This window comes from Lepisma saccharinum, chromosome 20 (assembly GCF_977018435.1).
Source record: "Lepisma saccharinum chromosome 20, izLepSacc3.1, whole genome shotgun sequence".
NCBI classification, from domain to species: domain Eukaryota; kingdom Metazoa; phylum Arthropoda; class Insecta; order Zygentoma; family Lepismatidae; genus Lepisma; species Lepisma saccharinum.
Genome location: NC_139248.1, coordinates 10,005,737 through 10,066,684, shown reverse-complemented (window position 1 = coordinate 10,066,684; position 60,948 = coordinate 10,005,737). Strand labels below are relative to the sequence as shown.

Here is a 60,948-nt window from a genome sequence, read left to right as displayed (position 1 = left end):
ATACTTATTTCATTCCATTTCTCCACCCAAGAAAAAAAAGTCACCTATTTTAAGACTGTCATTTTCGTATGATGAAGAATGTTTTTAAAAATGCCTTTAGAGGAAATTATATATTTCCGCTTAAAGTAAGAGTGCAATTTCAGGAAGTTTTGGTAATAGTACGTTTTCCATATAATTTTCGTATACTTTTATTTTTGTGATAGAAATCAATTTTAATGCGAAAAGTTTGTACTTAAACGAAAGCATTGCATATAATTAATTTCCGCCACTTCTAACTACGTTTAGTCAATTTGCGCGTATAATTTATTATACGCGCAAATCGGCTGAACGCGGTTAGAAAGTATCGGTACGCGAATGGTACGGAACATGATAGTGTTTTGTCGTTTCGAGCAAAACCGCGAGTCCTTGCGCATAGCGTTCGTCTTCTGTTTTTCCCCGACGGTGCTGCCGTCGGTGGTCGCGAGGAAACGACCTTCCAGTGCCGCCATACTGTCAACCATTTTTAACCCGCAGCTGTAACATCTTGTAGTAGTATGTCTATGATCTGGACGAGCAAGAATTGACCATTCGGCCGATTTTTATTAAACTAATCTGTATATATCAAGCAATTTACTACGGAATATTTTAATATGTATGCATGATACGCTCGAGAATTCAGTAAGTGCATTGTTAAAAAGATAAACATTTAAATAATATTATTTTAATTATTCAATAGACACCCATCGGTGTCGTTCTTGTCATTTTTATTACAACACTTCTTTTTAAAAACAAGAATAATCAATCAATACGAGTATATTTCCATTTTTGTGAATATAGTCATATATTTCCTAGTATGTTTAGTGGCTTCCATAGGTATGTCAAATTTTAGAGGACGGAATGTGACAATATTTACATTCAGTGAGAACATCATAATTTTTTGTGTATTTCGCCATATAGATGTACAAGGTGACTATATCCAATTATTGTAATCACTTTGAACATTGAAACCATAATATAATACGCCCAAACTTGTAATTTGATAATAAATTATTCAGTAGTTAGCCCGGTACTAGTTAGACATAGCGGAAACACATTTAACTCGTTTTTTTTTAAATAAAATTAATTTCTACTTACCTCATATGCATAGCGGAACATTTTTCGGTACTACTTTACTATACCGGAGACACCTATTAAAGATTTATTTCGCAATTTTTTACATTGCTAACGTACTATTCTGCATTGCGGAACATTTCTTTAGGTGAAATAATTAATTTCTAACGAAAATAATGCATATTTCTTATATTGACGAGTACTTACTGTTGTTCCTTATCTCCAACAAACCATCCACGGGTAGCCCCAAAAGCCATTGACGTTAGCCCAAAAATTCACGATAGCCCCACAAACCATCACGGGGACGAGGTATGCCTACTAGGTTAGGTTAGGTTCCATTAGCACTCTTTTTGATCAATTTAGCATATACGGACAATACGAGAGCGTATTGTGCTCTCGAGCAGAAAGCAAATGGCGGCAACAGCAATAGCGCGTCCGAAATAGATTTTCGTAGAAAACCACATGCATTCACATTAAAATGGATCAAAACTACATTCCCGAACATCAACAACGCTACAGAAAATGATTTGCGTAAGTACTTTCTCCATTAAATTTGAAGAAATCTGCCTCCGGTATAGTAAAGTGTTACCCATTTTTCAACTTGGGATTACTTTTTTTTCAATTAAAAAAGCGTTATTTTTAACAAGTATTTATTGGCTCAGTCGGTAACGCGTCTGACTACCATGCTAAAGGTCCCGGGTTCGATCCCTGGCCGGTTCAAATCCGGGAACTTTTCTAACGGTGGAAGCGGCCCCGGCGCACACCCAGCATCGAATAACATGGGTACCTGGGGGAAACCCTGGGGGGTAAAGGCGGTCAGGGGCGTGATGCTGATCACATCACCCCCACTCACGACCGGATCAAGAAAGTGTGGGGCGTTACCCCCACACCCCCTATACGCCTTCATGGCGTGGTGCTATGCACAGGGGAACACTTTACCTTTTTTTTTTTTTACCTTATTTATTGGTCGTTGCGGTAAATTTCTCGTATCAGACAAACGGCTGAAATTTGCTAGTTCATTTAATTTGAATATTCGTACTTACGTATTCTGCATTGAGAAACATTGCTGAAGGTGGCATTTCACTTATTTCACGGAAATAAGCTCTATTTGTGACATATCGAGTAAGTTTTCTTCGTTTCTTTTTGCCTTCGGTAACACGCAAAATGGCGGTCACACTTTCACTACCGTACTCGGCATGCAGTGTTTCCACCCCACTGCACCTAAAAATACCTATGTAGCCCCACAAACCATTGACGCATAGCCCCACGAACCATTCATACATAGCCCCATGAACCATTTCCGGTATTCATACATAGCCCCATGAACCATTTCCGGTAAGGTTAGGTTAGGTATGGTCACTATAGGTTACAATAGTGAAAAATTGGTTTCGAAAAAAATATGCGTAGCCCCACACACCATTCTCGCATAGCCCCACGAACCATTGACACATAGCCCCACAAACCATTTGTGGAAGCATACCTTCTTCAGTTACAAAAACACGTGTTTGGAAACACTGACCGGGATTACGTCATCAGACACAGGCTACATCCACCTGGAAGTAAATGGATGCAAGAGCTTTCGTGCATTGGTCACACATTTATATCGAAAAATAGTTGATTTACCGGCAAAATTCAATGAACGATGCAAGAAAACACTTCCCCGAACTTCCACAAGTCTAAAGAAACTGCATTTGGTAAGTAATTTTTCCTGTAAATTTGAAGAAATCCGTTTGTCCGATATGAGAAATTTACCGTCGTGGCTAATTGGCGGCCAAATTTTGACTCACGTTGTCTATGGTCAGCTGATATGCAGTGTTTCCAAACTTATGAACCGATAAATGCCGCACAAACTATTCACAAAAGGTTTTTAAGCGAAAATTGATCCACAAACCATTCACGGAATGTTAGGTTAGGTTCAGTTAGGTTTGGCAAACATAGAAAATTGAATAAAGAAAACCGCTCACACGTCATCGTGTAAAACTACCGCGTGGTTGTTGCACTAACACTTATTAATGGAAATGATTGTTTTTAATCCACAAACCATTCATGGATGGTTAGGTTAGGCAAACATAGAAAATTAAATTGGAAAGAATATATCCCGCTCCCACGTCATCTTGTAAAACTACCGCTACACTGACAGGGGGTCATGTAATTGAACGCATGGAACATTTGATTCACGTAGTCGACTGTAATGGTGGCACGAGCTATCATGGAATGGAGATACATGAATGTCGAAAAATACCTTATTTAGAGGCCGAATAACTTGCACAATTCGAAAAAACACTTTTCCTAGTTTCAGAAAGTCCACAAGAACTAAATTCCGTAAGTACTTTCTTGTCTTTTCTCCTGTAAATTTCAAGAAATGTGTTTCCGCTATATCTAATCGTTACCGTAAGCCCTACTACTATCACTGTACAGGGTAAGTCAAAATGATGGACCTGATTACAGAAATTCATTTTGTGAAATTTAATAATCATATGTTATTGTGAGACATGCGCTTCGAAAGGTTAACTTTCAAAGTTTGAATTTGTGGAACATGAACGTGATTCTCCCAAAGTGTATGCCTTTTGTGCCATTTCCCATGAAAAGATTTATGGGCCCTTTTTCTTCCATGAACGTACTGTGACAGGACTTGTTTTCGTTCATATGCTGCAACTATGGCTCTTTCCACAGCTTGCAGAGGATAGCGCAGATTTCATTCTCCAATTGGATGGTGCCTCTGCACATTATCATGGCAGCGTTCGGGACCATCTCAATGGGGCATTGGAACAACGTTGGATAGGCCGTGCATCTCCGGAGGATCGACCTCTCATTCATTGGCCACCTCGTTCCCCCGACTTGACCCATGTGATTTCTTCATGTGGGGTTTTGTCAAGGATCATGTTTACGTACCACTACTTCCAACAACATTGGATGACCTGCGTGTCCGCATCACAGCAGCCATTGCTGATATTGACCGCAACATGCTACACAAGGTTTGGCAGGAGATAGACTATCGGCTTGATGTGTGCAGTGTTACGCGAGGTGCTCACATAGAACATTTGTGATTTGTTTGAAAAAAACTTTGACAGTTTACCTTTCTTAGCACATGTCTCACAATAACATTTGTTTATTATATTTCACAGAATAAATGTCTGGAATCGGGTCCATCATTTTGACTTACCCTGTATGATTTCCTCAAGTTGTGTGAGAGGAAGAGAAGAACATTTACAGTATGTACCAGTCTTATTCGTACAGAGGTAGTGGGAAAGTGAAATGATAAAGTACACCGACAGAAATGAAAAAAAAGATAAGAATTTCTTGGATTGACTTAAGATGACCGGACCCCTCTCCGATTTTCTTCATTTTTGGCATACTTACTAATTGAGGCATGCTAATGAATCTGAAGTTAAAATTTGTCGGAAACTTCTAGAAATTGCAAACCATTGATGTGTGGTTAGGTTAGTTTCGGTTAGGTTAGGCAAACATAGTTAAAATTTGGTGTCATGGTAGTATCAGGAGCTAGAAATTGCAAATTATTGCGAACCATTGACGCTAGCCCCACAAACCATTGACGTGTGGTTAGGTTAGGCAAACATAGTTAAAATTTGGTGTCGTCGTAGTATCAGGAATATATATATATATTTGCGGTAAAACTTCTATAGCGTCCCAACGGATTTCTTCATTTTTACACAAGAAACTACTTACCGAAATGAGTTTCTGTAGCATTTAGAAGTTCTTGTTGGTATTTTCTTTCAGCGAGAAAAACCGATGTTGTCCCGTTTATGCTAAATTGTTCAAAATGAGTGCTAATGGAACCTAACCTAACCTCATAGGCATACCTCGTCCCTGTGATGGTTTGTGGGGCTATCATGAATTTTTGGGGCTAACGTCAATGGTTTAATGATTACTCTTTATGTAAAAAATTGAAGTTTTTTTCGTAAAAAAAAGAAATAGCACCTTGGAGAATCTTTCGCAATGCAGAATAGGTAAGTACGAATGTTAAAAATGACGAAATAAACGAGTGAGAAGAGGTGCTGGGACGCTATCAAAGTTTTACCATATTTGCTTGTGAAACAAAACATTTTGCGAAAATCGACGGTTTCCATTCCGAAAACTAACACCTTAGTTTCACGTATTTTGCAATTTCTAGACGTATCCGACAACTTTTTAACTTCAGATTCGTGATTAGGAGAGAGACCTCAATTAGTGAGTATGCCAAATATGAAGAAAATCGGAGAGGGGTCCTGTTATCTTAAGTCGTTCCACGCTTGAAATAAATATGATAATGCAACCCAAGTGTCCATTTTCTGGTTCCATATCTATTCGTACACCTACAATCACATCACAATCATTCCAAAATAAAAAAGACAAAACTGAAGAATCACAAAGTTCCTAATTGTTGAATATCCTTTGGTCTTAATGATTGCTTGACACCTGTGTTGCATAGAATTCACTAGATTCTGGCATGGTGGCCATTTACCCACTGTACCATTCGAGAATTACGTCAATTTTTTTTCAATCGACAGATTTCAATATTTTACGTAATGTAAAAGTTGTTCCAGCGTTAGGAAAGCACAAACAATGGAGATATTTGATCCCAAAGAATGGCCCACGTAAGTTAAAACCTGCAATTTTGAAGTATTTTTGCCACTTTTTGTTAGTAAATCTTTGTATGCACACTAAAATAGCGAGAAAACACATCAAAAATAGCTATCAGTACCAAACCTAACAATCCTAACCTAACTACATAAAATTAAAGCTGCTGTTGTAGAAAGTCGTTTGGGTGCTATATTCACTTGAATGAAGCCTTCGTGCTGTTCTGCTACATGGTAAAGTAATATGCTAAAGCAACAGATGTACTGTACTTCACAATAACGCATTTCCTAGAGCTAAAATCAACTGAAAACATTCATAAACCATGCAAAATATTTCACTTTCTTCAGGAGGTACAGAGGGTCAAGGGTACCCTGGCATGTCTCTGGGTTGATATTCTCCCACTCTTGCGATACAATCCTCTTGAGCTCCTCTTTGGCTGCTGGAATAGAGTTTCCAACACGTTTCTTCAATATGGCCCACAAATGTTCAATTGGATTCAAATCAGCTGATTGCGGAGGGGTATACAGCTGTTTTGGAACATTCCAGACGAGCCATTCCTTGTTGATACCCACAGTGTGTTTGCTGTCACTTTCTTGTTGGAACATGTAAGCAGGCGACATTCCCTTTTTTGTGGCACTTTGCTTTACATTCTGCTTGAGAATGTTATTGTACATGTTTGTCCATTATGCCATCAATAAAATGAAAAGTTCCCCCAAACCTCTGTGTTTTACGGTAGGGTGGGTATTAACTTCATTGTTATCTTCATGTCTCTTCCTCCACACCTTGTAGATACCATCTGATTCGAAAAGGTTTATTTTGCTCTTATCGGACCAGATCACATCGTTCCAGAATTTGTGGTCTTTATGCATGTGGTTTTTTGCAAATTGAAGTCTCGGAGCACGATTCTTCTCACTTACAAACAGCCTTTTGCATGCTATTCTTCCATGATATCCCTGTCTGTAGAATGCACGACGAAGGGTCGAATTGCTTACTGTCTTTTCTGTTGCATTTTCCACCCGTATCCTCAATTTTGGATTAGCCTTAATTTCTCCCACCACGAATGGCTCCTCTCTTTCAGATAGCATTTCCTCCTTACTTCATCTTGCCTGATTCTTTGTTGAACGCTCATATTTGAATTTATTTACTACATACTGCACAGTAGAATGTGATTTGTTCACTAATGCCCCTATTTTCCTCAAAGAATGTCCTTTAGGAGCAAGATTCACTATCACATCTTTAATGTCAGAGCTGAGGTCCTTTCGCTTCCCCATTACGGACTGCCCAAGCTGACCAGGTGGTTGAACACGCACTGGTAGCAATGACTGAGTGGCTACACAGACCTGCAATTGATGCTACACGTACTAAACTGCAGTGTGCTGCACACAACGGCGTATGAGCAAGAATGATACATACATGAAACAATTTCAAACGATTTATAATACGCTCGCATCTTTTGTACAAATTATCTTTTCGAAGGGCCTCTCTCTGGGCACCTTTGGTTACAATATTTTGCCAACTGAACATGTACAAAGGTGTTTCATACAATGTATGCTATGCAGCCGGTACGTACAAGTATGATACATATTGTATAAAAGTGGTGGAATATTGTAATTTGTTTTGTTCCAGTGATGCCAGAGGTTTAGAGATAATTAACTTGGTTCTTGTCTTTTTTTCAGGCAAGTCTGTCGAAATGTAAATCACTTTATCATTGCAATCACGTAAGAAGAGATTGGCACATCAGCTTTTCATAGATTTGGATTTAATCTTGGGTAATGAGTATTGAAAGCCATCCAAAATGGAAGATTCAAAGGAAAATGAACTTCATATTCCATTATGTCTGAAAACTACAAGTGAAGATCATCCTACGGAATTTGTGCCGATTACAATCAAAGTTGAACCATACTCGGAGTCTGATTCTGAAGAGAAATCTCTCGAAGATAAGGTATCATTGAATATTGAAAATGAAGGAAGACCCGTTGTTAACAGTATGTGCAATTTATTAAGTGATAAAGCAGAGTGTATAATACCAGATCAGCATCAGCCAGATAGTTTACTACAAACAGGCAATGAATGTGTTCCAGAAAGTGTGAAAATAAAATGTGAACCAGATTGTATCATTCCAGACTTGGTTAATGTAGTTTCTACAACAATAGAATGTGAACGAGACTGCTGTACACAAGATACATGTCTAGATCTTAGTTTCAAAAAGGAAATGGAAAAACACCCTCCAAGTGCTTTTCCAAATATCAACTCGAAGCAAGCAAGTGAAGATTCTTCAGATAGGAAATTACCAGACACTAAAGAAAAATGTGAAGCAGTTGTTTCCAAAACAGGTGATGAAGTAAACAGTGAAGAGGTGCAGGTAGACTGCAGTGTTGAGGATATCACTTTACACTTGGAGTGTAAAATTGAAGATGATTCATCGGATGAAGCTATCACAGATGCAGACAGTGGACAACCTTCAAGTACCAGGTTAGTATGTAGATCTAAATTTAAATTACTTCCACATTTGTACAAATCCTATCTAATTATTCAGTGTAGCTACAATTAAAACTGAGGTAACGGTTCCGATTATTTTATATTTTTTTTTTTTTCAAATTCTTCTAGCAGAAAGACTAATTATCGTAGGATTTCGAAAATCATTGTCATACGAAATTTGAACCTTCCTTAAAGTAATGGTCACTGTTTGGATTTTTTTAAAAAAAGTTATTTATGTTGAGAAGAAAAAACTTAAAAATTACCGAATGCAAGCATGCACGCTTCCCATGGACAAGGTATTCTCCGTTGACAAGTGACGGTAAGTATCGAGAAGAGTGGGAATGAATGTAGAAGTAAATCAGAACCTTAGTAGAATGCATTGAGGGACTTTATTTTAATGCTAAGAGAACCAAACCTGACCTGCCTAACCTTACCACGAAAGCATATATTGAACATAATCTTAAGTAATCGTTAAAACTCTGCAGTAGGTGTTAGTAGACGTAAATCAAAATGGAACCATGTAAAAATTGTATTCAAAATCACAATTAAACAAAAGGTACTTGGACCAAAACAGATTTCTGGGTCAGAACAGCTAAAGACCAAACCCATGCAACTTGGATATCAGGATGCACACCAACTTCCTACAAGAATGTGAGCAGGTTTTCTGATTACTTAATTCATTTATGTGCATAATGATACTTTCAACTTGCCCATGCACTTCATGAGAAGGCTATGCAGGTTAGATTTGTTTCTTGTAGCATTATATACACACATACAGGGGATGGACAAAAATATGGAAACACTTTCCACAAGTGGGAATGCTGTAGCTAATCAAGTGTGGGACCGGCTTTAGCATCCAAAACGGCCTGCAGTGTCAGAGGAATGGACAAATACTAGTCCTGGATGGTGGATAAGGGGGTCCTGGATCATTCATCATGCAAAACGTGGTCACAATCCTCCTCAATTTCTTGTCTCTGTAAGTCAGTGTACATTTTCGTCCACACAGGTTTTTATCTGATGATGTATTTCCTTACACACTGTATGCCGTCATCACCTTGAATACAGTCCCTCTCGATATACCAATAAATTTCTACTTTGGTCACAGAGGCACCTGCAAGGTGGGCACCAACAACTTTCTCTCTATGAAACACTTGTCAGCTCAGACATGATTCAGTATCAACTGCACTGCAAGCTATCTACAGCACAACTGTAGCAATCCTACCGGTGCTACGGGGTCCTGTCTCACTGAGCAAAACAAACAAATGTCGCACCTTGTCAGGTTTCAAGTGGAAAAATTGTGTCAATTTCTCCCGTTCCGATGTCGTGATGTTTTCATATTTTTGTCCATCCCCTGTACATGCTCATGGTAGGCACCTTGGACAAGGTACTTTATGTAACATGGTTCCTCACAAATTAATGCTTTCTCCCATCTTCAAAATGAGTTACTCTGAACTTCAAACTTACCTCTAGTATTCTAAATGCATCCTACATACTACCGCATAATTTATAAAAATTGTTACAAAATAGAAACTGTGACATCTGTCCTTATTTATTCCTTGCCTGCCTCTGTGGCAGAGTGGTCAACTTACCGTGCTTTGAAGCCAGAGGTCCCAGGATCAAACCCTGGTCTGACTCATCACTGTGTTTGTCCAATCATTTCTCATTCTTCATCCTCTCGATTAACACACCCGAGAGGTTGATAACTAAATTAGAAACATAATACTTAGCCCCTTCATGGAAAGGGCCTGCATATTAGCCATGAGGCAACCATCCCTCTTGGCTTGAAGCTTGAATGAGGCCACTCGGCAACTTCCCGAACCAAATCTCATCTCCCCCTCATTTCCATTCCCAACCCTCCACACATTGCCCCCCCCCCCCCTGACACCACACTCCTACTGTTAATGATTTTCTACAAGTCTGGTGAGACAACTATGCTTTTCGGTGTCAAGTATATCTATTTTCTGTACCTGGCAACTTTGCAGGTCAAACACAAGTAAATGACCAGCAGAGGGCACTTGCGATATTCTTAAATCTGTCATACTGAAACATCAGCAGATGGTGTGCAATATTCAAGAAAGCTGGTTCAATTGTAGGTCCACACAACCATGAATGGCAACGTGATGGTCATGTGCAATAGGTACAGTGGGAAACATTTGTATTCTCAGTAGAGTTGGAAGTGGTCGAAAAATAACCAGCTATTTTTTGGAGTTTTTTCACAGACTTTTTTGGTTGGTCTTTTTCGGCTTTTTTCACAAAAGTATCTCAAATCAATGAAAATACAGGAGTTGGCAGTATTTTTCTGTTCCGTGGTTTTCGTTTATCTCTCTACTGTAAAATAGACACTCATTTCCAAATATAAAATACAATTTACAAATTAAAAAGCTGGCTTTTTGGAATAGGCAGTTATCTTCATATTTTGGTAGGCTTATTAAATAAGTCTATGTAGTATAAACATATTCACATAACTAGAGTAGTTTTGTATGTGTTTTTAATAGAACCTAATAGTATGATATGATTTTCAATGTTTGAATTTGTTGTAGGAACACGTACGTGAAGCAAAAAAGAAAATACTGCTCTACCTTTTGAAAATCTGGTATCAAATCTCTTGACATGAATCCCTCCTCTTCTCTCAGTATGACAGCGCCAAAGTTATACAAGAGAGAGAGAGAGAGATTTGTTTCATTAATTCAAGCCTTTTGGTTTTATTTCCACCAAATTATTGCCCAACATTGTTGACATGTGGAGTATTGTTTTCTCCTTTGTGCAACAAATATACCGCCAGTTTTAGCAGAAGCTAAACAAAGATAAGCCGGGGAATAAAAAGAGATTGTTTATCTTTCTCTCGGTTTCTCGTGCACTAGAAAACAAGACGACTATAATAAGCACATTATTTACGCAAGTTTCATGCAAGTAATGTATTTTCTTACCTTGATTCAGTACTTCCTTTTTGAACTTGAGGCATTTTCGGCGCTAGACATCATCCTTTCAGAGTACGGTCTGTCACATTTGCTTGCCAAAAAGGAACTCAACGTGGCACAAGAGGCGATTAACGACTGCTAAAATTGGGGAGATCGTCATCAATCATCACTATCAACATCTTCTTTACAGTTGACAGGACGGTTCTTGGATTGAAAGAATACGAAAGCACCTCACATTGTATTGCGCTTATCTCAAAATTGGTGTACTTGTTTATACGAGCAACAATTTTTTTTTCGCGGGACTCACAACTTGACCGGTCGTTTTCCTTTGTTTCACCACACTGAAAACACAAAGACGCAGACACACAATTACACTTGGACACCAACTTCAGTGCTTGCTCAGGATAGCACCGACAGAACGTCGCATAAACGTTAAGAACAACCTGCTTCTTGCCACTTTTCAAACAGCTGTATTTCTGAAAGACTACTCTGAAAACACGGGAGACCTTCCTGCACGCATGGAAGTTGCCATGTTCGAAACTGGCTCTATTTTCTTGCTGTTCACGTGATCGATTGTAATTTATACAATAATCACGTATTATTATTATAAACAGAAACCTTTAATGAAAATATATTTTAAAATGTATAATCCAATGTAATTTACATGTTTTTCTTCCATTAGCGTACTTTCATAGAACGGACTACATGATAGGGAAGAAATCCGTTATTAGGCTGTTGCCAACCACAATACTTCTCACTAAGTCAAGTACAGAAACGGAAGTGGTATGTCGATTCTCGGCATATGATAGTGTGATTTCACATTGTCAGTTACGATCCTCCGAGGATGGGGAAGGGGGTGGGATGCAGGAGTCGATCTATAATACAGAGGTGTTCACCATCCGGATGGTGACATCCTCACACTCCGGAATACTTTTGCGGGTGAAGGAGGTCAGGCCATAGGGTGAGGGAGCTTGATTTAAAATGAACACCTCACAACAAGAGAGAAGAAAAATGTGACAATATTTAAAAATTCACCCCCAAATATGGTACAATAAAATATTTCTGTATTCTACAGTCTTCTTTCCCCACTTTTATGCTTCTCTAAGTTGCCGTTTTAGTTTCCCTTGGTGTCTTTGCTGCATAATTATTAATTTAGTCAATCAAATCATATGTATTAGCTTACTTTCATTATCTATAATAATAAATCATAACGCTTTCCAACATCAAATAAATTTAATGAAGAAACCCCGGTTTCAAAACGTAATTTATCTCATGTGTCACATTCTTCTAGCAAGTGTTTTTAGTAAAATATGAGAAAAAATTAATCCTTTGGTACGGAACCGTCTTACTTCTGGGGGATAAGATGTACATTTTGTATTTGATTGTTTTAAATTTAGCGTTGCTTTTCTTCCACTTTTGGCTAATCCCGAAGATGAGAATGAGTGATCGTCAGATGAAATTGGTGAAGGGACACTCACAAATAACACCCATGCCAGGATTCGAGCCAGGGAACTTCAGCGATGAGTCTGAAAATCGGCCACCAGGCAAGATGTACATTTTTTATTTTTTTTAACATACATTCAATAACTTTCAACAGATCATCACTCAGTGATACACTGCTTATTCCGCATCTGTTGACAAATGGAATGTTTTTACACCTTGTAGGCTATGTGGATTATTTTTTTTCATAAGTTTGCAACACTGTTAGGGTACACGTGCTTTTGTTTACATTTAGTTCTATGATTCTCACTTTAGTGATTTATTTTGGCTGCTTGTTGCAGTGGTTCTCAACCTTTGTGAGACCACAGCCCAGTAAATTTAATTTTTACATGTCAGTGCCCTGAACCCAACTATTTCACTAATAAATACATTTCTGATCTTTAAAGTTTATATAGAAATTAATATGCACCCTCAATTAATATTAATATATCAACTATGACATAATCATAGTTCAATTATGTATAGACTTGCCATCAAATATAAAATTAGATTTAAATTAGTCGTCACCCGTGGGTGCAATGGACCTTTTGCGGCCAGGCGGTTGAAAAATACTGCCACTAAAACTGAAGCAGAAGTAAATTGGACTGGCCACAAATGGCCAAAAATAAAAATTAAAAAATCTATTTAAGAAATTTAGACCGAACCTACAGTTTGAAATTAAATCCGAAACACTCTGCCTCCATTGAGTATTGAACTTCAGACCCCTTCTTATTACAAGGCAACAGCATTACTGTATTCCACTCCAGAGGCCCATTCATTATAAAAGGAACCTTCTATCAAAAAGTCGGCCTTTTGCCAACAGTAGTACTTGCAATTTGTTCTCTGTGATTTACAGCCTAAATTAAATCTTAATCTCTGATGAAGTAGCTAACAATCTTGTAAAGTATAGAGAACATTCAGACCGAAGCAACACATGGCAGTGGGGGTTGTCACATTGAATTGACGAGTGGCATGGGCCGCCTTCAGTCTGTATCCACCATGCATGCACAAACAAGACCAAGGTGACATGATGCACTCCATTGAAAGAGCTTTCAGACTGAAGTCTCAGAGACACAGTCTCCTTCTGTATAAAGCAAAACATTCACCGTGCATGCAACAACAACAGATCGAAGCGGCACAATGCACACCATTGAGAAAACAGTATAGTCCGAGCAACATGCAAGTGACATGTTTAGCTTTATGTCGCACTTTGGTTCAAAAGTTTTAAAGTACTGAGGGTCTGCTTCCAAGTGACACACATCACTTGTTGCTTCGGTCTGAAAGTTCCCTGAGAAGACATTACAGGCCAAGTGACAAGTGACACTTGCAGCTTATGTTGCTTTGGTTTGAAAGGTTGCATTTACTTCTAAGAGCAGACAGATTCACGTAATACGTATACTTCTGCATACATGTTGTGAACAGTAGAGATTTTTTATTGTCCTGAAACATTGAATATTTTGTTATTAACATTCGTTTCATATTTTATGGCATCAACATTTAATTTGAGGTACAAACGTAAAAGCTTGTTTTAAGTCCATTTCATGGCCAGATGTGCTCATCAAGACTACACGTTTAGTTTTAAGTCTAGCTTACCCATGCTGTACAAGAAACTTACACAGGTATCAGTTCGTTATATCGGAGACACTTTAAAATCATTATATTTTATGTTTCGTATGGTTCATACTTACCAAGTGGGTACTGCGAAACATATTTGAAGGTGCCATTAAGGTTTTCACATGATTAGAAACATTTTTTACGCTAAAATAAGCCATTTCTCGAAGTGTTACGGAACGCACGTCATGGTATGAGTTCCACAAACCATTCACGAATAGCCCCAAAAACCATTCACGTATAGCCCCAAAAACCATTTGGGATCGTATAACCATCCACGAATAGCCCCAAAAACCATTCCCGGATAGCCCCACGGCCATTCACAGAAGATTAGGTGAGGTTCAGTTAGGTTAGGCAAACATAGTTAAAGAACGGCTTGGTTACGTTTTCACTTAAATTGAAGCAACAGGAATTGATTTCCGGTTGAAATAGATTGAAAGATGAAAGAAAATACCTCGAAGAACTTTGACAATGCTACAGAAACTGATTTCCGTAAGTAGTTTCTCTTGTAAATTTGAAGATAAGTGTCTCCAATATAACGAACTGTTACCCTTACACATACTGGGGGGCGGCGAATCACTGCTTCCTTTGCTGATTATATGTGTGCAGTGATTTATTGTTTATAATAATTGCAAAAATTACTATCATTAAAAAGAGTAATAACCAATTATTGCATGAGTGTGTGACATATTTTATAATTCACTAAAACTCACAAAATCCATTATAATTTTTTATTAATGCTTTAGTGTTTGTGAAAGTACACTTGTTTATTAAATATAATAATTACCATAATTACCAACCAATTGTACACTGTCAATGGCATGAGTGCCTCGAATGAGACTCATTCAAAGATGGCGCCTGATATGCCCACCAAGTGCATTTTGCCTCATAATTACATTACATTTATGTTCTTATGAACAGAAGTAATAGAGAAATATTGGGAACATCCTAGGGAAGAATGTAATTTATTTTCAACAGTTGAAAAATCTAAAAAAAATAGAGGTGGTGGGTCTGCAAACCCCCTCCCCCTCGGTAAGCTAAGGTTAAAATTTTGGTAACATTATAGTATAAGGGAAATGGATTTCTTGAAATTTACAGGAGAAAGTACTTACGGAAATCATTTTCTGTAGCGTTGTGGAAGTTCTTGAATCTAGTTTTGATCCATTTTAATGCGAAAACATGTCCTTTTCTGCAAAAATCTCTGTCCGACATGCTGTTTGTGCTGCCGCCATTTGCTTTCTGCAAGAGAGTACAATGTTCCGTGTGTTAAGATGCACAACCCCATAGTCAGTGTTTGAGCCTCACCATGTTTTCACTAGAACATGACGTGTCGAGTATTTTTAATTTCTTTAAAATTTTTTTTTAACTATGCTTGCTTAACCTTACGGAAAATGGTTTTTGGGGCTAACGTGAATGGGTTTTGGGGCTAACATCAATGGGTTGTGGGGCTAACATTAATGGTTTGTGGGGCTAACGTCAATGGTTTGTGACGTATTAGCATAATTTCAAATCTCAAATCTGGGCACGAAAGTAGGTACTTTCCTGTGAACGAGATTGCAACACTGCATAAATCGACAAAACACCCGCACAACATGCCCTGAACTAGTACGCTATCGCCCACCATAATGTGTTACACAATCGAAATAACAAGTAATAGTAAGTACGTGTAAATGTAAGAAATAGACATTATCTTAGTTAGAAATGCATTATTTCACTTTAGGAAATGTTCCACATTCCAAAATAGTACGTTAGCAATGTAAAAAAGATGATTTATAGATGTTTCCCTTATACTATAATAGTACCAAAATTTTATCTGAACCATTATGCAATATGTGTCCACTGGGATTGGCCAATATCTGCTTCTTGGCTGCTACATCATGTAATTTTTTTTTAGCTAGTTGGAAAATATGTCATTACAAACCTGTAAACTCATAACAGTAACTTCAAGTGAAATAGGTTGGCTGGAAAATGATATTTGCAATTTTTAAATTTTGTTGCTCCATTCTGAGGGATACATGATGACTGCTTAAGGAAATGATTTTTTTTCAAATTAACTATAGGAGTCATTCCATGCCAAATCAACACAGATATGTGCAATTTCCAACCTGACCATCTCCGATTTTCATGAAATTTGGGGAGTTGAAACTATGCATGGAAGTTAGTAACTATGAAAATTTTTAGTTTAGTTTGTCATGTAATTGTTAAATTTTATTCAAGGTCAAAGTTCACATAAATTGCCCTTTTTGAGCCTGCTTAGCTATACTAAATGTGCTGTAACTCCGCCCCTATTTCGTCTAGGAAGCTCAAATAAAGCTTATTGTACAGGGAATTGAACAAGCTTTCCAGTGATATATAACAAGCCTACCTTTGGATAAAAATATAATTTTGTCACGTGAGCTTGACCTTGAATATCTCAAAACATGTCATCACCAAAAATCGTGAAAAAAAATATATTTGGTCCCTCATGCCATACTCTAAAACATATCAAAAATCATTCTGGGACTGCAATGGATCAGAAGATACAAAATAATATGTGTAAATATGTGACTGATAAAAGTCCCTTAACACCTCCTACGAAATGTAAAGGAGTTATCCTGGTCATGATAGAAATAGGTTAGGCACAGGGAGATCCCTAGCTGTATGTGTCAAGTGCAGGTCCGGCATATTGTTGACCGCCATATTGAATTCAACGCAAAAATTTCAAAGGAGGTGATGTGATATATCAAATCAGGCTAGAATTTCACGAGAAATGAAGCGGCTTGAACTTGAGATGAAAATGAAACCAAACCTTTCGAGAGTTTTTGAGACGAGATCGAAGAGAGTCTCTCTCTCTCCCTCGTAGCTACGTGGAGTTGATGCTGTTCACATTTCCTGTAAACACATGTTTACAGACATAATGGAAGGTGAACAAGACTTATTTAAAGAAGACGATTTCAAAATCATCTTAGGCGCTAGGACGTTTAGATTCCGCCACTGGTGTACACAGAGGAAAACTGATAGCGGCCACAGTCCCTTTTGAAATTTTAATTGATTGATTGATTGATTTTGTTTATATTACTTCCCTTTTCTGCCATTTCTCGCTAATTGCGAAGATGGAAATGAGTCATGATATGATGAAATTGATGAATGGACACTAACAAACAATCGTGCTTAAGAACCCTAGTGTCGTAGCCGATGTGTTGACCCACTCCGTCAAGGGGGCCGGCTCCGAAGTTTTGAGAAAATTAAAGATAAACAAAGTGATAAATGCAAAGTCCCCTTAAGATGACATCAGATAACCAACCAATCTTGTCTTTGAACAACTTTTAAAATGAAATAATTTATTGTTGTATCCTACCTTCTAGATATAAATATATTTTAAAAAACTTACGTTTTGTGAGTATCTAGGTAACTCCTGCGACGTTTCGGGATGCAACTGCTCCCTTCCTCAGGCTGCTCACATTGAGGTTATGTATAAATCATAACCGCGTCGACCTCTCCATAGGTACAGGATATAGGATTGGTAAAAGGTGTGTGGTTAAAAAACAATGAAGCTGTAAAACCCATTACAGGTGCACGTCATACTACCATGCTGTTTCCCCGATTAGAAACTGCTCCTTGGAATGTTAAAACTTTAAAACTGTGAAACTGCCTTGTAGAATTACACCTTTACAATTCCAGCCCTTCCGCAAATATCCTGCGTATGCTAATGCATATAGTCTTCTGCATTGAAATATAAACTCTGGGTTCACAGCCTGTGTATATGACCGATGTCAGCCCACCATCATGAGGAAATTGGGGAGCTACGAGTAAGTAGCATAACCCAGTCTCGGAAATCTCCTATAACGGCTGGGGGTTTGACGTGCTGACTCCAAGTCACCCTATTTACCGGTTGAAGATCTCCACACCTCTAGGTAGTATTGTGGGATGGAGACTGGCAGTCAAGAGATATGCCAAGGCCCTTCGAGGGCTGTCGCGCCATGTGTTATTGAATTTTATTATTATTATATCTATGGCATCTTTATTCCTGCAAGCACGAATTCACTGGTCACAAAGGAGACGAATCCTTTGGAATTTTACTGTACGAAATGCTTGTTGTTTGTATCTTTGGACCTCAACGGCAGAAACTATTAGTATTATAATGTAGCCATATTAACAAAACAGCTTAGTATATTTATAAGCACAATACAACTTTTCTAATTTGTAAAAACTGGTTATGAATCGTTGATATGGAATATGCTGCTTGAATACTGTAAAAAATCACATAAACTTTCCTAATTCAGATAAATCACAATTTCTATGTCGAAAGAAAGAAATTAAATGCTCCTTTATGACACAACAGAAAATAAGTAAAAACATTAGTAATGTTTTCTTTAGAAATGATGAGGTTTTAATTTCACAATTACGTAATTTAATAATTTTTCACGATTCTTTAAATATTGATCATTTTGAAATGGATTGTACTTACTAATTATGGTACAAATTATTCATAAATTATCACATAATTATTTCTACCACTTTCCACTAAAATAAACAAATATTTAAATTTTTCGAATTAAGTGAATGAATCATACGATGTTTCATGAAAATATCATGTTATGTCGCCTTGTAATCAAGGGGTCCCGGGTTCGATACCTGGTGGAGGTACATAGTGATTCGGATCCCACTTTAACACATTTGGGTCTGGCCTCATAATACAGCATTGTTACCTCTGGTCTGCGGTTTTTGGTTCTTTTTCAAAAAATCATAGAAAAAATATTTTTAATTTGTTTTTATTTACCACATATTTCTTAAATCTACAGAACTTCCTCTTTTCAATGAACAAATATTTGTTAAATTTTATTTTCATTTTCAGACGTTTTTTAATATTTTTTCAGCAATGTTTTGTGATGAAGAAAAAAGTACAACATTGTAACAAATGTTAATATAGAGATATTTGAAGTTCGTAATCTGGAAATTTCAATAATTAACTACATAAACTATCAATACATATTTTGAATCTTGCATAAGAATACTTTTTATGTGCACATAACAAAAACTAATTACAAATTACAAGTAATTATCTTTTGTATGAAAAAGTGGCTGCAGGACAGGACCAGACGATCTATCAGTTGGTTCTGCGTCATCTGTAAAAATTAAACAAATAAATAAATAAACTAAATAAATAAAATAAATTTTCATTTTACATACACTATACAAAATAATAAATGGAAAAACTAAAAATACATCAGTGCATGTAGGAGAATCAAGCAAGAGGCAAGATGAATAGACCCAAAAAAAATCACCTCTTCTCACTTCATGCATAAAATACAAGAGTTTGCAACACTGTTTATATTGTCGACAATAATTATTATGAATATAACCTACCTACCAAATCTTCAAATTCATCTACATCATCAAAATCGTCGCTAACTTCAAACTCTGAGGCAGAATCCGCATGCAGAATTTCCGCTGGATCTAACGACGCATTTTCTAAACAATGCACAGTACATCAACCCGACAACAAACAGTCACAGGTGTGAGATAAAAATAGAACATGAGTCACCTAGCGGTCGGAATTTCAACAGAGGGGCTTGAATGAACACGTGCATGAGACGAAGTACGAACATAGCCCGTAGTTAATCGGAAAAGCGATTGCATACTGCAGGATGGGCTATGTCCGTCGTTCGTCCACATTGACTTTAAGTGCACTGCGGGCTATGCCCGTCGTGAGACCCCAATGTGTTAAACTTTAGGTCCAGTCCCAATTAGCCTTACTGTGCATAAAGTGGACTTAAAACACCAATCAATCATGTTATGTGATACAATTAAAGTGACAAAGATAATCAGAATCAGCAAAATACAGATAAGGAAAAAGAAATTGCTACCGGATTCGATCTTATAACCTTCAGATAGTGAAGCAAAAGCGATACAACTGGACTAATTGCCACTACAATATGTTTGAGTTATGAAGCGAATATATACTTTCTACTGTTTTTAGGTTTGAACTAGGAATCAAAATATACTGCTTTAACAACTTATATTTGCTTTTCAGTTTAAAAACTTGCCTTTGCATGTTAGTTTGTTTAACGTGTAGAACTAATTGCGTAAAAGAGTGGCACAAAACATTCATTCTGCAGATCTGAAATGCTGAAGCGTGGCCACGGATTGCACATTAGATAGCTTGCATTTCTATTGGAAAATAAGCAATTTCAATCCCCTTCGAACCCAGGACTCCTTGATTACAAGGCGACGACGCTTACCCTACCACTGTACCATCGGGGAGGCACATGTGGGTGTGTGAAGTGAGTTAATTTTGGAAGCTACATGACAATACAGGATCTGGCAATACAGAGTTCAATGAATTACAACGAAACGCTTGGCAATTGCTCAATTTTCTAAACATTAATGATACATTTGGTACATGTGTAATTAATGCTTTGATCTACCTGTATGTATGTACATAAAAAATGAATGAAAGAACAGAAGTACTAGTTAAAGAATCAGTTGTTTTTGCTGAGAATGAAAACAATGGAAGTGTCCCGTTGTTGACTGTTTAACCAGCAACGGCGCATCACTACCAGAGCGGGTGGTTCCATGCCGGTTGCTAGCGCGTCCCGACTGTAGGTTATGCGAAAAAATTGAATAAGCGTCAGCAATATCAGTGTTCAGAAAGCATCAAATGGTTCACTGAGAAAGGCACCCTTGGAAAACATATTTTGAAATATCATGGTGACAAACCACATTCTTGTTCATACTGCAATAAATCCTTCGCCGATGAGAGACTTCTCAAGGTGCATACTATGTTGCATATGGGAGAGAAACTCTTTACTTGCGAATTTTGCTCTAGTTTTATGCAGAAGCACAAAAAGCCGATACACAGTAACAAGAAGCACACCGTTGTCCGTTTTGCACATGGTCATCTGCATGTATGAGTGACCTAGAATTACACCTCAGGAAACATGCTGGAGAGAAGCCTGTAACGACCCTGCGTGGTCGCCATATTATATTTTGTTAAGAAGAATGCATGCTATATGTCCCTCCGAGGCGTACGCTTTTAGTTTAAATGTGTTAACGGATCCACCTCTACGTATTATTTGACCCTGCGTGGTCGCTGTTTTCTGTAAACGCTAACGGATCCACCTCTACGTTTATTAGCTTCGCTTATTATTAGACCCTGCGTGGTTGCTGTATTCAGAAAATGTTATCATTTATTGTCATTTATACTGTTCAAATTCGTTGAAGAGTCCTGCGAGGCTCAATATCAATTGTATTGTCTGAATGCACACAGTTTTAGTTTATATTGACACGTGCAACTAGTGATTTTCCCACTAGTGTTTTCTTAATGTCACTTCTTGGATGTTTCTCAGTAAGAAGGTTGCAATATGTAAAAAAATGAGTTAGCTACGCGTACTTGTAGTTAAAATTTTCACCACCAATGCGCCGCCCCCGCGAGTATAAAGCCAGTGCAGCGAGGCCCGGAGCTCAGTTGGCTCCCTGATGTCAACAGGCAAACATCCAGGGTTAACTGGCCTCCCAGCCTGAGAACTAGAAGCCATCCCAGAAGGAAGGACGGAGAAAGGAGAAAGAAGAAGAAGAGCCTAGCAGCAACCTACCTACCTGGTCCGCTCGCTTAGGCTGATAGGTGCCCAGGTTCTACCTGACCGGCTTGTCTGGGAGCACCCGGACCTTCCTTTTCTAACCTGCCGTCCCTTCATAGGAGACACCGGTTGGCTTGCCAACTCCCAGCTAACGCCGGGGTGTCGCGGCATCCTTTAATCCTTTACCCTGCGCCCGTTATTCGGGAGTACAGATTGGTTTCGGCCAATTCCCGGCTGTGGTTGGGGTACTACGCACAACCTACTCTCTTTTACAGGGGAACCCGTGACGTCAGCGGCGACCAAGGCCCTAAATAAAATTAGGTCCCCATACTCCCCCTGGCGCCTCACAGCGAGGAATAAATTGGATGTTCCCTGCCCCCTTTATCTCTTCGAGACCAAAGGTGGTACATGTAAAAGAATGTGCGTGGTACAGGTAAAAGCAAGTGTGTGGTACAAGTAAATGAACGCGCGTGGTAAGGGTTTCAGGTAAAGACACGTGTGTAAGTGTGCAAACGGACACCCTTGTGTTGAGACTATAATAAACATATATATTAAGCTGGTATAGTCTTTCCTTACACCCAGCAAGCCCTGAGATATTTCTGAGTCCATGTTCTACGGCTGACAAAAAGTTAGCGCATATGGGTAGACTTTTGCCGTTCTCCTAAGTGAAGTGTTTAGAGTGTGGTAATTGTCGTAGGTGGGACGTTGCAAAAGTTTTTGGCACCATAACGCGGGGCCCGACAGAACTGTGCAATTAAGCGAAGTAAACCGAACTGTGCATTAAAAAGGACTGTCCAGTGAAAGTGAAAGTGTGGACTGTATTAAACATGGATCAAGAATTTACTGGTATGAACCTGAGAAGTAGAGGGAGGAAGACCATGGATTCAGAGTCTGGATATGGTTGCTGTGAAGAACTGGGAGAAGAGGCAGCACATTTCCAGTGTTGCCAGTGCCAGCGCCAAATTCACTGGAGCTGTGATGGAAAAGATGTGGCTACCTTCCCCGCTGTAGGAGTTAAATGCCAGACGTGTGAATCTGGTCCGCAGACTCAAGTAGAGGAGACCGCAATACAAGAACCAAGTCCGCTGACCAATCCTCCATCAGACCATTGGTTATTGGAATGGCTGACGAAAGATAGGGAAGACAGAAAGAAGGAGAGACTTGAAGAAGAAATACGCCGAGAGAAAGAGAGACTTGAAGACGAAGAGCGCAGAAAGAAAGAGAAACAGGAGGAAGAGAAAGTGCGCAAAAGAGAGGCAGTTCAGACTGAAAAGCTGAGAAAAAAGGAACTGATGGAACTTAGATCCCTAATAGAGTTTCATGAAGAGAAAAGGGAGCTAGAGAAACGAGAGATTGAAGAGAAAAGAAAGGTAGAGAAACGAGAGATTGAAGAGAAAAGAGAGCTAGAGAAACGAGAGATTGAAGAGAAAAGAGAGCTAGAAAGAAGAGAAATTGAAGAGAAAAGGGAAAAGGACTTTGAAACTCTCCGAGCTTTAATTGAGAGCCTAGAGGAAATAAGAAAGAGAGAAAAAGAGGAAGAAGAAGCCAAAAGACGGAGAGAGAAAGAGGAAGAAGAAGAGAAGCGTAGGAATGAACTGCAAGCCCTCTTTGCCCAGCAGAGGACTGACATAGAAGGTCTTAAGGCCGGAGTAGAAAGTATCCAACTTACTTCTCAGCAAGAGATAGCAAAGGTTGAGGAGAGAGTAAAAGAGGTACTTCAGGAAAGACTGGAACCATTATCTCAGTGGCGCGGACAAGTAGAGATTACAGTGGAGTCCATTGAGAAAGCTGTCCAAAACTTGGGTGACAAGACCGAATCCATCGAGAAAGTCGTGCAGGAACAGAAGGAAGTGATGGAGTCAATGACCTCAACTCTGCGGAAGGACGTAGAGCAGGCAGCTGAAGAGAAGGTGAATTCTCTTAGGGTAGAGACAAGGAAGCTCGAAGTATCTCTGCGAAGAGAAATGCAAGATCAGACAGGAACATTTGTCCAGAGGGTAAGTGAACTTCAGATTCAGTTCCAAAGATTGAATGTTCAGCCAGAACCCACTCCAGATGTTCATTCCAGCCCTCTTACTCCGGATAGAGATTTGAATCCGGATGCTACTCCTTATGAGCCGCCCAGGTTAGCTGAGGAACCTCTATTCGCTACCAACAGAATGAAGGCTGACGGAAGAAAGAGGCCTCGATACGATGATACTTCAGATGGATCGCCACCTAGAAGAAGGCCAGATTTTAAGATGCCTAGAATGGCGGATATCGCCCACATTCCTAAATTTAAAGGCGACATTGAGGCTCAGTCAGCTGAAAAATATCTTCGGGAGCTCAACGTCAGCTTTGAACTTATGCAGGTACCCGAACATTATAGGCTAGAGTTGCTTCCTAGAGTCTTCACTGATAAAGCTGAACACTGGCTTGCAGGAAATATTGACAGTTTCGTGAATTATGCTGACTTTTGCGCCAGGTTCAAAGAAGAATTCGCTTCTGAGAAGGCTAGACAACGGCAGCTAACAGCTGTGAGAAACAGGAGATATTCCAGACTTGTCCACGAAAGTATGGAGAGCTTTGCCTGGAGCGTTTATGCGGCCTATAGAAACCTGAGTGATAACTTTAATGAGGGAGAAGTACTTAATTTGATCATCGGACAACTTCCTTATAGAATGCGAAACCTTTGTTTAGCACATGCGCCCAGAACGGTAGATGACCTAACCCATTTCCTGAAGGATTTTGAAATCTATGATGAGCCAGATGCATGGAGGAACAAAGATGAACCGAAGGGAAAAGAACAGAATCCCTCAAGGAACTATAAAGTCCGGAACATAGAAACGAGGTCAGAAGGTAATTACCAGCGCCCTCAACGTTTCACTAATGAAAGAGGAGGCAGGCATGAATTTAGAAGAAACTCTTTCCGACCTTACCAAAACCAAAGACGTAGATCTCCTGACCAAAGAAGGATTCGTGAGGGTAGAAGTAGCCCTAGTCCTCCGAGACGACGATTTACGGGTGAGCAGAATGAGATTCGCGGACCTCCCTCTCCTAGACAAAACATTACATCGGAGCAGGAGGAGGCCGTAGAAACAGCGCGGGAGTTTCATCAAAATCAAAGGTCCCAGTCTAGCCAGACAAACTAGGACCTTGTCTAAATGCTTCGTTCCTGTTTAGGCAAGGGACTTCGATGGAGCGGCCCAAATTAATAGATAAAGATGTCCAAGAGTTACTAGTAAATTTCCAGCTAACAGAAAATGAAGATACCATTTTACAAAAGGAATTGAAGTCTGCAAGGGAATCCAAAATTAGATACAGATCTCCGGTAGTGCAAGCTAAATTAATGGACTTTACAGTGACCTGTGTGATTGATACTGGAAGTGAATGCTCGATCATTAATTATTCAATCTGGACTAATATACAAACTTTAGGCTAAAAGACTAAAAGTCGGCAACTTACGTGTGTGAGTATGGGATTTTTTCGTACTACGTTTCGGAGGTTGCACTACCTCCTTCTTCAGGTTAAAACGGAGTTATTCAGACACCTGACATGGTGCCTCGTCGTGAAAGTGAAGGTTAAGGATTTAGGTTAAAAAGTTGTTTGAAGGACACTTTCTAAAAAAGAATATAAATTCCACATCTAAAACCGCGCAAAACTATAAAAACAAAAGAACATCCAAGGCTGAAGTTGGCGAACTGCTGACCAATGCTCAGGGTAGGCGAATGCACGGTGCCAGCTCGTACCCGGGGAAAGAGAACTTCCCCTCCTCAATTCTTCCAAGCTGGGGCTCGGGAATCACCAATCCAAGGAGAAGTCGACCTCCACCTCGGCGGCTTTCCTGACCTCAGGAGTAACATGGAAGCCCATCTCGTCCCTAAACTCCGCGGCCTTATCCCATTTTTTAAAGAAATTAACCCAGCCGTCTTCTAAATTCCCATCGTCCCTATTAAGTTTATTCTAATTTTTCGCGCATATATAGGCAGCTTCATATACGTTTCTATCCAATTTATTGTTAACCTCCCTAATAACTTCCCTTTTAGCAATCTTATGTCGGTTAACCAATATGTGTTCAGATAATCCAGTTTTGGGTATGCCCTCCTTTACGTCTTTATCATGCTCCCCCCACCTAACTTGCATACTTCTCCCGGTTTGTCCCACATATTCCTTTCCGCATTCACACACTATCCTGTATACCCCCTTCCGCTCTTCAGGGTTATTGCGTTTATCCCCCCTCCCCTTCTTATAGGATGTGAAGTGCTTTTCAATACTCCGGGGCGCTCTTACCCCACATTTTATTCCGTAACCCCTCACGGACTTTTCAATTTTCTCTGAGACCCCCTTAAAATATGGGATCCCGACAAAATGTATGTTTTTTTCACCGTTTCCTATCTCAGTTTTTTTATCCTCTTTGCCATTTTGCGATGTTTCTTGCCTAATAATCTTTTTGGCTTTCCTAGCTACTTTTTCCAGGTCGCGGATAGTGTACCCGTTCTTTACCCCCACCTTCCTTATCCATTCCCCTTCTTTCTCTTTCTCTTTCTCGTCACTGCACAGTCTTTCGGCGCGAATGAAAAAGTTAAGAAAAACATTTAATTTAGTCCTATTCGAATGTTGGGATCTCTTATGGAGGTACATCTCTCCAGCTAACGGTTTATGGAAGACCCCGGTTACGATCCGTTGTCCGGTTTTAGTAAGGCACAAGTCAAGAAAGTGGATCTTTCCGTTGGCCATATCTTCCCTAGTGAACCCAATCCTGGGGTCCTGCTTCCCCAATTGGTCGAAAATGCTGTCAAGCTTGTTTCCATTCCCTATGATGAGGATGTCATCTACATACCTCCCATAATATTGTACCACCCCCCTCCCCCCTGCGTGCTCCATAGCGGCTTTTTCGACGTAGTGCATGAAGATGTTGGCCACAAGACCGGAAATGGGATTGCCCATGGCCAATCCTTCTTTTTGTCGGAAGATTTTATCGTTAACGTAGAAGTAATTGTACCCCGTAATGAGAAAAAACCATCGGACGTACTCCCAGGCGACCAAGATTTCAACGTTTAGCTCGATCAAAAATCTTGGTCGCCTGGGAGTACGTCCGATGGTTTTTTCTCATTACGGGGTACAATTACTTCTACGTTAACGATAAAATCTTCCGACAAAAAGAAGGATTGGCCATGGGCAATCCCATTTCCGGTCTTGTGGCCAACATCTTCATGCACTACGTCGAAAAAGCCGCTATGGAGCACGCAGGGGGGAGGGGGGTGGTACAATATTATGGGAGGTATGTAGATGACATCCTCATCATAGGGAATGGAAACAAGCTTGACAGCATTTTCGACCAATTGGGGAAGCAGGACCCCAGGATTGGGTTCACTAGGGAAGATATGGCCAACGGAAAGATCCACTTTCTTGACTTGTGCCTTACTAAAACGGACAACGGATCGTAACCGGGGTCTTCCATAAACCGTTAGCTGGAGAGATGTACCTCCATAAGAGATCCCAACATTCGAATAGGACTAAATTAAATGTTTTTCTTAACTTTTTCATTCGCGCCGAAAGACTGTGCAGTGACGAGAAAGAGAAAGAGAAAGAAGGGGAATGGATAAGGAAGGTGGGGGTAAAGAACGGGTACACTATCCGCGACCTGGAAAAAGTAGCTAGGAAAGCCAAAAAGATTATTAGGCAAGAAACATCGCAAAATGGCAAAGAGGATAAAAAAACTGAGATAGGAAACGGTGAAAAAAACATACATTTTGTCGGGATCCCATATTTTAAGGGGGTCTCAGAGAAAATTGAAAAGTCCGTGAGGGGTTACGGAATAAAATGTGGGGTAAGAGCGCCCCGGAGTATTGAAAAGCACTTCACATCCTATAAGAAGGGGAGGGGGGATAAACGCAATAACCCTGAAGAGCGGAAGGGGGTATACAGGATAGTGTGTGAATGCGGAAAGGAATATGTGGGACAAACCGGGAGAAGTATGCAAGTTAGGTGGGGGGAGCATGATAAAGACGTAAAGGAGGGCATACCCAAAACTGGATTATCTGAACACATATTGGTTAACCGACATAAGATTGCTAAAAGGGAAGTTATTAGGGAGGTTAACAATAAATTGGATAGAAACGTATATGAAGCTGCCTATATATGCGCGAAAAATTGGAATAAACTTAATAGGGACGATGGGAATTTAGAAGACGGCTGGGTTAATTTCTTTAAAAAATGGGATAAGGCCGCGGAGTTTAGGGACGAGATGGGCTTCCATGTTACTCCTGAGGTCAGGAAAGCCGCCGAGGTGGAGGTCGACTTCTCTTGGATTGGTGATTCCCGAGCCCCAGCTTGGAAGAATTGAGGAGGGGAAGTTCTCTTTCCCCGGGTACGAGCTGGCACCGTGCATTCGCCTACCCTGAGCATTGGTCAGCAGTTCGCCAACTTCAGCCTTGGATGTTCTTTTGTTTTTATAGTTTTGCGCGGTTTTAGATGTGGAATTTATATTCTTTTTTAGAAAGTGTCCTTCAAACAACTTTTTAACCTAAATCCTTAACCTTCACTTTCACGACGAGGCACCATGTCAGGTGTCTGAATAACTCCGTTTTAACCTGAAGAAGGAGGTAGTGCAACCTCCGAAACGTAGTACGAAAAAATCCCATACTCACACACGTAAGTTGCCGACTTTTAGTCTTTTAGCCTAAAGTTTGTATATAATTGTGAGTAATTCGCACATTACCATTATGTTAATCTGGACTAAGTTAGTTGATAAGATACCTGGCATACAGATCCAGAAAGTTCCAGAGGTGCGATTGGTAGATTTCTCTGGAAGTCATAAGAAGCGTGTCATCGGAAGTAGACGTGTGGGACTGGAGATCGGAATTGCGAAATATATTGTTACAGATCTTCTTTTAGTCATGAAATTCATCGAGCAGCACGATGTAGAGATGCGATTCAGAAGAAGCTCAGTGAAGTTATTTTTCGGGAGAACTCCTGATCATAAGGAAGGGAATCCTCTGAATATTGAAGCAGTGCGGTACATCCACATGGCCCAGGAAAAGGATGTTGAGATGTATAAATCCGCGGACCTACGACGGAAAGTAGAGTCAGTAGATATTTTGACTGGTTCCCAAACACAGGAGTCGAGAAGTGTGCTGGACTGTACTCTGAAGAGAATCCCTGAGAAGCTCGTGCCAGTGAAGGAAGATAAGTGTGAGATGTTGCAGTGTACCGAAACTGTTCTTTACTCGCCGTATTCTGTGCCACTTTTCCTGATGGAAGTTCTGGAGAATGAACTATATCTGCGGAAGACTTGGAACATTATCCGACCATCACGGTATCTATTTGTGAGTGGATTGGTTATCAGCTGGCTAGTTCCTTTGTTCTACATTCTGTGTCAGATATTACAATGTATTATTATTGGGTCATTAATCCGTGTATTCATGCCTAACGAAGTCCTTGATCATTTCAACTGGCCTATCAACGAAGTAGACCCGCAAATCTCCAACTGGAATCAAAAGCTGTTTCTAGCCAAGTCCAAAGAGCGCTCTAGAGATATCAAACGAAAATTTAAGACTAAAGGCCATGCGCTCGAGCTGCACGAAGACGACTTGGTTCTTGTTCGAAATCATAAGCTTAGTTCGAAGAAGAATAAAACAATAGCTAAGCTCTTCGAAGTGTATATTGGACCTTATTTAGCCACTGATCTTCGGAACAACACAGCAATGTTAGTTCACCCCAGGACCAGGCAACCGTCGACCGAGTGAACTTCGACAACCTTCGCCTCTACAGGTGTTCATCGGAGCGAAGAAGAGAAGTGGTAGGGGAAGAAGATGACCTAGTGACTAATGTTAGGAGAAACAGACTCTTATTACTGTCATTTTTTCTATTGAATTTGAAATCAATGTTTCATGAAAATTTTTCATAAATTGTAAGATTTAAATTTCTTCAAAATTTTTTGCCCGAGAGAGGGGCGTATGTAACGACCCTGCGTGGTCGCCACATTTAACGACCTGCGTGGTCGCCATATTATATTTGTTAAGAAGAATGCATGCTATATGTCCCTCCGAGGGCGTACGCTTTTAGTTTAAATGTGTTAAACGGATCCACCTCTACGTATTATTTGACCCTGCGTGGGTCGCTGTTTTCTGTAAACGCTAACGGATCCACCTCTACGTTTATTAGCTTCGCTTATTATTAGACCCTGCGTGGTTGCTGTATTCAGAAAATGTTATCATTTATTGTCATTTATACTGTTCAAATTCGTTGAAGAGATTCCTGCGAGGCTCAATATCAATTGTATTGTCTGAATGCACACAGTTTTAGTTTATATTGACACGTGCAACTAGTGATTTTCCCACTAGTGTTTTCTTAATGTCACTTCTTGGATGTTTCTCAGTAAGAAGGTTGCAATATGTAAAAAAATGAGTTAGCTACGCGTACTTGTAGTTAAAATTTTCACCACCAATGCGCCGCCCCCGCGAGTATAAAGCCAGTGCAGCGAGGCCCGGAGCTCAGTTGGCTCCCTGATGTCAACAGGCAAACATCCAGGGTTAACTGGCCTCCCAGCCTGAGAAACTAGAAGCCATCCCAGAAGGAAGGACGGAGAAAGGAGAAAGAAGAAGAAGAGCCTAGCAGCAACCTACCTACCTGGTTCGCTCGCTTAGGCTGATAGGTGCCCAGGTTCTACCCTGCCCGGCTTGTCTGGGAGCACCCGGACCTTCCTTTTCTAACCTGCCGTCCCTTCATAGGAGACACCGGTTGGCTTGCCAACTCCCAGCTAACGCCGGGGTGTCGCGGCATCCTTTAATCCTTTACCCTGCGCTCCGTTATTCGGGAGTACAGATTGGTTTCGGCCAATTCCCGGGCTGTGGTTGGGGTACTACGCACAACCTACTCTCTTTTACAGGGAACCCGTGACGTCAGCGGCGACCAAGGCCCTAATAAAATTAGGTCCCATACTCCCCCCTGGCGCCTCACAGCGAGGAATAAATTGGATGTTCCCTGCCCCCTTTATCTCTTCGAGACCAAAGGTGGTACATGTAAAAGAACGTGCGTGGTACAGGTAAAAGCACGTGTGTGGTACAAGTAAATGCACGCGCGTGGTAAGGGTTTCAGGTAAAGACACGTGTGTAAGTGTGCAAACGGACACCCTTGTGTTGAGACTATAATAAACATATATATTAAGCTGGTATAGTCTTCCCTTACACCCAGCAAGCCCTGAGATATTTCTGAGTCCATGTTCTACGGCTGACAAAAAGTTAGCGCATATGGGTAGACTTTTTGCCGTTCTCCTAAGTGAAGTGTTTAGAGTGTGGTAATTGTCGTAGGTGGGACGTTGCAAGCCGTTCCTGTGTCAAGTGTGGCGGGAAATCATTCACCAAGCAGAGAATTCTCACGGAACATTTTAAGAATCCATGACAGCAAGAAACCTTACTCTTGCACGTACTGTAGCAAGTCATTTGCACAGAAGGGGAGTAGCACAACTAGTGAGAGACCTTTCTCGTGCTCACTGTGTTCCACATCGTTCCGCAAGAAGGTTTTTTCTTGTGAAGCATATGCAAACGCACACCGACACGAAGGACTTTGTGTGCAACTACTGCAAGAAGTCATTTAGCCACAAGGACAACTTGATGCTGCACGTAAGAGAACATACCCACGACAAACCTTTTTCGTGCTCCTTCTGCGATAAGTTTATGTGCAAAAGAGCGACGTGGACAGACATTTACTACTACACACTGGAAACAAACCATTCTCAAGATCTCAGTGCGATAAAAGTTACATTTCCAAAAGCAAATTAAACACACATCAATTAACCCATGTTACGGATTGGCCTTTTAATTGTGACGAGTGTATCAAAATGTTTGTACTTGAATGTCAGTACATGAAACACAAGAAGCTTCACAGTAATAGAAAACCATGCCAATACTGTGAGAAAACATGTAAGTGGCAACACCAACTTACCGCACACGTTCGCACCCACACTGAAGAAAAGCCTTTTGCATGTGATCTCTGTGTAAGTCCTTTTAAATGTAGCTATTGTCCAAAGGCCTTTACTCGGGAGCAGAGTCTGAGAAACCATTTATCAGTTCATACTGGAGAACGTCCCTTTTCATGTCATACATGTGGAGAAGCATTTTCACTCAAATCAAATCTATATTCTCACATAAAACGTCACGAGGAGGGCAAGTTGTCATCTATCCATCCTCTCAAAGCACACATTAAGAAAGGGGTAGACAATATTTCCAAACCAGTTGGAGATTAAATTTTAATCATGAAATCTTGTTTCAATTTGATTTTATTCTGATCACTCCCTCTGTCAGTTTTGTTTGTAAAATTTCGTTACTATCACACAGGTTTTTATTGTTTTACGTACTTATCGATGCAAAATAATCTAACACAGTTAATGTACTTATTGATATTGACAAATAAGAAATAGTACTAATTTTGAGCTGATGAAGATTTACAGACATCCCATACACTTTTGCGGGAGGTAGAAGATTGGTCTTCAGCTGCCTATATTCACATCATGTGCGTTATTCATCTTAAACTCTCAAATAATACATTAAGTATAAATGAATTTTTCAAGTGTGACACATGCATGCTTTATAAACATGCAGAAGCAAGCACTTTCTAAAATTCATATTTAAATATATATATATATTGTATTCATTGTAATGTGTCGTCGAAATGAGAATTCCATGTGTTTTTCTTACATTCTCATTACAATGGTTTCTGTTTTGTTACTTTCATTAGTTTGTTAAGCTTTTTTATAGCGTGATTTATTTTATATAGAGAAAGATGGTCATAAAAATTGGTTGTATTTATTTTTCGAGATTTACCTAAAAAATTTGTATACATTTTTTAAGTAAACTATATTTTGTGTACACAGCTTGCTTCCAAGTAGCAATAAATTTTTTACAAGATGCTATACTAGGATTTCATTTTCACAAAAACCTTAGTACTTCATGAGAGGTAATATATATATATATATATATATATATATATATATATATATATATATATATATATATATATATATATATATATATATATTTACTGCTGTGTGTTCAGTACAATGCTGTCATATTTACTTTGCTATTGTCATCACAAATGTTTTCTGTTGGGGCAGGTTTTATGTGCAAGTCAGCAAACTATGTAATCCTCAATACAAGTTGTCAAGCATGAGATTGAGATGAGAAAGAAGGGGGGGGGGGAAACTGTGTCCAATTGTCATTCATAAAGATCAACAGATCAAAATAACCACACATGTTCACCCCCTGAGTATCCATACTTGCAAAGCCAATGTCCTTGATAATGCTTCCTTGCATGGTGTGACAAACAACCAGACTACAAGAAATTTTTGTTTCTATACATGAAAGTGTGACAAAATTATCATTTATACAGCTTCTACACATTGATAGAAGGTTTTCCATATACAGGGTGGGCACGAAATGTCATTCATCGAAATTGACATATACTTTTCACACTGTTGGGTGTTGGAGTACCATATTTTCACACAACACGGTTTGGTTCATGCATGGTTCAACAGATGACAGCCCGTAACAATGTGATGCATAGGCACCCTGCCCCCAGCTTTAGTTTGTGCAACATGGCAGATAAGGGAAGGTTGATACTGCAGCAGAAGGAAATAAACAGTGGTGTTTTTCGTGGAAACAGAGTATGGTAGATACCCAATGGTTTAGGCATATATCAAACATTGTTTTGGACTTCTTGCACAATGAGTTTGGCCTTCGTGTCATGTCCAATTGTTTTCTGGGAAGAACAATGTGCCCCCCACACAGCCCCGATATTAACTCACGTGACTTGTTCTTGTGGGGTTACCTAGAGGAGAAGATATGCCTACACAGAGCTGCAACAATAGAGCAAGTGCAAGCCAACATCATTATCCTTTTCCAGAGATTGGGAGGAGATTTGTGTCAAAGAGTTGTCAATAACAATGAGAGTCCGTCTGGAAGAGATTCTACAAGAAGATGGACTCGTTGAAAATGTTCTGCATACTAGCTAACTCTCCACATTGTAGTATGTGTATTCCAATTTCTTTGTTCTACTTATTTGTATAATAAACAATGTACAAACAATTTTCAATTAATAACATTTCATACCCCACCCTGTAATCAATCCAGACATTCTTTGAGAGTATTTTGCCTTATCAGTTTTGTATCAGGGGATCAAGGTCTCTTTGCACCTGAGGATGACTACAGACAATATGTAAAGGATATGCAAAATAGTTTGATCATGTACCATGTTGTCGCTAGTGATTATGACTTTGGTGGTTAGCTGTCGTAGATGGACATATGGTGTCAATGGTGTTGTGATAATAGTGTTATCTGTGGAGGCATGTACAATTCCTAGTGGAACATTTTTTTCAATGTAGGAGGAGAATACACTGTAGGTGTTCTCAATTCCATGTATATTTTCCAGAGACTAAGGTGCCACAAGTGGCAGGTGATAAGGAAATTCCTGGAAACCAGTTCTGTGTGTGTTCCTTGATCAGGAAGGCCATCACTGCTGAGAAAGGGGACAGTGTTGGATGTCTCTGACTGCATGCTCTAAAATCGAAAGAAATCCGTCAGGATATTATCCCACCAGGTAGACTTGGTTGACCATGAAGAAGAGGACATTTTGGACGTCACCTTTTTAGCAGACGAGGCATCTTTCATTTGTTGCGATACATCAGTAATTAACACAAATGTCTGGCATGCACACAACCCCCATTAGATCCACGAGTCACCACTGCATGATGTAAAGATTGCTGTTTGGGTTGAAATTTCATGTAGGTGCATTGCTGAACCTTTGTGTGACTATGAACTCCCAATGGTACTGTGACAATAATCTGCTTATGTTAATTGAGAAATTGCAGGAAGATAAAATTTTGAATTCACACTTTCAGCACATGAAGGTATGTCAATGCACTCATTTCTAAAGACATTTGCTCTCCAGGGTGTCTACTTTGTCCAAATGCAACCCATCTCCACGCAATTGATTTGAAGCTGACCATCGCAGACTATATTCAGAATGTGGATCAAGCTACACCACACAGCCTTCGAGAACACAGTGCAGCCAGCATATAAACAAATGTTTGGGTATTGGCACTGGACACTCGGTCATTCCTTGTCATTTCTTGTAACTTGTTCACCTTTCACCTGCACCTTCACACACGCTCACCCTCACCGATTGAATTCGCTCTCACCTTCACAACTTTCCTTTCAGCCTCATGGATTGACTTCGCCCGCACCCTTTTCACTTTCACTTGCCTTTCACCCCACCTCCACTCACTCTCACCGAAATCCAGTTCATTGTGATTCAGGCTTTAGATGATGGGACTAAAGTGTAAATCACCAACCCTGAGACCTTCTGTAAACAAACGGTCTCACTGATTCGATGTATCACTCCGCATCAGCTGATTCATGACCGCAATCATCTGCTGTTACACTCATAGTTTGCCGCACCTATTCATTTTATATAAGAGCCTCTGAATGTGAGAACCCGCTCTCAAAACATCAGACGAATATGCAGCCGCATGCATTGTTACTCTCCCGGTCATCCTCTTTTTCATAACCCTTAAAACTGCAGACACTGACACACCACTGCACTGGGATACGAACTTAACCACTTCATTTACTGGTTTCTCAGGATACCACTGACAGAACGTTACATAAATATTGAGTAGAATCTGTTTCTCACCCCTTTTCAAAGGCTGGCCTTGCTTGTGTTTTGAAAACAAGCTCTGAGAACAAGGAGACTTTCCCGCACGCATAGAACTCGGCATGTTATTTTTCTAAGGATAAGTCAGGCAATATTACTAAGTTGCACTACTTCCTTGCTGTTCACATGATTATTTTTAGAAAATAACCAATGTTATAAAATATCATTATGTACACAAATCTCTAAGCTCATTGAAAGTTACAATGCATATTACTACAAAATGTTCACACTTACCTTGCCTTGCCATGTCACCAAGTTATTTTACGAAGTGAACTATATTTGGCGGAACAAAAATCGTTATTAGGATGCTTGTCAAAGTTTCCAACCGCAATAAATTTACGAACTTTTTGTCTTGTTTTGATCATCATCATCAATATATTTATTGGACTTACAGCAATGCATATGGCTGTTTATGCCCATTATATATTTTATTTACATCAGATACAATTTACATAAAATGTACAAATAAATTCAAATACACTCTTATCTATATCATCCTTAGAAATATACATTACCATGTTATATCATTTTGTCTAAAAAAATGCAAGTAAAATATATTCAATTCACATGCAAGAAAGAAGCCAAATTTATGGGAAATGATTACTGGTGCAAAGAGTTAACCATAAAGGTGAAGCAATAAGTAAAAAAAGAAAGAGCATTGGGTTTAAAGTGAGACTTCATTTGCGGCAGCGTATCCCATACTGCAAATTGGCCATTGTTTTACCTTACGTAATGAATCCTGTAACAACGCTGGATTTTCGTGTGGATTATTTTACTTCTATGAGTTTGCAATGCTTTCTGCATGCAGGTGGTTTTGTTTACAGAAGGTCTCAGGGTTTGTGATTTGAACTTTATATGTGCTGGTTGATCCATGCCAGACAATTAAGAAGTCATTTGAGGGGCCTTGGTCCTGAAAGGTTATTGCATCCTTTACTCTAGTTTTATTAAACTTCTTACAAATGGAAATGTTAGAAAAGGTATATTGCGTTGATTGCATGAAACATGTGTTGGAACAATGTTATGTATTCATGATGGATGTGGTAAACATGGTTTAAAATTCCTTACGTGAAATTTAGAAAATTTTGCACTTCCGCTTTGCACAATTTAATGGTTAAATCCTATTAATTTCGAAGATATACTGTCTTCATTCACAAAAGGGTATGGCATTTGAAGCGGAGATGGTACCGCGTCACTGCATTGTTTGTTCCCGGGTGGTGGTAGTTGCAATTTCTCCCATTCAGCGGCGCTGGCGTGCGCATCCTGGTTTGCATCCTCTGCTTCCTGTTGTCAGGTGGCGTTGCCGGGTGGTGGTTAGGGGGCTGGGCTGTGCTGCTCCACATGGTGCAGTTCCTGTTCCCCACATGGCTGGAGGGGGGGGGGGTCGAGTATGTGCACCGCATCTTTTCTTTTTCAGGTCGGGGATTTCTGAGGACAGGGTGCCAGGTTGGGTGTGCCTGTCCAGGTTCAGTGTTGGTTTCTGTTGGATGATAGCATGGGTTTCTTTGACAGTGTTTTCTATGACAGAGCCGGTTGGGTGAAGTATGGATATGGAGGAGATGGTGTGGTTAGTGGAGTGGAGGTGTTGAGAGAGGCCTGATTTTGGTGTCATTTTTGGTATCTTTTACGCCGTACTGTTTTTGTGAATGAAGACATTGGATCTTCGAAATTAGGATTTAACCATTAAATTGTGCAATGCGGAAGTGCGAAATTTTCTAAATTTCACGTAAGTAATGTTATGTATGATATTCAGTTCATTGTACTTTTTCATTATGTTTCCATATCCATACCCGAACACACACACACACATGCATTTGTGGACAAAATACAAAGAATGCAAAGTCAGTGTAAAAGTCATATTGAAAATGAAATTCAAGCCATGCAGTTCACCACTGTGTCTGGCTTCTGCAGCAAAAAAATCAGATAATTGTAATTACATTGTTACCTCTCAGCATTCTTGTATTTCAGGTTAAACACTGAACCGGAGATTCTGAATCCCTCACTCACTGAAGATGGTGTTTTAAGTGAACTACAAACTCGGGTCTTGAAAGAACAACTTATAAAGTTTCAGCACTATAATGACTTATTAGCCAAAGGTCTTCCACTTCCGGAACAGCTGGAGCAAGGTGAAAACCATGAAACAGTAACACCATACCAGTGTTCGGAGTGCTGTAAATACTTTTCAGCCAAAGATCATCTTCGGAGGCACAAAAAGCGTATGCATGGCTTCAAACCGCACAGCTGCAAGTACTGTCAGAGGACATTTGCTTGGAAAGGTGACCTCGAACTACATGTTAGAACTCACACTGGAGAGAAACCATTTTCGTGCGACGTTTGTGAAAAAACCTTCTCCGAGAGGAGTACCCTACGCAATCACATAAGGACTCATAGCAACGAAAAGCCCTTCGAGTGTGTGCATTGTAAGAAGACATTTACGAGGAAAGACAATCTACGTAAGCACGAGAGAATACACACGGGAGCTAGACCTTTCAAATGCGAACGGTGCTCCGTGTCGTTTCATTCTAAAAGCATCCTTGCAAGTCATTTTAAAACTCACTTCAAGCAGTTTGCATGTGAAATTTGCAACAGGACGTTCAAGAGAAAGGACAGCTTGGTAGTTCATAAACTGGAACATGGCAAGGAGTCATCTTTTTCGTGCAGCCATTGTGATAGATCGTTCAGTCAGCGGAAGGAGCTACAAGAGCATTTGGCAATGCATAACAGTGAAATGGCTGACAAACCCGGAGAAAATGTTGTACTAGTGAAGGAAGAACCCGTGGATCATGACACGTTCACTTGTTCCCAGTGCTCCGAATCATTTTCCTCGAAGGAAAGCTTAGACCAGCATACAGCAACTCATGCTGCTGAGCGGCCGTTTCCTTGTGGTTTTTGCGGGAAGGGATTTACGAACAGGAGTAATTTACTAGCTCACGTAAGATCTCATAAAGGTGACAGGCCTCACAAGTGTGAGTATTGCAAGAAAACTTTTTCACGTAGAACATATCTTGCGGAGCACATTAAAGACCACACGGGTGAACGGGAGCTGTTTCCTTGTCCACATTGCACTAAGGTGTTCAGGGATCAGCGATATCTCGTGGGACACATACGGACTCACACTCAGGAGAAGCCATTTGTTTGCACGTACTGTCCGAAAGCATTCTCGATGAGTAGCTCACTTAGGCAACACGTTAGAACACACACTGGCGAGAAACCTTACACGTGTCATGTGTGTAACAAATCTTTCTCGCAGTATCAGGCTCACAGAAAGCACGTTAGAATTCACACGGGAGAAAAACTTTATAGCTGTCAACTGTGTGGAGTATCATTTGCCACACGAATTGGCCTTACGAAACACGAAATAAGTCATGGATTAAATAAATCATGAAATTAATTTCAACAATAATATTTTTTTTTTACTTTGTTCAAAGTATTGCAGCTTCCATGGACAGAAACTGGAAGCCAGTGCATAATTGAAGGAAACTTTTTTTTTAATGACTGAAATGGAAAGATAAAGACCTGATGATAAAATTTAGCCCAGGTGTTACTTTTTAATGGTGGCTTTTGATCACCATATTTAAAAGATGGCTGTAATTTTAGGAAAGAAAGATGAAAGTCAAGGTTACGTACTCCCACCCTGCAACTGTAGCACTGAGTTTTACTGGTCCTCCTATGGAGAATCAAGAAAGAATAACACCAACGAAGAGCTCTTACAAAGTAATACAATACCTTGTACTTAAAGGTGGTTTACAAATAAATAAAAAAATAATCTGTGGCACAACAGCCCGTCAGCACCAGGGCCTACGTACCTATCTACTGCTGGCCTCACTCCCACCTGCCGAGGTGGGAGATCATCCAACCAGTTTATATTAGGAATTAAGAAATATGGGGGTGTTTCCCGGTTCGAATCTGGGCTTACGTTAATTAGGCATAGATGTTCACTTATGTAAAAGAAATAAATGTACCAAAACAATTAAGACACGGTATGGTACATCGTGTCAACGGTCAAATAAGTTCGGCCAAATGTTCCTAATGCGTTGGTCTTCATTCACGAGCCAAGTTCATGCTAAAATTATTATTACAAGAAGAAATCAGAACACTGAAACATGTTATGACATAATATTTAATACACTGTAGTTGACATACTTACAACTCCTCGCCACACACGCACACACCGTACTGACAAAACACTATTGCTTACCCATAAGCCTTTGGGTAAAAACAATTTAGCAGCACTGACCGCTGATGGCCAGCGTTACGTACAAACACTAGTCTTTACTTGAGCACCATTTCCTAACAAGTTAAAAAGTTAAAGTTGAAATCCCAAAGCTAAGAATCCAGACTTTGTCGAGAGAGTAGAAAATAATTTCCTCTCCGACCTGTAAAGGTGCTGAAACGAGAGTCTCAATCTGAATGTTTTTCTCAAGTTCCTACTTCCTCCTTTTCCATGGAGTTCCCTCGCTCCAAGAGTAATTGTCCTTCTTCTCTATTGGTCGACGAACTTTTAACTCCTCCCATAAGTGGTCATGTTTACACTGAAGGGGTGATAATCGCGTAGCACAATAACACCTTGTTTGAGAGCTGATTTCGAGGAGAAAAGTATCTTGTTCTATGGCGTTATGCGTTCTGTGGTTGTCTAAACTTCATTGAGGCGAAGAGATATTTTCGGGCAGGGTTGTAGTTCAAGATTCCATATTATTTACCCTTGTCACTTCACTGTCACTGAGCCAGACTGGCGGGCGCGCTCGTGGAAATTATGTTGACTGCCAGGGCCTGTTATGTGTACGACGATTGTTCTGATTCTGGGCCTGACAGTCTGCGAACTCCCTTGAGAACAGAGGATCCTTGTTCAGGACGAGGGTTAGAGTCTTCGTTGGGGTCTGAAGTTCCAGTGAATAGCTGCATCTCTAAATTTCAACCATCACGCTGAACTTGAATTGATTGTGACGTGAGCCGAATGTGGACTGGATGGATACCAAAGTTCATTGCGGGGACACACTGGCTTCTTTATCTCAAAGTAGGGGCGGTGATATATGCAGGGCTTCATGGGAAAGAATGCTGGTTTCTTGAGACAGCTATCCTTTTCTCAGAGAGCAGAAAAATGAAATCTTGGGGAGAAATGCGTAGAAAGACCGATGGTAGTGGTAATTGGTACATCGGTTATAAGTTACAGGGGGATGTGGTCAGCATGAAGAACCCCCAGTCGTTTTGTAGGTTTCCATGATGGGGTTACACTACTCATTCGTAGCTCCCCAAATTCCTCACGATGGTGGGTGGCCACCAGTCCCATACACAGGCAGAATTCTCACGAGAAAAGTTGTTTCGCTCCCCCCAGGATACTCAAACTTTCATGTGTCCCACAGCCGAAGCCCAAAGAATGATGACTTACACCCCACGGCCATGGTGTGGAACAAAGATAGTTTATACAGTAAAACCTTGTTAATCCAGACCCCAATAAGCTGGACTTCGCTTAATCCGGACAGGCAAAAGGGTGAAAAATAAAGTAGAATGCAAGGTTTTAAATGTGGCTAAAAGTTAACAATCGCATTCATCATATTGCTCCGTATCAGACTACCCTTGCTTTAAGGCAACTGTATAGTGTACTTAGGCCTATGCCCTTTGAATACACCATAATAAACGTGTTTTGTTGCTATAAACTGAGTTTTAATGCACATTCTACTGTTCTTTTATGTTATTTCAGTTAATCCAGACTTTTGTTAAACCGGTAAACTTATCCCCCATTAGTCCAGATTAACGAGCTTTTGCTGTATTATTTTGAGGTGATTTACTTTATTTAACATCACATTTCTGCCACTTTTGGCTAATCACGACAATGGGGATGAATGGTAATAAGATGAAGTGGATGATGGGACAATCATACTCGCATATGGGTGCCACAACACAAACCTCACAGATACTGGCTGTGAGTCCAGATGCCAGAGCCTCATTGGCCTTCGATATTGCAGTTCAGGGTATACTATGTGGAAGAGAGTTTCATCCTAGATTCATAGAACTTGCTGAAGCCAAAAATGTAAAGAAAACACACTCACATCGAAGGATTGTCTTCCAATTCGTATTATGGGAATGAGAGACTCGGTAGTAAATAATTGCAGAGAACCTTAGTATTAATAGTTTCCGCGATGCTGGTTTTTTTTTTTTTTTTTGTATTAATTTCGGTGCCCACTGCCAACGAGGATGGAGGATAATAGAACAAACCAAAAAACAGCTTCGCGGAAACCATGAGTACTAAGTTTCTCTGTAGTTACCTTAGAAGTTGAGTAAGGCACAGGTTGTATAATACCTTTTTCTGTCTATTGATTAGCCATGCTTATCGTTGAGAATTTTTGAGTTGAGTGAGTTCTAAAAAAAACTAGATAATTGCATCTAAAGCATACAAGCCACTTTTAAGTATAAATTACTTTTGTAGTTATACAGATTGTAAGAACAAAGAGCAGCTCTTATAATGCATGTAGTTACTTTTTTTTTTTTTTTTAATATTGAGAACTTCAGTATCCTAAGGTTATTACTGCAAGAAATAGAACTGCTTCTTTCTATGAACAATGTGTGCTATTGATCAGTGTTTTACCAGACAACCCTTTTTTCATGTTTTTGTTGTATTCCATCTTTGAAAGTAAACATTTGCTCTGTGATATCATGCATATTTTTATGCATTTTACTCCATTACAAACTTTCTAACTCCTAAAAAATTAGCAGAAATTATGCATGTATTATACGCCAGCAAGTACGGTATTTAATGAAAAAATCCCATTTGTATTAGTGTTAAGTTCAAGGCAAGTATATTATAAGAATAGTATTCAGAATTGATATACAAAATGACAAGTACATTATTGCACATTGTTATTAGTGTTATAATATTCATTGTTTTTATTGAAGGTTGGGTCCCACCCCTAAAAAAATTGTTCCCTGTCCTGTTGTACATAACCAAAACGACATCACATGTTTAACAATAATCATGTCAGTTAACTATATCATGCATCACGATCACAAAGGTCAGAGGCTTGATGTGCTAATCTTCTTCTCCACAAATTATGTTTTAAGGAATTTGATTTTTTTTTACTTGTTCTCGTAACTTCTAAATCGTGTTATTGTGTAATGAAGACAGTTTCCAGAAAATTTATTTCCCTTATGTTTCATTGTGGGCAGAACCGAGATATTGGGGTGCAGAGGTTAATGTAAGGGGTGTAATATGTATTCATTTGGGGGGATGCAATCAATTACATATTTATTTAGTCTGAAACATCACTATTGTGGTGTGCAGTTGAGTTACACTAAGGTTTGCATTTTTGAATTTGTTATAACAAATAACATAGCAGATTGCTGCTCCACGTACATTAAGAGTGCAATATTAAGATTCCTCCAACAAGTGTTAATACAACCAAAATACAGAAAATTACCAAAATGTAGGGTGTGAAAGGAGACAATAACATATTAAAAAATAAAAGAACAATGTACAAAAATGCCATAACTAATTTATGTCGGAGGCGAATTAAAATAAGAAAGAAAGAAATCATTTGAACGTGCTTTAAAAGTAATGTTTTTGAATTGCAGTGAAAAAACAGTGATGTATAGTGACTGACTTGTACCACAAAGCTGCACTTTGGACATACTAGCCAAAAATCGAAACATGACTTTATCACAATACATTTGTGTAACTTTCTGTTCTTCAAACATTGCATAACCACAGTTCTATTTTAAGAATAAATCAGTAAATGTTACTTTCAGTGTTTTTTTCTTGTCATGTTTCGTTTTGGTTTCACAGAACTTTTTCAAGTTTACACTACCGAGATATACTACATACATACAATCTTTAATGACTAAGTTCTGAGGAACCAGAATGAAATATTGCTACAAGAACAGAAACCACAAAGTAAGATTCACTGCACTATTTTGTAACATAACTTTCTTTTTATGTTATTATTACTACTTAAAGTAATATTAAAATGATTAAATAGTAATCTGCTGACTGAAATGTCAAGCATATTAAACAATTTCAGCCACTGAAGAAACAATGTCATATTTCTAGCCATTTCAGTCCACATGATACGTTATCAAGTCTTGAAAAAAAAAACACAAGACTTCTTTTTTGACTACAAATTTTAACTGAAACATGAGTAATGCAACTGAAAAGAACACTTTAATATTTCCACATTTATTTATTTATCAAGAAATTAAATGTAGTAGCATATAATATAATGTACTGTATTACTGTATGTGGGCCATTGAATAATGTTGTTAAAAAAAAAATTCTATGTTTATAGAATTGTGTTTCCTACAAACATCATTATGTATTGGGTGAGGTGTGTTGTTGTTAAGTTGTATTCGATCTTGTATATACCTCATAATTATAGATGTTTGCTAGAAGAAAATCCTAGGCTACTTTTTGTGCCAGTTGTTTTGAAAGTTGTAGTACACTTCATTATGTTGTTGAGTTGTTTTTGAATAAACTTCTTTATGTTGTATTTTATATTGTCATGCAGTTTCATTTAGTTTCTCTATATTTCTATATATTTTTTCAATCGTGAATTAATTTCAATCGTAATTGCAATTAGTTTTTCACCACTTTCAACGATAATCAGTTAGAAAAAATATATTTTATCTCAGTCCTACCTCATCCTGCTTCCTTAAGGTAATATACCATGAAACACATGCATTCAGCAATTGCAAACGATCTGCTAGTCCTTGTGTAAAAAATATTTTAGTTACACAAATAACTGAATTGTGTGTAGCAGAAAGCATTACTTAGCATCAAAGATAATTGTTATAGGTGGATTTAATTCAAGGCACTATTCTGGACAATGGAAAGGAACACAACTGAACTTCAGTCGTGTTTATACATATGTATCACCACACAGTGGAGAGGAGACTATAAAGTTTCAGTTGTAACTATATAATGTATAGTGGGATGCATAAGTATTACCAAGCAAATTGTACATCACAGTATTTATGTTCTTTGTAGGGGTGTGCGGGACAGAATTTTTTGGGTCAGGATGGGAAAAATTTTTCAATTTCCCGACTTGTTCGAAATTTCCCGAAGCTCTTGAAATCTCAAATTCTACACATCATTTTCAACTTCAGTGATTGTTTTTGCATTTCTGGTACAAAAACTAACATTTCTGATAAGTTTCAGATGTTTACAATGCAGAAAACATCTAGAATTAACTACTTTTTAAAATGACCATTTGGTATTTCCTGACTGCTCGGGATCCCGAAAAGTCGGGAAGTCATTTCCCAAAGTCTGGATCGGGATGGGATTTTTTTTTTCCAGATCCCAGTCCTGACTTTTCAGGATTCCACACACCCCTAGTTCTTTGTTTTGGTCCTGGGTTCGATACCAGGTGCAGGCACAAGTGGTTCGGATCCCACTTTAAACTGTAGGTCCAGTCCCAATTAGCCTTAATGTGCATAAAGTGGACTTAAAACACCAACTCAAAACACCAACTCAACTCAACTTCATCAGTTTCATCATCACGCATCTTCATCATTGGCCACAAGTGGCAGAAAAGTGAAGGGAAATAAACCAAATCAATCAGTCTTGTTTAAAAATTATTATCAGGTTGAACTCTGAAATTTAATTCAACATTTTTTTGTTCAGGCACCATCTCATTCTACATATATATTTTGTAGCATGTTTGATCCAATAAATGAAAGATCTGTTGTGTACTGTTTTTGATTATTATTTGGTTCACATTTTTTTTTTCTGTACTTTAAGATAAAATTCCATGCAGCGAGGGTTGTCAAGACATAGAAACTGGCAATATAGCCATTACCACTAATCATTTATTTCACCGACATAAATTGGTGCATGTAATTGCATCCTCATAATGTGACAAACTGCTTGAATTCATGACCCATAGTTTTGGAGATACACAATTTTATTTTTGGGTCCCTAGCAACTTGGCACTTGATCTTCTCAAACATGCAAAATAATCTAACAGTTATTTTTAGTGGTTTTTATTTTATCTGTGACTTTTTTGTCCTGGTTTCCCAGAACATTTTCAAGCTACACCAAGATACACATGCAACACCACAACCTCACATGGCTGGTCACTCTACACTCCTGACTTTGACTAAAAATAAATGTGGTGTTAGATTATTTTACATCTAAAAGTGGTTATGCGAACCTTTAAGAAGAACATAGATCTTCTCAAATTAATGTCATGCACCATAATGTTTACATGTAATTTATACACGCACATACTGCCACAATAAAACATTTGTGTACATTGTTGTGTGCACATGGGATTTGTGCATAACTTTTAACATGTAATAGATGGTACCATACCAGAGTAATGAAGGTTATGTTCATGTCTAATGCCTAAATAACAAGAAGGAAGGAAATTTGTAATTAAAATATATTAAAGTTTAGTTATGTATACTGTTGACTAGAACTAATCTAATGATCTTATCAACGCATATGCTTCAATTTCAGAGTAATAATTATAAATGTTACAATGTATGTATTTCTTTGCACCTATTCCATGTTATGCAATGTTAGCAATAGATTTGCTCTCGAGATGATCAGTATGTTAAAATATCTGCCAAAAAATTATAAAAATCTACTTTGGCCACAATTTTGGCACAGAATTAATGAAAATTGTGCATTTGCAAAATTAACAGGATGATACTCAGACTTGAAAAGTGACTAAATTTGGTCCAATTTTGGAAATTTGAAATCAGCATCATAAATAATGTGCTAAAACTTAAGACCACTGTAAGGTGGCTTGCTGTTCTTAGTATGTGAATTCACATGGGATCTTCATAATGCCAAGAGAACAAGCTATAGGGTCTTATTTGAGTAAATTTGGTGAAAGGAAATCTCTTTGATACTTGCTCGATCACCAATATAGAAGTTTCTTAAGTTTGAATATTATGTAAACCAACATTGATAAGCTACTGAATGAGGTTGGATTTTCAACCACTGTTGTTTTTATTTGATATTTCTGAGGGTGTATCTGTCCCAGTCTTCAAGGAGTTTGGTATGTATCTTCAGTCATCTGTGTATTTATGGGTTTGTTGAATATATCTCAAGAGCTAAATGCAATCAGATACACAGGTCTCTGCATTAGACACACATCCACCTCTAAAGATGAAGGCAGATATAGACTCCTAAATCATTGTGTGACAACCAGACGGACGTAACTACAAATCAAATTTACAGGAAAAAGAAAAAAAGGAATTCTTGGGAATATGTCTGACTAAAAAGAAATCAGTAAATTGCAGATATTTGACTCTACTGCTAACAAGAAGAGATGGAAATATGCAAATCGAAATCTAAACAGAGCGCTCAAGGCTCGGTTGGACCTTTGGCTGCCGTCAGGACAGATGTTTTCAAATTTTCTTCTCCTTTTGAAATTCTATGGTATTCCAAAAAATTACATCAGCTTCTAAGGCACTGATGTGAATTTTCATGTTGTTTGCTTTTACTGTTATCTAAATATTCTCAATAGTTTTGTGATTATGTAAGTCTATTAAACTATTGTAATATATATATAACAGCAAAAGCAAACTACATGAAAATTCACATCAATGCTCTAGAAGCTGATTTTATTCTTCAATTTTTGGAATACCATAGCATTTTACCGAAAGGAGAGGAAAATTTGAAAACATCTGCCCTGATGGCGATCAAACATCCAGCTGAGCCTTAAGAGGAGATACACTAAAAAACAAAGCCGAAAACTACATTTTTGGAGTTAACGTTCCTCTGGATCTCGCATGACTAATTATCAAATTCAGGAACAGTAGTTCAGTCCCATCAACCATAGATCAACTACATAGAACAAATAATTAGATAAACTGTTGGTATTATAAAGAATATGAAACAAAAAAAAATACATGTTTGTCCACATGAATTTTTATTCATTGAATTTTGTGTCAGCTGTTTCAAATGCAGCATCAGTTGAGCAAACTTTCTTATTAATTTCAGGTATGATAATGCTGATGATAACTTCTTCAGTGAAGAAACCACACTGAAGCAATTGCAAGATATCCTAAGCAAAGGGTGCGCACTGAGCATTAATGAATGTGCAAAATCGTTTCCTTCAAAGTTGCGAAAGCAAGGAAGTGCTAAACAGCACCCATGTCCAGAATGTGGGAAGCACTTTTCAACAAAAAAGTGTGTTGCGAAACACATCCGCCAGATGCACAGTTATAAACTACAAAGTTGTCCACACTGCGAGAAGTCCTTCATTGATGGGCAACTTCTTGAAGCGCATGTGAAGAAACATACGGGGCAGGCAGTCTACGTGTGTGAAGTGTGCAGAAAAGTGTGTCCAACTCAGAGTACCCTTTCCAAGCACTTGAGGATCCATACGGGAGAAAAACCTTTCACGTGTTTGCATTGCCAGAAGTCGTTCTCGCAGAGCAGTCACCTGATTATCCACAAGCGAATACACACCGGCGAACGTCCTTATTCTTGTACACTGTGTTCCATGTCCTTCTACATTAAAAGTGCTCTCACTAGGCATTTGAAAACGCACACCGGAGAAAAGGAGTTCAAGTGTGAATATTGTAAAGAACCGTTCACAAATCGGAACCATCTAGCGAATCACATCTTGCAGCAGCATCCTGAAGGTATTCCGTTCCGCTGTCCTCAATGTGACAAATCGTACGTGCAGAAAAGTGATCTAAAAAACCACATGACGCTTCACACGAAAGGGAAGCCATTTTCGTGCTCAGAATGTGGGAAGTCTTTTTACTCGCGAAGCAAGTTGATGAGACATGCATTTGTTCACGAAGGAGAAAAGTCGTTCCATTGTGATCAGTGTAACAGATCGTTCTTCCTAGAGAATGAACTTAAACGGCACAAGCTGTTTCATATTCTAGGAAATCCCTTTCCATGTCAATGCTGCGAGAAGACCTTCCGTTGTAAGAGCGATCTCACGGCTCACATGCGCTCGCACACTGGGGAACAGCCTTACACCTGCGAGGCATGCGACAAGAAATTTTCGCTCAAAGCAAGTTTCGAAAGACACAAAAAAATTCACAGCGGTTACAAGCCATTCTCCTGTCTTGTGTGTCTGAAGGCTTTCTTTCAGAAACAGGAACTGCAGATTCACTTGCGAACTCACACTGGCGAAACTCCATTTTCGTGTCACTTGTGCGGTAAAGGTTTCACGAACAAAAGTACTCTGAATTTCCACATTAAGGAACATGATGGCGAACGACCATACTTGTGCGAAATTTGCAAAAAGACTTTCATACGCAAAACTCATCTCACTACGCACATGATGGACCATACAGGGGACAGACCACTCTATGCATGCGAGTACTGTGCAAAAATCTTTAAGGACCAAAGTAGCATGCGGAGACATATAAGAACTCACACGCAAGAGAAGCCGTACGTCTGCTTATTCTGTTCCAAAGCTTTCTCCGACAGCAGCCATCTTAAGAAGCATATCCGAGTACACACAGGCGAAAAACCCTACACTTGTGAATTGTGCAAAAAATCATTTTCGCAAAGTCAAACTCTGAAAGATCACAGCAGAATTCATACTGGCGAGAAACCGTTTGCATGCCATATATGTAATAAATCGTTTACGAAGAATCAAACCCTTAAAGGTCACATTAGGACACACGAGGAGGAAAAGTCATACGCTTGCCTTATGTGTGATAAGTTATTTTTGAAACCACAAGCACTGAAAGCTCACATGAAGGCCCACACATGAAAAGATGTGTCAGTATTTGCTTTGCTTTATAAATATTCAAAATAATTAAATGTTGGCATAGGTCAAGCCCAAGCTGGTTATTTAACCAGAACACTTTTTTGGGCATCTGTATGTCGTTTACAGCCACTGTTGGTTCTGAAATGATGCAACATTTGACATGGATTTAAGGTATGCTAAAGTTTAATCATGTAGTTCCACAGTTGCCACTATTTCCATGTAACTTAATGAAATATCATGTTTTGCAAATTTATAATTACATTACGTTATAGCATGTGAGAGGTTCGGAGCACGAGTGGCATAACTCCATTGAAGACAGTTTTGAGAAAGAGGTACATTTAGATAACTTAGTACTATGTTTAGTTGTTAGAGCATAAACATAGTGGTGCCTGGCACTGAAATGTTGATACTTCACAGTTCTAACTTCTAAGTTATACATGTAACTCCATTTCCACTAAAAGTGGGAGTTATGCCGCTTGTGATGTGAACCCCCTCATACACAGGGTGTTACAGTAAAACACTTGACAAACTTGCACAGCACATAGGATATATCAAGGCAAACATCTTTTCCATGTAACATTTTGATTGTTAAGGCATCATTTCGATACTGAACACTCAAAAAATGGTATTTTGTATCCTGTATGTTTGCAGCCATGTAGCAAGAATCACAGTTTCCACTGTAAGATAACATATTAGAATCAATACCTTGCCATGGATACAGTATCGTACCTGCAGAGAGATTTAACCCCTCCCCCTTAAATAATGCATGTATCATCATCCAACCATACGTTGCATATCATATTTGGTGCTTTTGTAAAAAGAAGTGCTTCATTTGCCTCGTCAAGAAGTCTTCACCTGTCAGACGGAGGCATTTGCCTTGGATGTCAATGCAGTGGGTCTAAAGTGCACTAAAAATTTTGTCCTTTCCCGACAGAAAATATAAACACCAGTGGCAACCATGAATCTGTGCCACACCTGCACCTGAAGTGGAAAATGTTAGCTGGGGTATAGAGTACTGCATTTGACCACTTTCGCTTGAAAATACTTAATTGAATCGCCCATGCACAAATATATAGAATATCAAAAAATCATACAAATATATGTGTAAAAATTCATCGTCATAGTTTCAGCCCATAATCATCTATTCATTTTCATATATTGCTATGTATTTGTAAGATAGACTAAGTTACATTTTAACATGGAGATGATGACTATGTTCACCTTAGTTTCAAGTTCAATGCATTTTTCACCTCACGATCCATATTTGAAGGCCCACTACCACAGACAAGTTCCGGTTATACGGGAACGAGCATATACCAATCGTTTGCCTGTTAGTGGTCAATTCTGTAAGCCATCTATAGAGTGTCTCAACCTTAAAAGTCAGTATGGAAGTAAATGGAGTACTTCCATCTCTCTCTAATACATGAGTTTTCCCAATAGCTCTGTCCTTCTCTACCACCGCTGCGTTGCCAGATGTTACAAAATGTAAAAGTCAAAAATTTCAAGCAGTGAAATCATTATCCTGTAGAGTTTTTTATGCTCTATTTACTGACGGCATTATATAACCTGTCATAAATTCATGTAATCTGATTTTTTATAATTATACAATTTTGCAAAACACTTAATTTTTTTCTAGTAAATACTTCAAAAGCCATAAATATCAAACTGCTTGAACAACTTCGCCTGAGTGAATTAATATATATATACACATACATTGGATATTTTGTATAAATCATCAGACTGCAACACGAAGAAGTTAGTTAGCGAGAAACTTTTTGGTTTGTCGCGATACACATGCAGACCAAGTGAGAAAAGTGTTGACCATTGCTTGAAGTTATTTTTAGAATGCATTGTTACTCCACAGCACCGTTATTTATTCCACAATCGTAGTTTGTTTATGCGGGCTGTCTTGCGTATCAAATTCATTGTGCTCCACCGAGATTACAATTCAGTTGCAGGCAGGTGCCCCGGTTCGTAGGAAGTGCAGTGTGCTTTATTCTCGTAAAAATGTATTTTAATGTGCGTTTTTGCATTTATTTAATTCTGTTTATGTAAAGGATACAACATTCAACTAAAGAAGTAACAATAGTTGCGTGTATTACACATATAATGCAAATGTAAAATAGTAAATAGTTACGTCGAAATATAAACATTTACATGCAAATCTTGAGGTAACTATCGTTTTTTTTTTTCCAAAATGCATGAAATACATAGATTTTGATGATTTCCTATAAGATATTAAGGAAGTAAATTTGTTGCAATCATTAGCGATTAACAGCGATGTGACTCCGTTTGTTGATCTGGCAACGCTGCACTCCATTTAACCCATACTGACTTTTAAGGTTGAGGTTCTCTATAGCGTCATCCATGCAAACTATTAGATGATAGAGCAAAGAGGCCTCAATGCAGCACTCTACTGGGGAATGTTTGGTCGAGCCTTGGGGTTAGCTCGAGGGATGTTCCTATGGCTTAACACATTCCATGCCAGGGTGGTTTCACCAATTATTAGACTTCATTTTTCATATTCACAAATTTCACTTTTTCCCTATAAAAAATAGAACAGCCAAAACACTCTACTCCTCATGCCTTATGCACATCATTGTTATACTTGTGACCAACGGCACACTAGGAAAAGTGCAATCCACATGTTTCGTTCATAATGACCAACATGGCGTGATTGGTGTGCACCAGTTTTGGTCATTATGACCGGGCAGAGAACGTGTTAACATGGTGACAGTGAGACAGCTGGGTGAACATTTTGCTAGCCAGGGATACCATCCCCACTCACATCGAGCACTGTGCCACATGGTTGCATACATACAGAATAGAAAATGCAATTTTCCAAAAGCTCGTAGCAGAAACAAAGCCTCAATGAGCACAAACTGTTAAGAAACATTGTTCATCTCGATGTCCTGCATGCACTGCGAAAACTTGTCAGTGTTGTACCAAGACACCCTGTGTACATAAAAGTAATAGTGCATAGACTGGACTGAAAAGATTTCAGAGTCAAGTTGGAAGCCAAAGATAGAAATATAGAGAGTAATGTTTGCTGTCTTAACAGAATAGATGGAGTATTTCAGAAGGAATTTATAATATATAAGATTTTATTGTGGTGTACCTGCAATCTATATTTATTTCTTTATTTAGAGACTGTATCTAAAGTAAGACATGTGCCATGCACTGATAGCCTGAGTTCCTAGTAAGTTTATTTATTTTGTGAATATGTAGACATGCCAAACTTTTTTTTATTTTCATACCACCAGGAGGAAGAAATACAACAGTAAGGCATGCAGTTTCTTTCTTAGAGATATATTTTTCTGTCCATTTAGCTCAACTGTATTCTATAGGTTATGGAAACATATTCCCAGTGATTGAATTGAAGAAAATTTGTAAGAATTCAGAAGTCTTTTTTTCCATTTGATAATATTCAGGTCCAATTGTTTCATTCTGCAGTCAGGAACAAATTGAGAAACATATAGCTGCAAATTCTTCTGTCTCTGTCTCCTTCAGTTTAAACCATGCATATCCACATGCTGTATGCAGTCACTGCAGAAATAGAAACAGCTGTTTAATCAACTCTCCTCAGAAATGCGTATCTGATAGTAAATTTCTGTCCATGTTTTGTTCATCCTAAGGAAATATTTGTCTTTTAGGGAGCTTTCAAACCGAAATGGCAAGGAATATGTGACACGGGCGATGTTTCACACAGGGTTCAAAATGGACCAGAGCAGATCGGAACTGCATTTCGGTTTGTGAATGTCTGGAACCTTCCTATTCTGTCTCGACAGAAATGGCAACGGACTATCATTCACAATTTCTGTCCGTTTACATATTTTATAAAGGGTACAAAACCCGATATATTATTTGTTGTTTGTGTAAACATTGTGATATTAACTATTATAAATTGTAAGACAATGTGTCCTTTCACTAGTCGTTAATCTTGTCTCTGTCATAATCAAGAGACTAAAAGACAACACGATGTTTAGGAAGTAACACATTCTGTTTTGTGAAAATTATTCATTTCAAGCCCTGGTTTCGCACTGAAGTGACAACTGGCGAGTGTCACTTGTTACTTCTCGCTTCATTCTGAAAGCTCCCTAACATCTGATGTGTAGCTTTCACGTTTTGACACAATAGTTGTACAAAACTATTGTTCCTAATATATTTGTGTAAGATTTGTATCAAATACATTTGTGCAGTTGTCAGATCATAATACTATGATAGGATAATGAGTATTATTAATAGCTGAAATTGAAAAATTTGTTGACACGACCAAGGTGGATATACCCCTCCCCCAGCTTCTTATGTTACTTTAATATGTAGAAAGGCTTTTCATGAAATAACAATATCAATATTTTAATTGTTTGAAACTGATAAAAAGTACTAATAAATATAATCCCAAAAATCCATGGGATAGAAAAATCTACTTCATTGTTTTGCAAGGCAATTGATCATTTTTTTATGCCTCCCTGATGGCATATTGGTAACATTGATGTCTTGTAATATAGGGGTCCCGGGTTCGATACCCAGTAGAGGCACATTATTATTGAACAGTGGTTCAGATCCCACTTTGAACTTTAGGTCCAGTCCTGATTAGCCTATCTGCGCATAAAGTGGACTTTAAACCAACAACAAATTTTGTTTTTTGTAAAAATAAAAGCCAAATTCATTACAAAATGAGAAAATTACCAATATACAGAAAAAAATCAGCATAGCCAAACAGTGAATGAAGCTTAGGAAATGTGTGCAAGGAAATGAATGCTCATTATGCAGTTTTATATTATACTAATGTTTCATTTTAGTTATTTTTGATATTAATGATAAAGATACGCATTTATCTCTTGTTTACATTGAAATCTAGTAATGCATGGTATTCTCTTTCCAAGGAAAGGAATTAAACTTATCCCCATACTGCTTACCACATTATTTACTGCCAAAGACCAATGTCTCAATGTATAAAAGTATAAAAACCAAGCAGTTTTAGACAGTACAACTTATTGATGTGAAGAAGATATAAATACAGAAATTAGCCAAAAAATAATATGCTAGAAGCTTTCCCAGTGACGAATGATGAAGAGTTTCTTTTGGAACATCGACAAGTGGATTCTGATTTCTGAGCTTTCGAGAACTAATAATACTCATTTTCCAAAGGAAAGAGCTCGCAAAATCTAAGAAGCCAATTCTCTGATTGATATGTTGTGAGAGTCTCTTCATCTCTTCATATATCCACAAATGATTTTAGCTTACTAGTTTCAAAAACTGAACTTGAAGTATTTACGTACACATAGTAAATGTTTTTATTGATCTCAGAGCAAATTGAAATCGACAGATTCTATAATATATTCAGTTTGTACTCTAACATGTATATTCTGTATTCTGAAAGTATTCATGTATTTACCTTGTATGATAGTGTTATACTACACATATTTGCAAATAAAAATAGCTTTCCAATGTTATACAACTTTGTATATTACTGTACTCCAACTACTAATACTGTTAATCATGGCAATGGAGAACAAAGTCATTAAATGCAACATCTTGGACTGCAGACCAAAAAGGCTCTAACATCTGGATTCACAGTCAGTATAATTCTCTGTGGGGATTGTATTGTGTGCTGTCCATGATGTTTGTGATTGTTTCTTCATCCATTCCATCTTAACCCTTAAACGCATACCGTTACCATATGGTAACGCTCAACATTCGCACACTTTCGTGCTAGAGGCTTGTCTATATTGAGTGTGCAGACAAACCTAGTGCCAGATGTCGCTCTAGGAAGCATACAACTTGCATTTGAGACCATTTGTTTCAGTTCAGGTAACGGCATTGTTGTGAGAGGATGTATTTGTTTTGACCTTCGATTTTTTTATTCATAATTCATACGCTGGAAAGAAAATATAGTGTTTTTATCTGATTGTCTTTCATTATGTAGTTCTGAATGTTTTCATCATTTAGTAAACACATGTAATTAAAAAGTTATGAAGTTATCTGTTCAAGAATTTGCATCATTTGCTCGTTTTTGCTCTTAACGGTGGCGTTACCATATGGTAATGCTATGCAGATACAGCAGCTAAGGCCTTTTCAACAATTACTTCATTTATTCTTTTATTATTGCATGTAAAGTAATACATTTCAGTTGTAAAACCTCTTGTCTCTTGCATGGTTTATTTATTTATATTGCTTATAATTTATATTTTATTTTCATAATATAAATAATAATAATAATAAATAATAAAATAATAGTAATAATTGATGACCATTTCATGGAACATTTTGTGCCTGTTCAGTAGCTCAGCCTTGTTGAGTCTGTGATCCCGTATTATGGAAAACATTCGTGCAAGCTATTTATTACAGGTAAACCTAAAAAAAATTGTTACAAAGCCTGCCTGCCTGGTGGTTGAAAACCTTCCATGAATACCTCTTTCGTTTTGATATCTATCAAGACAAGAGTATAAGAAGATTCCTCTGACATTGAAAACAAATTTAGAAAGACTGCAGCCCCTCTCATCCATATGCTACATGAATTTCCGGGACAAAAATTCTCCCAGCTTAAATTTGGATAGATATCGCTCAAAACTATGACATCATTTCCTGTTGCACCTAAAGGAGCATGGCGGCCCATTACAACACAAATGAAGGTTTTGAAAGATGTGTGGTGTGCTGGTGATCCACCAGTAGTGTTCGCATTGGACATCTCAAATATGTGGTTGGACTTCGCATTCCATGTTTCATACGAGAGCCTCCCCGATGGCGTAGTGGTAAAGTCGTCGCCTTGTAATCAAGGGGCCCCGGGTTTGATACACAGTGGATGTACATGGCACATTGGTTCCGATCTGTGCATCAAGTGGACTTAAAACTTCAATTCAACTCAATACAAAGCTTCTATGACAAGTGAACATTCAAGAGTGATAAACAATATGTGAATATAGAGTAATCATTATGTACTAAATAGATACCTGAGCACCTTTAGCTCAGAAAATGTGAGATTAATGTACAATCGATCTATAATATTTGTATTATTTTAAAAAATAATCAAATCTTGAAAGTAATTTTAAGGTTAATTCAAAAATTTCCAAGTTTTCAATAATAAATCAATTTGTAGGGGTGAAAGTATAGCGCTACCATATGGTAACAGGGCATAATTTGAAAAGGGAGAATGAAAATTTTCAAAAAATTATTCACAATCACTTATTAGTACACAAAAACAAGAAAATAATTGACAAAAAATAATTCATGCGTTTAAGGGTTAATACCATTCATCCTCATCTTTGCGATTAGCCAAAAGTGGCAGAAAAGCGAAGTAAAATAAATTTATCAATTAATGTTTAACTGCATCATAAAAAGGAACATTCAAACCACAAAATTTCTAATCTTGAAACCCACTGAAATAATAAGAATTGAGTGATTGAAATAGGTTATTCTATATTGATTTTCTGCCACTTTTAGCTAATCATGACAATGAAGATGAATGATGAAATTGGTAATGGGAAACACTTGAAAGATCACGCATGCAGATGCCAGGATTCAAACGTTTGACCTCTGGCATTGCAATCGGCTGTGCAAACTGCTCCACCATGGAAGTCAGCGAAATAATAAGAATTTAACTTGAAAAAACCTACAAAAAAACATACCAGCTCTTATGCAGAGTAAATAAAGATTTTGCAAATCACTATATGAATCTCGAATTTGGAAATTTCATATCCACTTGAGTATATAGATCTTGCTCAAGATAGGAAAAGATGGAAGGCCTGTGTTGCTGCAGCCATGAACCTTCAGGTTTAAGAAGGCTAGAGAGTTAGTTAGTCACACTAAATATTTCTTTCGCGAATGAACAAATGAATTAATTTAGCGCATATGGTCATTTTGCACCCTTCAAATTATAGGAGGACAATCCCCTTATCTAAAATCCCTACCTGAAAGTTAAGGGTATAAACTTAAGAAAGTTTAAAAGTGCAAGGTTATAAAGGGACCTGCACCGGATATATCCACAACACATTAAAACTTTTCTCAGAGACAATGTAAAAGGCCTGTGCTTCTCAAAAAACACTGTCATCATCTGCCAACATGGATAACAAAGAGTTGGGATGATAAAAAAATTGAGGATTAAAATCTGCATATTCAATAAGGATGTGCTGAACATTTAAAACGTTACATACAGGGTACAGCAAGGTATCTCAGCTGTAGTGAAAATTGATGATAGACTGAGCATCCTGTACTAAAACATAGGATTCTAGAGAATAGTTTTTTCTTCATTCATCAAACATGTTGCAACACAACTATATGATCAATCTCGGAAACACAAATGAATTAGTTTCCTGATGATAAGAGACCCCTAGGAAGGCCAAGACAAATATGGAGGGATAATGTTGAGATGGACCTACAGGAAATTGATAAGGATGGAAAAGTTTGAATTGACCTTGCCCAGGATAGGGACAGATGGAAGGCTTGTGTTGCTGCAGCCATGAACCTTCGGGTTTAAGAAGGCTAGAGATTGATTGATTTATTTAGTTATGTTACTTCGCTTTTCTGCCACTTTTGGCTAATTTGCGAAGATGGTGATGATGTGATTAAATTGATGAATGGACATTCACAAACATCCATGCCTAGGCTGGGACCCCTGGCATCGTACCACGATGTAATAACCGCTCCACCAGGGAGGCCAGCAAGAAGGCTAGAGAGTTAGTAAATAAATAAATTAGTTTGGCACTGTGTGATACAATTCCTAACATATAAATATATTAATGTACTGGAAAGAAGTACTGACTTGTCACCTAAACTGTTTTTTATGATGTTGCCACAGAAATTAATAGAAAAACAAAAAACAAATTAGGTCTGTGGATAAGAATATTTTTTCAGTAAATTAATTTGCTACTGTGTCTTTCCCAAAACATGAATATAAATCTATACTAGAAATTGTGTCAACACTGTACTCAAATAATATAGTATCTCTCTGTAATTCTCCATAATGACAATTGTGATCCTGTCACCCTACCCCCGAATCTTTTTCTGAGTAGAATCAGTTTTGAAAGGAAGAGGACTCGAAATATGCCATGGAAATTCCAGCCTGAGACTACAATAAATGGAGAGTTCTTCGTAAAACCTTCTTCACCCAACGGTAGAAGACAATTGCTTAAGTAAGTCTTGAATTATTAAATGATGTACGAAGATTTGTACAAAAATATTTTTCTCCTATTCTGAACAATGTTAAATTGCTAAAAATGTTGGTATCTGCATTGGTAAGGAATTAGAATATTGCTACAGATTCGAATAAGTTGGCATAGCCATAATATTTTGATTTATGCCCATGGCCCTTGAGTCAAAATTGTGAAGGAATGGCCAGAAACTCTTGCAGATATTTGGGTAAGTATGTCATGCTTCCTGGTGCAGCATGTAAATACAAGGGCTTCCTATACATCCTACGCAATGTAACTTTTCAAAAGGAGGTACACTTTTGAACTTGATGTCCTTCTTGACCCACCATTGCTTATCTTTCATTTATTTTTTTAAAAAAGAAACTTAATTGGAAGGACATATACTTTCCAATTTCCTATGCCATAACACACTATCTATGTAACTTCCAAGTGGGACAATACAGCACTCCGGCAGGGCCGGATTAAGGTGGGTGCTGTTGATGCTGCAGCATTAGGCCCATTCATGAAATAGGCGCAGATGAAAACAGACGAGAATTTTCGGAAAGCTGAACAGTTTTCTTTTGCTATGGCTATATTAACCTGAAAATAAATCTTACAATGAAATTTGGAGCCCCAATTTCGGATGCCTAGAGACAGGTAGTAAATTTTCCACCTTGAAAGTTAGTTGTACAGAAAAAATCGACGGTATGCAGCATCGGGCCCAATTTCGTCTTAATCCACCCCTGCACTCCGGTAACTGAAATGTTGCAGGCTGACGAGGGTCTGGCGACCAGACTCAAGTGTCCTTTAGACTTGTGTGTTGTCCATATACAGTGAGTCACATAATTATTCGGACACAGTAAATTTCTAACGTTTAAGAGCGGGAAGGGAGTGAAATCTGTGTACAGCGTTGAAGTTGATTTTCGTTTAAAAAATGTCATGTTTAGCACAAAATTGGACGATAAAAAGTTAAAAAACTAACATCAGCAACAATATAACGAAGGATGAATCCCTACCGTTGCAAAAATAGTGCCACAAAATTATTTGGACACATAGTATGTTAACGTAAGTATGCGATACAGTGACAATTTCGATTTACGGATTGATTAATGTATGTAGCTATACTCTGTTCATATGTATATTAACCCAGGTTTCCTGTAGGTTTCTATAGCAATTACGATCGCGTTTTGTTTAACAAAGTTGTGATATAAGAACATTTTCTATGTAGAAATGGGGCGAAGAGGAAAGGAAAGTTCATTTGAACAACGTCAGTTAGTGATATGGCACCACGCTAAGGGTAAAACTTACTGTGCAATTGCCTCAATGTTGAAAATGAAAAAAAGTACAGTTGCAGATATTATTAAGCGATTTAAAGATGAAGACAGGATCGAGTACCACGGTCATACAGGGAGACCAAGATTTTATTCCCCCAGAGAAGAGACAGTAATCGTGAGGAAAATTAAAAAAACCCAAAGATGAGTGCTCCAATGGTGTGTGCTGAGGTAGCTGAGGAGTGTGGAAAGCATAGTCATCCTGAAACTATACGAAGAGTGCTCAGAAGGGCAAACTATCATGGCCGTGTAGCCAGGAGAAAGCCATTTGTAAGTAAGCCAAACAGGACAAAAATACTGGTGTTCGCAAAGGAACACTTAGGAAAGGATCAGACATGGTGGAATCGGGTAATTTTCACTGACGAGAGTAAATTCAATATTTGTGAGTCAGATGGGAGGGTAACAGTGTGGCGTAAACCAATCGAGGAACTCCGAGGGAAAAATTTGCAAGCAACAGTGAAGCACGGGGGTGGTCACGTAATGGTTAGGGGCTGCATGTCGGCCCAAGGCGTTGGTAAATTGGCTTTCATCGAACAGACAATGGACAGGTACCGTTACCTTGACATTCTGAAGTCAAATCTAAAGACTAGTGCTGAAATGATGGGCATTCTTTGTAACTTTATGTTTTATCAAGATAATGACCCGAAGCACACTTCCCGCGTAGTACAAGAATGGTTATTGTACAACTGCCCAAAAGTGCTCCATCCTCCACCGCAGTCTCCAGACTTGAACGTCATTGAGCACCTCTGTTGTAAGTTGGAAAAAGAAGTGAGGAAAACACCTATAACCTCGAAGGCAGACCTCAAGGAGAGACTTCAACATGAATGGGCCAACATATCGCCAGTGTACACCAGAAAATTGGTAGAAAATATGCCAAATCGTTTATCCGAGGTGTTAAAAATGAAAGGGATGCCTACCAGATACTGACATTTCTGTTCGTTGCTTTTCAAGCGTGTTTTCCTGTTTCTCCTTCCATGTGTCCGAATAATTTTGTTTAACCCACAAAAAATGTTTGTTTTGTTTAATGAAAATATTTTACTAATATATTATATTAAACATAATTGAAGATAATTAAGGGTGTGCTCATATTGTGTTTTGTTTGTTAAATAAATATTAAACATTTATCATCGTATTATATCACGACTACGTCAGTAAATATTCAGAAATCTTATCTGTCCGAATAATTAGGTGACTCACCGTATGTTTGTGATTGCCCCTTCATCGCCCGACTTTATTCTATCACCATTCTTGCCCACCGTCGCGATTAGCCAAACTGGGATAAATGCGACGTTATAACATGGAAAAGTTATGGTTATAATGCGTTTATAAATAACTCAATCAAATCATGTGATCTCCGAATTTTGGGTCTGCCCACTTCCAGTTTCATTTCGGTTCTAACTTCGCCGGCGTAT

The 60,948-nt window shown here is 38.6% G+C and overlaps 1 protein-coding gene across 3 annotated transcripts; it reads left to right on the top strand.

Annotated features, from left to right (window-relative positions):
- The first annotated feature begins 536 nt into the window (after positions 1-536).
- Positions 537-50,532, top strand: LOC146003715 (uncharacterized). 3 transcript variants are annotated; one of them, XM_083142101.1, is made up of 3 exons: positions 537-657; positions 7,344-8,139; positions 47,340-50,532. In XM_083142101.1, the coding sequence occupies exons 2-3, from the start codon at positions 7,463-7,465 to the stop codon at positions 49,078-49,080; spliced, it is 2,418 nt and encodes an 805-aa protein (XP_082998227.1). In that variant the 5' UTR covers positions 537-657; positions 7,344-7,462; the 3' UTR covers positions 49,081-50,532. The 3 variants fall into 3 exon arrangements, with proteins under 3 accessions (XP_082998227.1, XP_082998229.1, XP_082998228.1); XM_083142103.1 differs by lacking the exon at positions 47,340-50,532 and adding an exon at positions 37,367-38,864; XM_083142102.1 differs by lacking the exon at positions 537-657 and adding an exon at positions 873-945.
- The last annotated feature ends 10,416 nt before the right edge of the window (positions 50,533-60,948 follow it).

Excerpts from the sequence above, each read along its gene's own strand:
- LOC146003715 (XM_083142101.1), top strand. The coding sequence starts at position 7,463 with ATGGAAGATTCAAAGGAAAATGAACTTCATATTCCATTATGTCTGAAA. Across the intron at positions 8,140-47,339 it reads GGACAACCTTCAAGTACCAG|GTATGATAATGCTGATGATA; the intron begins GTTAGTATGTAG and ends TATTAATTTCAG.